This window comes from Schistosoma haematobium, chromosome ZW, assembly GCF_000699445.3.
Source record: "Schistosoma haematobium chromosome ZW, whole genome shotgun sequence".
NCBI lineage: Eukaryota > Metazoa > Platyhelminthes > Trematoda > Strigeidida > Schistosomatidae > Schistosoma > Schistosoma haematobium.
This window is the reverse complement of record NC_067195.1, coordinates 26,449,206-26,521,294: the sequence shown is the minus strand read 5'-3', so window position 1 is coordinate 26,521,294 and position 72,089 is coordinate 26,449,206. Positions and strand designations below refer to the sequence as shown.

Below are 72,089 nucleotides of genomic sequence, written 5' to 3'. Positions count from 1 at the left end.
TTAGAGTGGTCAGAAGACTCTGCATTTTGTCAGCGTCTTCACCAAATATAACTATGTCGTCGGCATATTCCAAGTCAACAAGTGAACCTCCCGTTAGAAGTTCAACCCTTGGAAATCTAGACGAGGAAAGTGTTATCTCTAAAAGTACGTCGACGACAAAGTTAAACAAGAATGGAGAGAGTGAACAGCCCTGACAAACACCACTTGAGGTAATCAATTCTGATGACAGTTCGCCATAAGCTCTCACTCGACCAGTTGTGTTCGAGTAGAGAGCCTTTATAAGGTTAATGTACTTCTTTGGTCCTCCTTTCAGTGATAAACACTGCCATAGAACCTTACTATCCAGAGAGTCGAATGCCGCCTTAAGGTCGAGAAATACTGCCATTGTGGGGCGTCTGAATGTGTGTCTCTGTTCTAGAACCTGACGTAGTGTGAATATCTGATCTATACAACTACGTCCAGATCGAAAACCAGCCTGATTTTCTCTAGTCTGCTCTTCACGAGCTTTAGTTAGGCGTCGAGGTATTATTGAAGCTAATATTTTAGATATTATATTTGTCAAACTGATTCCTCTGTGATTGTCACAAGAGGACTTTTGTCCTTTCTTATAGACTGGCACAATCAGTGATTGAGACCAGTCAGATGGGATTACGTCCAGTTCCCAAATTCTACTTAAGGCCTCTGTTAATCTTACTGCTAATACTGGACCGCCATCACAATTGATTGATCACTGGTGGTGATCAATGTCATGCTTGTCTAGATCGAATGCTATCGATCATGTTACAATGTGGCCACCAGTCTAGGTGACTCGACACTGCGGGCACTATGTATTGAGATTTAGATGGTAGTTGGAGGTAGTCAACAGGAAACCCTGGACCCGGGTTTCGTGCTACTTGGCACTCGTCAGCAAGGTGTACCTGTAATCTTGAGGGAACTGGTGCTTCCTGGCGGATTCGATCTCGTGTCACCCAGTTTCACAGTCAGAGACGTTACCACTGAGCTATCCGAGCCGTGACTAACCTCCTGTAGGACTGAGATGTAATCACAATTGATTGATCACTGGGTGGTGATCAATGTCATGCTTGTCTAGTCCTTATTAGTGCAGATCGAATGCCATCGATCATGTTGCAATGAGCCCACCAGTCTAGGTGACTCGATCAATCAATTGTGGTTAGTCACGGCTCGGATAGCTCAGTGGTAACGTCTCTGACTGTGAAACTGGGTGACACGAGATCGAATCCGCCAGGAAGCACCAGTTCCCTCAAGAATACAGGTACACCTTGCTGACGAGTGCCAAGTAGCACGAAACCCGGGTCCAGGGTTTCCTGTTGACTATCTCCAACTACCATCTAAAACTGGACCGCCATCCTTAAAAATCTCAGGAGTAAACCTGTCAGGGCCTGCTGTTCTCTCTCGCCTCAGATTTCCTATGGCTTTTTCAACTTCGTAAAGAGTCGGAGGACCTACACTAACTTGCCATTCAGGTTGACTGGAGATCGTGGGAAACCGAAGTGTGGCTGAAGGCCAGTTGAACTGATCCATAAAGTGTTCTACCTATCAATCCAGTCTCCTGGATTGAGAATGAATAATATGTCCATTGTTCTCTGAGATTGTTTCGCTAACAGTCGGATTCGTAATTCCGGTTTCCCTAACGAGTCTGAACAATTGTCTGCTATTACCTATTGCCGCTGCCTTTTCCATCTCTCTTGCTTTCGCTACCCACCACTGTCCACGATCATTGCGTAGACTTCTTGTCAGCTTGCGCTTAAGCTAACTCCGCTCCTCATTATGTTCAGAGCCAGGTGGAATGAGTTTCCGAGCATCTATCAGTGCGATAGATGCTGCTGAGATCCAGTGTTGCTCCCTAACCTTACGGTTTGCCGTACTAGCAGATATCACTGCTGTTTCCACAGCTTTTCGGATATCATTCCATGCTGCATCGGGGGGGGGCATCACATACATGACTGCCTAACTGTTTTCCTAGTTGTTCCTGAAATATACTCTTAGCTTGACTATCATTAAGTAAGGCCCTAAGAGGTTTCCTTGCAGTGTCTTTCCTACATCCAGTAAGACGCAAGCAAATACGCGCTCGTACTAGAGCATGCTCTGAATGTAAGCATGTGCTCCAGAATGAGCGACAGTCTTCTATCGTGCCCCTCCATCGGTGGCTGATAGCGATGTGATATATTTGGGTCCAACGTTGGGACGAATTAGGGGGTCGCCACGTTAAAAGATGTTTTTGTTTATGCTTAAAGTTAGTATTTGCAAGGAACAGGTGGTTATCTGAGCATAGCTGTAACAGACGGTCGCCATTATCTGTTCTTTGAGCCACGATGCTATAAGATCCACCTAGGTGTCTTTCCCTATCGCTTAGTTTACCTACTTGAGCATTAAAGTCACCGGCCATTATCACTACATTAGAGCGCCTAGCTTTTCGGAGAAGGTCCGAAAGCTTTCTGTAAAACTCATCTTTTACATCATCTGAGCTGCAGTCAGTGGGAGAATAGGCAGAGACGACGAAGAGGCAATGACGAGTGTCCCTATCTTTCCAGATTCTTACTGTTCCGTTTAGTCGGACAGCGCACAAACGACTGTCTACTGGGATCCACTCTAAGAGGGCTAGTTCTGCCCTAAGACTCAATGCTATACCTACGCCGGCGAGGCTAAGGGAAGCAGAATCGGGGCTTCCAGATACACGAAATGTGAATCGAGTCGGTTATTTATTTTGGCATGATGAGGTCAAGTGAATGACGCTACTCGGATCCTGTATGTGCGTTTCGGAGACGCAGCACACATCGATGGCGCAAGATTCTAAAGTCCTAGCTAAGGAAGCCTGTTGTCCTATTTGGCACAGTGTTCAGACGTTAAAAGCTCCTACGTGTAGTTTAGAGCGTGGTTTCAGGAGACCAGGAATAAAGTTCCGCGTACACGAATCGTTTGCTCGAGCGGTGGGAGGTGATAAAGAGACGTGAGGAGGGTTAGTCATGGAGATAAGAGAGGTATTAGGAGGTGTATGAAGGATTTGAATGTGACCAACTTGGTCTCGTGTGTTGTTACGGGTGTGAGGGCTGGTGTCACTTCCCGGCTGCCCACACCGTGGAAGGGTATTTCTTGAGGAACCTGAAAAGGAAATTGGATTAGTGTTGGTCTTAAAGACCTGGGAGCGTGACCGCAGAGCCCAAGGGACAACTGCTTGAGGCCGGTCTCGCACGGCCTTTTCGTGGAGGGTTTTTAATGTGTTAGCTCCGTTCTTCAAAGGGCCTTACCGCCGGAGACGGAAATCCGTGAGGTAAGGTGAGGTGTGACATTTTTAGGGTCGACCTTTTCTAACCCCACCCCTCCTTGTGGGAAGGCAGCATCGCTGCAGATGCTGGTTGTCACACCTCTCTACAGTCAGCAGTACGACTTCTCCCTCAGACCTTGAGCTGATGCTTTTAGTCTTACCGTTCTCCAATCGACCTGCCTGGCATGGTAGAACCTACAGGAACATATGTTCCAGCCAATATAGCTCGGCTGGGTCATCACGATAGGCAAGCCCGACCACCGCGTCAAGGTAGCATCTTCGGTCGGGATATGAATAGTTTAGTTACTTAATAATTATACAGTAGAAATATACGTTTATTATTGGTACGTAAATGGATCCCAAAAGTTACCATCCATTATTCTTGTCGGGACATAACACCGTTAAAACGTTTACAGTTCTACTGGTTCGTTCTACACAATCTAACTCAGAACTCTAAAGATCGTAAACACGTTAATTAAGTTTTACGTAATTTTCATTCCGTTTACTGGTTATTAGTCTTTTGACCAACTGAATTAACTAACAATTTTGGATGCTCCGGGAATTTATATATTGTATTTTACCTAATCAGGGTTACTTTCCAACATACCATCTTAACTAGCTAGATGTATATGTAACTTTTCCGTTTATATGATTACCTGTAGTATCCCATTGGCTATGATTTATTTAAAACAGCAATGTAATTGTCAGCGCAAAAGCTAATTCTCAAGTTGCTTTTACAAGGAAAAATGTAGCTAGTGTAATTGAATACAATCAGATTGTAATTTAACCGGGGAACCCACATTATTAGTCTTCGGATATTTGAGTGCTCACTTTAAATAGGATTAAACAAATCATTTCATTTGGAAGTATTATTCGCACTAGATGACTGTTATTCCGAAAACACTTTCTTATTACTAACAAACTATAGTAGTATGTTTCTCAAAAAGAGGTTTCATGAGTTCCAAAAGTGAACCTATATTTTGGTAAGTAATACTTCGTTTCTCTTTGTAAGAGCTTTCCATTTTTCTAAGCATTAGTCTAATTCTGTTTACGTGTTAAGCAAAATCTTTAAATTAAATGTGCTAATGACAGTGTGATCAGTACGTGTTATCCAGCCACCGCCGGTTAATTCTGATTGGTTGTTGTATGTTTAAGCTAATATGCAAAAAAGCTTAATCCGTGATTTTATACTTTCATAACACTCATCTGCGAAGTACAACACGAAATTATTGTGTTCCGAATGATTGACTTGAAATACCTCACAATTAGATCTGATCACTAATTCACCAATTATAACGATTATTTTACGGAACAATTTGGTGAATTAAATTGTCAGTTTCGGTTTATAAACTCCCGTGCAACTATTATTATAAAGTTTAGCATTCTTTAGTAAAATTCATTCACCATTTCTATAATGGCTAGCTTTCCCTTTATAATCCAGAATAATATAAGTGATTAAGATATCAAAACTTAGTAAAAGGTAATTTAAAATTGGAAGTAAAATACAAAACAACTGAATAAAATTGTTTCGTAGGCAATGATATAAAGACCTCTTAATTCAGTCCCATTTAGTTATCCCGTCATCCTTACAACAACAATCCAAGACGAACCAAAAAAACCAGACAAGTATAGTAAAACCAATCACTTTGTTTTGATAAAAATTCTGAATAACTAATTTCCGCTTCATGAATGATAATTTACTTCATGTCTTCATAGTGTAAATATTTCTACTCGTTAGAATTTATAAATTACCATGTATCTATTTCCTAAGTCTGATTTTTATGTTAGAATTCGATACGAAATGTGAGTTCATTTTACAGAATGACTTAATTTGACAAGTCATGTTGACTGCTTTCAATATTCTTTATGGTTGGATTTTGTTCATAAATAAAATTAGCATCTTTTGATGTGATTTTTATAATTTAGAAACAATTTACTACTCAATATTGAATAAATAATTTCCATATTATAGTGAAGGATTTCATTTGATAGAAAATCACTTACTCAGCAAATATTTCGCAAACTAATATGCATATATTTCAATCTCAATTTAATTTATATTACAACCTTAGAGAAGATCAGATATCAGTTAGTAATTATAATGTTGTGTTCCATAACTGATCACTAAGATGCAGTACCATCTCATGTCAATACTAGAATGTCATGACATTTAGTGTTCTTGTCTATAGTACTTTAAAGTAAACTTAAATGAATACTATTTTTATTTCGGTCTTAGAAAGTCATCAAACAGAGTTATATCGGATAAACAAACATTGCCAGTTTGTTTCAGTTTCTATATGACTCGTAGATGTCCTCTCTTAGACTAGTTTGGGCACGTGATAAATACGATTCACAAATCATCAATGAAACCTAGTTTTTTCAACTTCTATGCTTTTGTCACGCAGTTTACTGGGTTGACACTTTTTATAAAAGTATCTAAACTTGCTAGTCGACACTACGTGAATGTTGACCTTGTTAAACCGGGAAAAAGAACTATATACCTATACTAATCAGGTATGAAGCAATCAAACACAGACTAACGGTTAATCATACAGCAATTCAACCGTGAATATCTACAATAAGTATTAATTAGACCACTTCTCAACCCTACTTTCTCAAATGAAATTCGTACTCAGGATTCCGAAAGTGATGTGTACTCCTGATCTTGTAGTATAACATAGCAGAAGGAACGTTTCGAAATACAGTCAACTTTTTGAAAAGTAGGTCGTCTCTATATCTTCAATTGAAATCTCTAGCTGTTTGACGACATTTGACTTATTTTCATAATAGTGTCACAAATATGAATCCAGAAAGCTAGTCTATAAATAAATCACATCTAGATTATCATAGAACAAGAAAACAAGGCAAACTGTCATATTGAGAGAATCCGAAAATGTATATGTTATTTACATCAAGTTAAACTTAGAAATTGTTTATTATGGCAGTTGTAAATTCCAAGTTTTGGTGCGTTAATTTATGACTATCCGATGTTTCAAATTGAGGAATAAACTAACGTCGTTGGAAGCAGAGACAAACGAGGAATTATAGTATGCCAATTTTCATAACTGTATCCCATTGAGTAGAAAGAGAAATATTATTCACTCTTTATCCTCAAGGATTAGGCGATTATGTTCCAGTGATACAAAAGATGACGGACTACTCCAACTTTAACAGATACTCATCAGAAATGGTTATCCACCTTGATTCATCGATAAGAACCTAACACCTGGACAACATTTCGAAAAAGCACGAACAGTTCGAAAGAAAACTTTGTATGAATATCGAGTTTAAAGGAGATAAGGCTGCTGAAATCTTGAATAAATAGATTTTCAAATCCTCGAATAAATACTTCTACTCAGCTAAGCTCCGCATTGTCTTTTCAAACCGTTCACGGATGTGTTAAGCATAAACTTCCACTTTGGGCCACATCGATGTTTATCTATAGGTTTATTTGCTCCTGTGGGCAGGTTACGCTGGTCGCACAAAGCCATCACTTTCTAAACGTGTCTCAGAACATTACCCGGAGTGGCTTTTAAAAGGAGAAGGCAAAACAGTTACTAGTTCAATACAAGACTTAATGTTTCGTCATATCTGTCAAGTGGACAATTATCTTCCATAATTTGACCCTTAAACTATTTTCATCCTTCCAGTCTTATCTAACACCCTGATTATCATGTAACCTATTTGATAATTGGAGTATCGACTCATTTAATGATGCAATCTTTTCTATCCTTCTATAGACATTTATTTACCATATAGCTATAAATACGAAAGTACAGCTTAAGTAAATGATTTCGTCGGTAAGAAAGTGTCTCCGATGAATTATTTTTATTCAATGATACAATGGGTTATTTTAATTATCTAAAGTCGTTCTATGACAAAAGATTGATAGGAATATTCCGATATATGATTCATCCTTGACTGCAGTTAGTTAATATTTCTTATGTACTTAAAATCTAAATTTTCAACACGACATGTTACATAGCTTTCACTAAACCGTGTTGAACCACTAACGTTTGCCATTGAGGATTGGACTACCTCCCGACTGAATCGTTTTTCATCACCTATGAAGCTTCTAATCAAAATATTATATTAAAATTTGCCAGCTAAATGAGTTGGGAATCATAACTTAAGGCACGGTTCTTTCGTCTTTAGAGATTACTTTTATTGAGGACTTACACTTTTTGAATCGTGGATTATATTTGGCTCTATCGGTTCTTATAAGTCATGAGAAGATATTATGTCGTCCTGTCTCCCTGGCATTCATCCAAAGCTGTCGATGAAGCAGTTTAATTTTCCTTTCGGTGATAAATTGAAAATCTTTCACTAACATTTGATCCATTTATTTTCTAAATAATTGATTTTGTCTGATTTTTCGTTTCTACTTTTTACAATACACCTATCTGACTTCATAGTCTGTTTAGTAAGATGGTCATTTACGGATGTTTACTGAAGTAGTTGACAGACATTAACTAAAATCGATGACCATATTGGATTATTGTCTAAATTAGTCTACGTTCCTCATGGATTCATGATTTATTGGTTGATTATTATTTCGATCATAAAATCTTGTGATACGAAATACTTATTATACCGGAAATTATATCCATAATTTCTAGGTCAGTTTAACAACTCGATTAACTCTTTATTGACGTGTTTCTGTATCTGAATTTCACCAACAATTTTCGCATACTCTGAATTATAGTTATATTCATTTAGGAATTTCGTGGATCACATTATCAACCATCATCAGTATACTATCGTATCATCACAGATTATTGCTTTCAGCCTAATTAGTAAAACAATGCATCATAGATGCTCGAAAGATATTCACAGTGTGGTAACAATAAAATAACTCGAATTTTGTATATATTTATATATTTGTAATATCCCAATGTGTCACAAAATCAAATTTTCTGACTTTTCGTGACTCAGTGTAAGCCACTTTTTTGGAGAATGAATAACCAAATCAAAATTAACCCAAGCTTAAATAGTACAAAGGAACAACGCAATGATAATATGTACGATCAATTTACAATGTTGTTATTAGTGTGCTCTCCATATCAAGCGATTCCTACTCAGAAAATTACAACCGCCACTTGAAACACAACTCTACAGGAGAGTGCGAGTAAATATAGTAATCTTAAGTTAATTATTTATTGCTTAGTGTTGAGAACTGAACTTTTTTTTCATGTTGTATTCTGTGATTGAAGTTTATTGACCATGAAAAGCAATCACTGTTTAAATCACGTGTTAGGATTAAATGACAGTTTGTGACTAAGGCTATAAAAATTTTAAAGACAATCAATTAGTAAAACTGACATTGGAATGCAATGCAACTGATGGCATTTAATATTGCGTACCGGCAACCGCTCAAAATCCAGACATACGTAGCTCTGTCTACATCAGGCATTCAGACAGTGAGCATGATGATCTACAGCTATTCCTAAAGATCTTTGGATGATACATAGTAAGCCAATCAGAAGTATTCAAATGAGAATGTCAAGAGATGGTATTTAGAAGTGACCATATCATATCATTGGCTAAGAAATGAATTAATTTCCTAAGGATCAGTGTTATATATGTATGTATATATAGGCAGTGAGTAAGACTTCCCTGACAGTGGCTGAATAAACGAGTCCATGTGAAAGCATTTCGAGAAGGAGGGCGGACTCTCCTCACTCTCGACCGTACCAGTTCATTTTGGTGCAAAGCGCCTAATTGTTCCCGCCTAGTAACCACTCACGTTTGACTCCCACTACTACACATCACTCTGTGAAATACCTTTTGTAATGTTAGCATAATCATTCGTTTTTAGTGTTCAATAAAAGTGCAATGTTTAGCACTCTTGAACACTTTTCTGTTAATTTAGCGTAATTTTTACTGGAGATTTCGTATTAAACATTTAAATCTTCTGCATATTCCGTCTGTGAACACGTTACTATAGAGCTTCCCAACTTACTGAGTGATAAAAAACGAATAAAATGAAAGTTAGAACATGAACTGAAATCTCCAGTGAAAAATTATTCTCTTATGTGTAGCAATCACTCAATAAATGAACGGAAGAATGTTAGATCTCATATACACTAAACATCGAAAAGCATACGCATTACAAATTTACTGACACGTGTCCTATCTTCGTTTTATAAAATTTGCAAATGCTTAGAAAAGAAAAATAATCATGTACCTAACATTGGTACATATTTTTCAGTCCATTAAAGCTAGATTCAATTTTGTTGACCTTGACTACTAGCTGGTAAACTGAGGGTCACCTTGATATAGTTCAACCTCCGCAACATTTTTGTTGAATGACAATGTTTATATAAACTTCATATTGTCTCACTACTCGATCTGCCTGTAGCTCTTCGAGGGTTACTGCCGGTCTCAAGTCCGGGTAAAGGAGTAGGGTCAGCGACCCCATCCAATAGAAAACAAACTTGTTGAAAAAAGCTAAACAGAATAAAAAATTAAACCATTTAAACTCTGCCCACCCCCCGAGTTGAAGGAAGAATTATGATGCCTCATGGTAAAAGCTGAGATTCTTCGGAAGTTACGATACCGATACCCCTTCTAACAACCAGAGCAATAATTAATATAAATACATCGGATGTGGGAGACTGGCAGGACTAATCAAATAGTTACGGAAATGAGGACATGCATAATAATGGTTCTCAGAATCGGTGAAACCTATTGGACCCAAGCTGAACAGAAAAGGATAGATTTGAAAGAGATGCCGCTGTACTCTGGTCACGAAGAAGAAAATGCTCCACACACTCAGGGAGTTGGTCTGATGCTGTCCAAAAAACATGTAAACCACTTATAGGATGGGAATCTAATGGATGCAGACTGATCAAAGAATCTTTCAAAACAAAGAAGGAGGAAGTCACGATGAATGTTATCCAATATTATGCACCCACCAATGATAGCAACGACGACAATTAAGATCAATTTTACGAGGTGCTGAGATCGATCATAGCGAAGTATCCAGGAAAGGACCTGACCATCCTGATGGGACACCTAGACTCCATGGTTGGAATGGACAACATCGGATATGAAGATATCATGTGACGACATGGACTGGGGGAAAGCAACGAGAATGGTGACGTTGGCAAATCTATGTGCATTCAACAATATTCCCCCACAAACGCATACAAAAAGCTACATGGGTCTCACTGGATCATACTACACAGAATCAGATCGATCACATTTACATCAATAGAAAATTCAGAAGGTCAATGGAAGATGTGAAGACCAGGAGAGAAGCCGACGTATTTTCAGATTACCACCTAGTGGTTGTCAAGATGAAACTGAAACTAAAGAAACACCGGACAAACGGCATTACAAAGGTTCATTATAGCTTTCCTACGAGATACCGACAAACTCAACGAATTCAGGATAACTCTCAACAACAGCCTTTCAGGATCTACTGAAAGAAGAAGTTACGATGGAGGACAACTGGAAAGGGATCAAAGAAGCACTAACTTCAACGTCCCAGGAGGTACCAGGCCGAAACAAGCATCATCATAAAGAATGGATCTCTATTGAAACCCTGGGCAAGATTTGAGAGAGGAAGGACAAGAAGATAGCTATTAACAACAGTCGAAGAAGAGCAGAGGAAGTCAAGGCACATCCTGAATACACAGAAGCAAACAAGCAAGTGAAGAAGAGCATTAAAGCTGACAAGAAAAAATGATACAACTATATGATATAGTGAAGAACAGAGGAACAGATGGGTAAAACACTGTAGGAAACTCTTGAACTGGCCAACTCCATTTAATATACCAGACATCGAAGCAGCTCACACAGACCTTCTTATAGATGTCACCCCGCCAACGATCGGAGAAATCAGCACGGTTATTAGACTATCAGATAGGACCCGACAATATACAAGCTGAAGCTCTTAGGTTAGACAGAATGAACTGCAAACGTGCTCCAGATCCTATCCAGGAAGATTTGAGAGAAAGAACAAGTGCGACCGACAGACTGAAAAGAAGGACACCTTATCATAATACTAAAGAAAGGAGATCTGAACAAGTATGTAAACTACAATGTCATCAAACTACTGTCAATACCAGGAAAACTTTTCAACAGGGTGTTCTGGACCGGATGAAAGATTCAGCAGACGGCCAGTTTCGGGATAAACAAGTCGGATTCCGTAATGATCGGTCCTGAACAGACCAAATTGCTACACTACCGATCATCGTTGATCAGTTAGTTGAATGGAACTCATCATTATACATTATACATGCATTAAGAAGCAAGCGTTAACATGAAATCCTAAAGGGAAACGAGAACGAGAAAAGACGACGAACACGCTGCGTCGCGAACTGGTGGCAAACATGAAAAGGATGAGTAGTAACTGAAAACAAGTTGAAAGGATTGCCCAAGACAGAGTTGGATGGAGTATGCTGGTGGGTGACCTATTCTCCTCCACGAGGAGTAAAAGGCGTAAGTAACTATTACATTAGAAACCCATTACCATTATTAGTGGAGTAACTCAACCATAAGTGTTCTAACAATAATCGTTTTCACAACACAAGAAAAACAGAAAAAACTCAATCATAATCTTGAAAATATTGTGCTTAAAAACTGTCACTTCAAAGTTCTCAAACAGGATTTCCGGCATTTCGACGAGATACATGAATGTGTAACTGAATGGAAGTTTATTCACTTAGAAATTTTAAACTAAGACATTTCATGGTTAATGACTAAGATTCTGTTATAAAATTATCCTGATTTATGCTAGAAATATCTAAGAGAACTGCAATAAGTTGCAGTAACCTAGCAACAAATGTTAATTTTCAGAAATTCTCATTTATTGGTTACTAAGTTTTTCAGTAATTTTAGGATATGAGTGATATGAACTACTAAAATAATTTTAAACTTAGTTGCAGGTAATTTAATACGTTTCCAACCAATCTGTTTGTTAACTAATCAATAAATTATCATGTAGGCGACTTGATATATACTATAGTGTTTAATTTAAAATATTCAGTCAAATTTCGCCAAGCATACATCACAAAATCAAACTTGTGATTTCACTATTCGATTTTCTAGGCTTTAGAATAGTTAGTCACTAAATTTATTTCTTGCCAGCAAACGTGTCTTTGACTAATTTCAACTTATTCGTGATTTTACGATTAATTCCATTCGAAAATGTGAATTATAAATAGTAAAATTTATTTACCAGTTATTCCTGATTCTAATCAAATCATACCTTTGAAATTGACAGACCCATTTACCAGCCTCCTATCCATATTACAAGACAACTATATAGATGCCACTAATACACAAGTGAATTTATTTGATAACCGATTTACTGAGTGAACGATTTAAAATATACAACTTCCATCCTGATGGTTAGGGTTTTTCAACACTGAGACATACGCAAGGTTGAAGCACCGGCTTCATCAGTCACTCAATACAAATTAATTACTGGCTTTAGTTTAGTGATAATTCTAACTCAAAGTTTGTCCCTGTTGCTAAATAGTGATGTTTTCACTGTAAAATTTCGAAATGCAGGTTTTAATAACCCAACTAATCCACAAGTTCATTTTTAACCGTATATAGTCTTTTCAACTTTGGCATTTGTAGACCGGTTCTTTGTATTTTATTGAATGGAATTCGTCATGTTTGTTTTATGAAACAAATGATTATTGCTTTTGCTAGTGATTCATTCAAAGTTTATGAAAACAATTACTGCTAGTCAAATATTTTTTAAATGAATTTTACTACCATATATTCGAAAATTGTAATTCCGAACTTAATAAATCAGTTTTGTAGAATACAAATGTACTTTGGCTATATATTAGAACTATTCATCTTTGTATAATCTAAATTGTTCTATGAGTAAACATAATGAGTGCTGTCCAGAACAAAAGGATTAATTATATTACTCTTTGAAAGCTATTTTATTTTAACTACTGATTAAAACAATTCCATCCATCATTTCCGTAATTTGTAATATTTCTTCATGCTTTGTATCATACAAATAATAGGCATAACGAAACGCGATGGCATTTGAAGTGAATGGTACTGGATTTGAGTTCTGGAGTGAACATCAACTCTGGGATGCAGGTACATCCAAATGACGGGTCATAAATGGGACGAAACCCGCATCCTGGATTCCTCTGCTGGCCACTATCCATCTTCGCTTATAATGAAATCGATTACTGTTGTAAAATACACTCAATAAAACAGTTAAAAATGTTAATATAATAAAATTTTCAACTACTATCACGTCAATAATTTACATTGGATGGTAGAAAAATAATTGTTATTAACCAGTTAGATAAACATGTAAAATCACGAGACATCAGAAAATTATTATCCTTCTAGCTAGAATGCTTTAGTAGCAAACGTCACATGATAGATACTAACTAATGATCTGTTATTACTCAATATTTGAAGAAGGATGTCACATGAATATTTCATTGACTGCTCATTTATTCAAAGTTGTCACTTTGTTAACCCCCGCTTTCGTTACACATCATGTTTAGAAAAGACTAATTCTAATAACATCATTTGGAATTATTTTTAGAAACTGACTGAAGTGATCAGGTTAGATCAACCCATGACCAATAACAAGCCGCTTATAATTGGTTTCATTTTCAACTTTTTTAAACGAAATAAATCTCTTCCTATCCTCTTTTGCGTCCAATAATATCATTTCAAAGGATTGTGACTGGAAGTAAAATTGTTGTGTCTAATTGGAAGACAGTTTTTGTGAAGTCACTAAAACCTCATTATGTCTTAAGAACAATAATTACAGTGCGTATGTGGCATCACAAATTTAAAAATTGTAAGTAATTCTTTGTAAGTGTTAGCTAATTTTATAATGATATTGAACACAAGTTTTGTTTTCGACCTAATTCTAAAATATCGAGTAGTTCTCACTGAATTCTTTAGTTAAGGTTATTTGCAGTTATTAGCTGTCATTTGTGTTGGACTCAGTCTACTAAAGTAATTTACGAAACTTAACAAGCTATTTTTGAGTGGACTGGTTACACACAGTTTCTTTTAGTGTAAATATTAATGTATACCCTGTACGTATATATACAGGTTACTCTAATTTCTATAATAAAGATGCACCTTTAATTACTGACATGATGTTAATCAGGGTGTAGTTCACGCCATGATTTTCAATATCTAAACATTCAAGGTATGAATTTACCAAGTCCCTGTCCATATTACGGCGCACCTAGATATATTGCATGTTTTCACTCTCTGTTTAGATATCAAAGTGATTATTATAGCCAATGTATAATAATCTTCATCCACAGTATACCTAATTATTCGCGCAATATTTTGGATTGGTTGTAGTTAAGCAATAACACCGCTGGGTGCCGGCTCAGAGGTCCAGAGGTTAAGCGTTCGCCTGCGAGACCGAGAGTCCTGGGTTCGAGGCCCGTATGCGGGGTCGTGGATGCTCACTGTTGAGTCCCGTGCCAGGACGAATCGGCCATCCAGTGCTTCCAGGTTTTCATAGTGGTCTAGCTTTAATCGATTGATGAACTCGACAATAAAAAATTAATTCATTTTAATTGAAATGTTCCATTAGCCTATGAATAAATACAAACTTATTTCATTCCTTTAAAAACTATTTTGTTTAGTCTTGAAAATGACAAACGCAACTCAGAATAAGTCTTGTGTTTACTTGATACCGTTGTTAAGTTGTCCTAATAATCTACAAATAGACACATATCAATAATTGTACACATTTTAAAACTTATTGTTATCGCTCTACCCTTAAACTTTCAACACTTCATTTCATATTATCATGGAATTTTGATTATAGTAAGATGAAGAGTATCAAGTAGTTTTCTTGAGTAGCAAGACTAGTGAAACACCGTTTTAGAAGTGAATCACATTGTAAATTAAGAGTTTCTTCAGTTCATTCACCTCTCTACATTTTAGCTATCAACTATCTTTATGAATATACTCACTGATGAATAACCAATTCAATGAGTTTGCAATATTACTGTAAGTCTTTCTATCAATTTATTGTAAACTGAATACAAATGGACAACTGATGATTTATAAAGAAGCCAAGTAATATTCTAAATGGACTGTAAATAAGATGATTATATGTCTAATCAGTGCTTAATAACTAGAAAAGTAGCCACTTAAGTTCAACTTCACGTGAACAAATAAGACATAATAAATAAAAAACTGAAATTGACCATTTTCATATTGTAACATTTTCCAATCAAGCCGTGTTTTGATTTTATTTAATAATTAAACTTGATAATAAAACCTTGTAGGTATTACTTAAATCACAAAAATCTTTACTTTTCTTTGTTTTAATTGTAAAACACAATTATTCATAACATCTTTGAATCAAAAGCCTGAGGGTAACGAACTAGTTGATTATCCGAGTTTTCCTTAATGCTGAAGATAATGAAAAAGTGGTCATAGCACAAAATATAAGAAAATGATGAAGATTGACAATATTTTAGGGATCCCACCGATGAATATCCATCCACTGATCTTATTTCAGCTTTACAAATCCTCATTCTTATATAATCAATCCATTTTAGAAAGCATTAAACACGGAACTATAAAACCGATTTTATTTAAATACCAAATGTTTTGTATATTTCATTTTTACTTTGATGAATGATTATATTATACTTCTTCGTTAGATTAGTCTTATTGACTCATAGTCTTAGCAAAATTGCAAAATAAGTTACAGACTTGTATATATCTTTGCCAATCCGAATGAAATCTTTTATAATATCAGGCAAACAAAGCAATAAAAGGGAAATTCTAAACGTTGACTAGCCATTTGGTAATATAAACATCTTTCAAAATATTTTATATGTTAATCACTTCAACTACTATATTGACTAACTAGGCGTGGAGATTTCTTTCATATTTGACTAGTTTTTCATGACATGAATAAATGCTATGACTAGTTGAAATCTGTTTGGTAATTTAACAAATTATCATATTTCAGTGAATTGATATATTATATTCTTATTGTAATACTTACCATAAAAAGTTAATTTTCGAACATAGCAAGTGAAGCTATATAAAACAGTGGTTTTAAATTCGATAAATTCAATAGGAAATTGAGTAAAATAGTTTGTTAGTAAACAATAAGGAAAGCTTAGATTTTAGAACACACTTTTGGATTGGTTGCTAAGTTACAAGTCACAATAATATAACATTACGAGGGATGCATTATGCTTCAAGTTAACATAATATAATTAAACTATTGAGTACAGTTAATGATTTTCAAACCACGAATTTGAAACTCTTCATAACTAATAAGGTGTTATCTAAAAACTAGTGACAGTTTTGAAATCGAACTTAGTATGACCACGATTTTGAATCTTAATTATTTTAACCAAAGTTATCTGCACCAACTCAATGTTTCAAGCGTTTTGTTTTGTTATGGAAAGATTCGGGGAATTCCATATCCACTTAGTCAGTTCCTGATGAAAAATATTACTCGACAAAACATAATTGTAAGCTCGACTTGATTTAAAAATATATTGCTTTCATGTAATTCATTGTGAAACAGAATTACAGAGTTGAATGAATCATTTTGAATGATGACATACAGCAGTTTGATAGCTTTAGAATGTAAGTTCATCTGAGTATTAACTAAGAGATGACATAATTTGGGGTGTGAAGCCATTTCAAAATTGAATGCAGTTGACAAAGTAAGATGACTTTTGAAAACTTTCAAATAATGTTATCATTCTTCATCCTGGAAATTATTTATCTTCCTGAATTCATCTATCTCACTGAAAAATCTTAGTAACTTTGAAATTTCCATAAATTTACTCACAGAGTGACTATTAATTAAATGGTTCCCAGTGTAAGAGAATTAGATACACATAAAGTTTGCACCAAAATCAATTATATTTTTGAAGTTTTTTAAAATGGGATTCTATACGTGTAGACGTACTCACTTTAGGGATCCACTGTAATTATCTGGCCTTTCCGTGCTCATGAAATGTTTTATTTGGACAGAAAAACACTAGCCTGTAGTCAGATTTATCCAAAAACCTTTATTGAGAATCATTTGACTCATATGAATATTTTGTGCTTATTATTTTTTTTTCGAAATCCCCAGAAAATGTATTGATGTTTCCCTACAGTATGCTCACCGATTTAAGTAGCTAGAATATCATTTATAAACGTTAGATACTTCATAATCTTTGAGATTATTCGTAGACCCCCTGAAGGGTTTTGAAAACAATAGGGAATATTACCAAGGTTTCCTGTAGCAAACACTAAATATAATTCATTTGTATTGCTTGTTTGAATCTTACATTGATGTTTAAGACTGTTATTAATCAATCTCTTTTTGGCCTGTCCTGCTTGCACTAGCCAATGGCTCTCGGTAGCTAAGTAGATAACACGATAGCATTTGAAGCGAACGGTACTGGGTTCACGTCCTGGAGTGAACATCCACTATGGGATGCAGGTATACACTACTGACGAGTCCCGAATAGGACAGAACGCGCCTCCAGGGTTCCACTCCTAGCCACCATCCATCTCTGCTTACAAACATTAAATATTTTTTGATAGGGAAATATTAATTATACTAGCCATTAATCGAAAATGCAAAAAATTATAAACACATTAAAAGAATCCAAGAAGACAACTTTCGAATGACACTTTCATTTGTTGGTTGGTTGTGAGCTGAGGCTCAAAAAGTAGAAATATCAAAATATTTAAATCTGGTAAAAGAAGCTGACAACAACTTATACTAAACACAATAAGTAATATGCAAATCTATTTTCTCGAAGGACAATTAATATAAATCTTTATGGACTTGTGCTAAAACAAATTATGTATAATTATGACAACTCATATAAGGACTTTCGTCTAAGTTTGAACGAATAGTTACACAGACTTTGGACGTTGATTTAATGCAAGACATTAGGAAAGAAAAATATACTCGTAAAATCTCAGCGATTAAATTTTAAGTAAATCCAACGTTTCGCTTGGCAACCCGGTCCAAGCTTTTTCCTTGAAAAATTCAATCGCTGAAATTTTACAAATATATTCTGCTTCCTTTATAACAATTCAGTTTTTTCATACACATAGTTCCCTTTATTATCTTAAAGAGAGCAAGAACTAAGATTGGTGCAGAATAATGTGAATTCATTTTATTTCATTAGGTTCTCATCAGCTGCTTACAACTTAAAATATTTGAAATTCAACATTATTACAGATATTGACATATTTATACATAAGAGTGTGATTAAGGATGAATACATGTGTATCATGATGTAGCGATGATTCAGATAGAGTTAATGAGCTCATAAAATGTTTGATTCGAATAAATAAATCAAGTTAGAGAGGGAAAGTTCTGGAACATTGAAATAGTGATTAGAACTCATGAAAATAGATTGATGGTAATAAAGAAAATATGAATTGAAATCAATCAGTTATGTATGATGTAATCTATATTTCAGAAAGAGTTGCAATAATGACGTAATAAATAAATAAATAAATAAATAGGAGCAAATTAATAGAAAGAGTGGGGGTTATTGTTACCAGGGTAAAGAAAGATTTATTACCGTCTCTTTTTGTATACATAGATCTGGTTTTAAACGTTTGATTGCTAACGCTTCAGCGAATTTCAAAAGGTTCGAGTTTGATTGTTTGTTAATCACCTTGAAGGACTTCAGTATATCAGCTTTATGTCCTGTATCAAGGAGATGTCTTGCGATAGCACTGTTGAATGCGTTCAATCCATTTAACCTTAAACTTTTCGGAATATGTTCTTTGAATCGGACGTAGGCTCTCCTTTCTGTTCTACCAATGTAACTGCTTTGGCAGATACATGTAAATTTGTATACACAGTTGGTGGTAACATGAAAGGGATACCTGTCGACCTTTGATTGTGTCAAAGAACATGTTGTTTTGGACAGGACAATCAATTTCGCTGCAGGATAAGTTCTTGTCAGTGGAGTTTTTAGTCTCATACTGATTGATCCTGTGACATCGTCACCTCTGAATTGAAGTTGAATAAAAATAGGCTTTTTATTTGCTGTAATTTCTTTGGGTTTTTTATCTTCACGTTTGCCATATTTCTCAATAAATTTCAGTGGGTATCCGTTAGGAATCTGTGCTAAATATTTTTGAAATAATCTCTAATCAACAGTGAATAATTGTACAACTTCTACGTATTATTTTGCTGAAAACATTTCTACTGTAAAATCTCATTGGTTGATTTGTGCTTATTGTGTAGTCATCAAATTTTGAAGTGACCCTAAATCGTAGTAGGATAAACAGATTCGGATGAATTGCCTTTGTGTTTGTATGCTTGCTAAAATGTGAACATATTACTAAGCTTCTTGATCACGTGAACACTTTTCATGCGTATATATATATATATTCATGTATAATTCGACCGTCTGTTTTTTAGAGTAAAACACCACGTAAAGCTACTTATCGAGGTAACACTTTCAACAATAAAGGGTACTTCAGAAGAAGGAAAATCAAAATTTTAATCGTTTGATCGAATAGTAAATATTTTGACAAAAATATCAATAATACATGTTTATTATTCTGTAAATAATTATGGGTAAAATTCATTTTAATACGTCTGTACCTGATTCGGATCAAATAACAAATGGCAAAAATGTGGAAGGTGATGGGGGACCATTAAAAGTGTCCGCAAATTCAGCAAGGAAAGCGAAGTGAGTCATGAAAACTTATTTCTTTGTTTGATGCAGTAGCAAGGTATAGAATACCAAACAGTATGAGCACAGTTTAGTCTTATTAATGTTTATTAGTGTGTATTGGATGGCTTAGAGATTATTTTTATGGCAAGGTGTAAAAAATTAAAAATAGCGTTTATTATATCGCTATGCTTTAGAGACAACGTGTAAGGACATTATTATTTTTACATAGTAAAAGTTATGATCCACCATTTAACCTTGAAAGGTATAACGTCATACTGTACAGTTAATCTCTATTTAGATATGGAAATTCTGTTAGTTTACATCTTTACTTGTTGTGGACTCATGGAAATTTATTCCAGCTTGTTTGATGTCAGTCACATGAAGAAATTGTTTAGTCAGTAATGATTATTTGATCGAATAAACATCTATATAAATTAAAGTGTTGTTTTAAAAATATAAACATGTGTAAATTCATAGAAGTGATCCTAAGGAACACAATGGTGAAGAAATTACGTTTATAAATTATCCATTTCTCATTATTTGACATTCTATTGGACGGAGACAAGTTATCAAAACTTTGGATTTGATGTTTAAGACGATCTTACTGAAATATAACGTGTACATTACCCAAAATTACTTATTATCCATTAAGTCGTGTGATTGCACATGTCTGCAGAACAAGTTGTGAATACTTTTGAATTCTGATTACGTTTTGAGCTTGATGTGTTGCTGAGAAAGCTTCACAAGTCACTCTGTAAATAGGCTTTTCGGCATCTTAATGTAGTCACTTCGAGTATGTTTAAAACTAAAATTAAAATCTAGCCTTGCCTATAAAAATGAACACAGTATCTAACCTTAATCACAATTGAATGTGAAACTGGTCCTTCGATTATTGATTGATTCGAGAAAATGTTGACGATTTATTCATTCTCTCGAAAACGATTAAATCAAGATTTTTAAAAAATCGTTTTCTAGTTTGTGTGTGCTTAGTCAATAGACGTCATAGCAAGTTTTATCTGTCATAAACTGTGAGAGTTTTGTTTATGAATTTGGCTTTTTATTCTTGCAACCAAAGAGAAGAAGGATTTCTAATCTAATCATTAATCGTTTTAGAAATAAAGTCGATGTAACCATATTGGTCTTTCGTAATAAAGGATAATCAAAGGGTTCATTAAAAAAGCATAGCTTATTTAACCATTCTTTTCTCAATATATAAATATCTATCAAGTATATTGGATTGTATCAATAACCCTTATTTATCATGTCGAGTAATTGTTTAAACTGATTTCAAATTATGTATGAATAAATAATCAGTTAATAAATGTAACTGTCATTTGTTAAATCAGTGTCAAATGAATGAAAATCAAAGGTGTCCAAAAATCGGAATAAGAATATTATAGCTAATTAACTTAGCATCCTAAACAAAGGGATGGAGAAGTGAAATTTGTTATTTGAACATTCAGTGTTATTCAACTAAATAAACCTAAATGAACTGTTCATAACATATGGACCCCTTATAAATTAGTGAATCAATGATTCTGATGAACGTTTATTCGTCATAAGGTTCTCTTTTCACACTAACTATTTAACCGTAATACAATCATGTTAACAGCAGTTCCAGTTTGATTTTACTATTCACACTGTAAAATAAATAACGTACTACATGGCATTACGCCATGTGGCTGATATAACTTGGTAAGAGCATCTGTATGAATAGTATTAATTAAAATAATAGAAACAGTAGATGCGTAAGTACCCAAAAGCTCAACGTAGATATATAGATATTTATATTATCTACATTCTATATATCTTCAAATATCTAACAGAGAACTTTCATTTGGATAAAAATTAAATATCTAATCATCTGCTTCCACTGTGTTTCGATTTATCATATGTGTTTGCAATGTAAGCACTATAAATTTTATGCTAGTCAATAAGATTGATTTGGCGAAGGAATTCAAATTGGGCTGGTTTCTTGCAAAAGTAGAAAGAAGCAAATCAGAGTGAAACGGGCACTTAACTAGGTCTTCTATCAAAACCATCTTAATTCACCTCTGAACATAATACTGAACTCACAATTGGCAAACGAATTACCTCAGAATAGACCACATTAATTTTGATTTTTGAGCATGTAGTCGGGTCTTTTATAAAACTTTAATAATATATTTTGTTGATAGATTAAGTAGAAGAGTGAAGATGAAGAATTTCGATTTCTAAACAGACTTCATAAGTCACATATTTTACTGTGAAACCAGCTTTACTCAAAAATGATCCTTCGCGGAACAAGGCAAAAATAAATTAAGATTATAAATTGAAGTTTATACACATATTCTATTTTTGTATGTAAAATATAGTGAGATATTTCTATTTAAACATTTAGAAAGTGAGAAGTGGAGATTCTTTTTTTGACTAACTTTCGTTGTGGCTCAGCATACATAATATATGGGTTGCAACAAACATCAAAATCTATATAAATCAAAAGGGTGTTACACAGGAACATAAACCCAGACGTTTTCAAGTTTAGCGAGAAAATTATAAGATAAAGGTGGATAGGTTCACTTTAATATTTGAATATAATCATTAATACATGAATCGAATGACGCAATTCTAGGGGTCTACAATGTATGTAATATGATAGTTCAAAAAGCTTTATGTTATGCGGTTGAACATTGACGATATTTACATGAAAATTAAAAGATGGGTATTAACCAAAATTCAGAGAAAAAAGATAAGTGAATTTTTGACGATGTCAAACAGGCGGGAACATTAGACCAAATATAACTTACTATAGAATAAGTAATAATAATGTCCATGATAGACGAAGGGTCTGTAAAAAATTCTCGTGAAATCAGAGGTCACAGATTTTGCAATGACTTCAGATAATTTCATCCCTTTGTGTCATGTATATGTAAATCATGCTGTAAACTAGGTGGGATACAGTACCTGTATCATACTCTTAATTCAAACTTTTCTTATTTTCTATATGAAGAAAGTGAGTATGCTTAGAGCTCTTCTTTAGATTTGATAGTTCATTATAAATTGTCAAAAACATAAGCTTCTACTTAAAGCTGTAATTTCACCATCAGTTTTACAAGTATTTGTAGAAAACTAATCACCTTAAATCTTTGATGACCACATACGTAAAATTACTTTACGATTCCAATAAACATAAACTCATAAGAAGTGCGATTTGATACATTTTCTGAAATATAAGAAAAAAAGCGAATGGTCAAGTGAAAACGAAATTTCCCAGAATATTTTATGCAAATGCTACAGAATGAATGATTCTCAGTCATATGAAGAAACAACATATTAATACTGTTCAATGAATTTTTACACAAGAAAACTAATTTTCCCGAATGATTACTGCACATTATTCTTCATAATTCATGTTTCCTTATTGCTTGCTACAAAGCATTATGGTTAGAATCCTATTGATGTCGAATTATTTTGAGTCTTTCGTTAAACCACAACTTATTTAGTTTATAAAAAAAACCTAAATAAATCAAGCGATATAACACTTAGTGTTGAGTTTTCATCTATTCTACCTTTATTTGTTCTGTGTTAATAAGTGGTTTAGATTGGCAATGAGTAGTGACTAGAGTAACTCTATGTGTTACATCGAACCAGTGACCGAGTTCAAACTAGTTTCTAACAGAATACCAGTCAGTGTTTACCTATCAGGACTCATTCCATCTCCACTTAACAAAGGTTTTGATTGAAAAAGTATTTTTCAACATCTGACTGATATCATTTATGCTGTGAACAAAAAATAAAACAGTTTTTGCATATAGAGTTAGTGAACTACTTCTTTGACAGTACAAAATCAAATGAACTAATGAGACCGTTTTCAATACTATTTCACTCAAAATTATGCGAGTGAGATAATGCAGGACGTTTTTAACTGGTTACTTAATCAAACTGTTTATTTAAGTAGTGTTGACAAACATTTAAATTCTATGATTTGACCAAGTTTATGTTTAGGTTTTTCAATAAGCCGGTAAATAGTGTGAATATCCGAATAAATGAACATTAAATAATAACTCGTCGTCTGAATCCCCAAAATCTTTAGAATGACGAAAACCCCATTTAGAAGATTTCTTGTATTATCACAAAAATGGATACGCATTAAAACTATACGCGACGAATGACGATCGCTGAAGATGAGCACAGCCTCACTAATTTCCTTTTAGTCAATAATTGAACTAACAAGCAAAAGTTATATCTCCATATCATATTACGTATTCAAGAATCAGTTTTTCATCAGCAAAAATTAGGTTTTCTGATATCTTATTCAAAGAAGATGAGACTTCTTGAGTGAAATAGGTTTCTAGAGAAAAACATAACTGATTTCGCTCACAACAGGCTGGAAACTGAATAAAATGATTCAACTAACTAGACAAAAAAGCATCAGGAAGCAATTTAAATTTTTGGTGATAAAATGTATCGTGCTTGTTAAATATTCTGATTTCCTTTGATTAGATTGTATACTGAAAAATATTTTATTTTTTATAAAATAACGGTATCAGTTCAAAAACTTAACCTAATGATTTCCTCCCTTTAAGACTTACTTGAGGAAGAAATCCTCACTAAAATGTTGCCTGAAATGAAACATGTACTGAGAATCTTGAACATAAAATCAAGGGAAAATAAGTGTGAAGTTCCATACCATTCATTGACAGTAACTTATTTAATAGTATTAATGAGTACATTTAATCACGTCCAGACAGCTCTTATATTATACATTAAATAAATTTAAAATACTCACAAATCAGAACATTAAAATTACCCATACAATTTAGAGAAGGTAACGTCGTCAAACTTGACACGATTATTTATAAAGCTATTAAATCTGAAATGCACATGTGACTACTGAAGGAATTCAAATAAAGCTGAATTTCTACTGTTAAGGCATTACACTGTCTCAACATTAAGATAGTATTATTTTTATCCTTATAGCTTAATCTATAAAAGTTAAACTGAGTGAAAAGCTTTATATCTAATGAAGATTATGTTCATAAAAATATTACAATCAGAAGATATATAAATAAAATTTTATGGTGAAACAGCATGTTTGAACCTTTAGAGAAGGCTAGTTTCCCAATATTCTTCGAGTCAGTTCTCACTACCAATCAACTGACGGCACGTAATCAACAAACTAGTGTTTCTACTAGCCCTGTTGTGTTTTTAACACTCCAAGGCTCTCTGTAACTATTGAGGGTGCATTTTTAAAAAATTGCTTTTTAATCATTGTGTTAGAATATAAAGTCAAAGAAAACAGGTAATGTTGATGTTTAGTGAACTACAGAATTGTAGTTTTATCAGACTATCTTAAAAGTAATAACAACTTTACCAAACCATTTGTTTAGGTGAATAAGAATTATTATAAACTCGTGAATTCAAATCTCATTTGAAGTTCTTGGGTTAGAAAGGTTGTCAAGATGACATGAGGCTATGATGAAAATCATCTTTAAATCATACGAGTTTCTTCTAACATGAAAATGAAACGTCTTGCTTTCAGGAATCATTAACTGTGTTTACACTAATAATCGCTTATTACAATTTGGTTATAAGCTTTCAACAAAGGAAATAATTTAATATAAAACATAAATATAACTCGAACATATAAGGTTGGATTTGATGACTGACATAACGTGAAAAAAAGTAAAATGACAATGTTTGAAATTAATAAGATGCATTTGTAAACAGGTTTCATAAAGGTTAAATAAACTTTTCCATTTTCATTAAACCAATATACTGTCTTGAATATTCTGTACATGAGGATCACTTACTAAAATAATAAAATTAATATGACAATTTAATGTGTTTTCAATTCTAAAGTTCTATTTAAACTTATTTAATAACTGAATAAATGTCAAATGATAACTTTATATTCGTGAATATTATAATTATCCTCGTAAAATTGTTTGATTAAACTTATTTGAACTTGGATTTTGCAAACAAATATACAGTACTTATATAAAATAATGGTTATAATGCGGAAGTCAGCCGATTTTATAAATTAGGACACTTTTTTTTACTTTTATTATTTAAACCTTCTGATAATAAAGGAAGCATCATTGCTTACTTTAAACTGCATTGTAAACAAATGCATTTTGTAAAACTGAACTGAAATTAGTAAAGGCACCAACGATTTTTGAATTTATCACATAAATTAGAATCTAAATGTTAATGTATAGAACATTCTTTAAATCTCATTCAAATGTTATGTAGATAGTATATTACCTGCTTATTGCTAGGTTTATTTATTATATGTAATACATTCAGCTGGATAAATACCAAATAGTGTCCCAAATAGTATATTGCTTCTGAACCAAACCAGACTGAATTCATTCTGTAGAATTCAGAGTGAGACATTTTAGTATTTTGTATGGAGATTTCCGTTATTTAATTTATTTTTTTATGTTAACATATATTTGGCTTCATTCTTTATGATGGACTTTTCATTTAGAAAGTAAGAGTAGGTTTCTGAAGTGATAACGTATTTACACGTGTTCTCTGTTTACAATTGTGGTAATCCCATAGAAAGCGTATGTATATTTATTCGTCTTCTAAAACCAAGCTGTATCAATACACTTTCCAGAAATAATACTTTCTGTAAGTAAACTTTAAGTAGATAAAAAAGTTACTGATTCTCACCTCTCAGCAAGATTTCCTGATCATTTGTTAGAAGTTCTCACAAAATGCAATGAGTAAATGGTAGCTTATCGGAAACGAAACTACTTAAATTATTGTAACTGCACAAAATCACCACAACCATTGAATAAAAAATAAAATCTTTACGTTCATTCATCCTGAAAATTCGTTCCTACAAGAATAGGTGGTCAACTTAAGAAACGTCTACCACTTCGTGTATTGTACTTCACTTAACTATGGGGGATTTACATAAATGCAAGTCATTTGACATATGTTTAAGTTTCGAACTTTTTAAATCTATTCATTGTTGCAATTATGACATATAGCACCATGGATTGAAAAGTAACTAAGCAATATTCACCATGTAATTAAAAATTGTTGGGCTTTCTATATTTCTATAGAAATCTGATCATAGTAATCATCTAAGATGCATTAGTATAAAATAAATGCAATTTGTTTCTGAATTCATGCATTAGTCGATTTGTCACCATTCATAATTCCCAGGAATTGTTGGAGTGTCTTCAAATGTGGAAAGATAGGCTGTGTTTCATTTCTGAGTAATTTACTATCACCGACGATTATAAGCCTTAATGATTCAGCACTCATCATACGTACAATGTAGAAGTTTTTGTGAAGTTGCTGAATGTATTCTTAAACAAACGACTTCATGACTAGTATGTGTTAATACTACATTCATTACAATGAAATACTGGAGACGAACCCGGATTGTGTATAGTTTATTTTTGAAAATTAAAAATGTTTACAGAATTCGGATAAATAAAAAAGGCATTTCTTCGACAGACTGATACGTCTTCTTATCTTAGGTCAAAGATGAAACTTTTATATGTTAACCTTTCAAGTGTACTTTCCATCTTGCTACTTACATCAAGATGACACATTTTCAACTGAAAATGAAAAGTGATAGATGCAGCAAATTCGCGTTTATACTAAAGGTTTTATGTTTTTTAATAAACGGTCTGTATATAACGTTCCACATCCTTAGTTCCTTTGACTATATTCACTGAGATGTTCTCTATCAAAATAATTAATAATTCTATAAGTCATCAACTGATAAATAGACCGATTTATATATATTTCCCTCTTAGATTTTAGTCAACATAATGAATATCATTCGCAGTTTATCTAATTGTTTTGTAAAATTTTTCACAGCTCAAAGATAGCTTTTCATCGAAACGCTAAATAGGCTGGTAAATAATTTGATATTTAGGATTAATAAATAAACCATTCACTGATTTAAGGGTTCCTCAGAAGTATTCACCCGTAGCCTGTGGAAAACAAGATGAATCAAAGACTATGATTCGTGAGAAACATTTGTTCCTACAGCTTACAAAATCATTTTCGCTGACGTCAGTGTGTTATAAAGTTATTTTCCTACAGTTTACCCATCATAAAACACTGAGATAAACACTAAACGATATTCCTAAAGTTTCCCTTCTTATTTTGCATTTGCTTAGTTGTATTTCAAACCTGTGTTTCTTGTTGTTGAATCAAAAATTATTTGTCACTCTTTCTTCTCATATTTGTTTGATGGTATAAATAATAAACTAATTATTTTTGGTTTAATTGGGTATCTTATTTTCAGTCTATACAATGGATTTTCCATAGAATTTGTATCATAATTCGCGGAAGTTAATTACATGCACATTCTTCGCTGAATTTTATACTGTCATCCCTATTACCTTGTCGCTTTGTTTCTAGTTATATATATATGATATAGTTTCACCTTTCTAATAGTCATCGATTCCTTTCTTCGATTTTATTAATACAGTACAGTAACATCTACACGTCTTTATTATTTTCAATAGCTTTGTTCCTCTGTCCTCCCACCTTAATAGTTTTCGTTTTCTTTGTCTTACTCTCTTTTTTAACATTTGTTTTCATGTGGATTTTATGTGTTCACTTATCATCTTTTCTGTATTTTACTTAGGCTTTACATATATATATAATTAGATGAGTTCCTGATTTATTATGCATTAAAACCTGGAAACATAATTTTTGTACATTATGCAAAATCTGTCAATTTCGAAACGGTATTATATACAACGTAATTTAACCGTGAGTTAAAATAGTGAGACTTCAATAACACTACATCGATGTATTGATCTTAAAAGTTAAGGAATTGATTATCCTCACTATCATCCACACTTCTAATTAGTTAAAATCACAAATTCCACTAAGATACTTTGACTTTCTAAATATTAAGTAAATATGTGCATAAACTCATTTGCAATGAATATTAGTACAGGAAACACATATTTTTGCACTAAATATAAAAGTTTGATTCATATAAATAACTTTAATATCGAAATATTCATGAATATAACGTAGACAGCATGCCAATGTTTATTTTTACAGAGAACTATGCACGTGAAGCATTAAATACATATTTACATACGTGCATTCACAAATAATTGATTAATTTGAGTAAAATGTTGCACATTTACAAATAAACAATCATTATATAAAACTTTTATTTAGATAACTTAAACTTAAGTGGGAAAAATACCAGCCATGTTTTTAAGTTGAAAGCGACAAAATGTTATGCTTGATAATAAATAGGATAACTGTGGATAAGGACAATAAAGATACCATATGTCTTTAAAAATCAATGTCAATAAGTAACTCAAAAGATGTAAGCAAAGCGTAAACTGAATAACCAATTCATCATGAAAATAGGTGCACTTCCAAAACTCAAATAAATTGAGAAGATTAGTTGTTTTGCTGTTTCATCTATCGCCTTATTCAGAGAATTCAATTCACAAATTTATGGCGTAAAAAGTCATGTAGAATCACTTCAATATATCATGTTATTGTCAGTTTTATGTTTTGATTTGCACTTTGGTAGGATCGTACATAAATGTTATTTACTTTAAAGTAAAGTAAAAGTGTCATGGCATGGTAATACTCAGTTAATCGAACCTATGACATTTCTAACCAGTTATACAAAAGTTAACGTCGTTCGGTTTGCATGATTTTTGACACATCAGAAAGAAAACAGAAATCACTATCTAGATTTTCATTCGGAGGAGTAAATAATTTTGCACAAGATCAACATCAATAAGTTTAAATCCTATTTTCCGTAAAATTATAGTTAATTTATTCTGAGATCCGTCTGGGAATAATACCACATATCAATTTGAAACTAATCTTCAATAAATACCTTCAAATAACAATGATCTTATGTTCACTAGTAACTCAACTAAAGATGAGTTCTTGAATTTATATTAAAAAGTAGTAACACGTGGACTTCAGATGTACTACGTTTAAAAATATCGTCATGACATTTGGTGATAGTCCTACTTCCTCGTAAATTGACTGGAGGTGGAAGTATGCACGTATGAATTCCTACTACATGGTCAGTTCCTAGAGGAGTAGTTGGTGAATATTGGTTAGGTTACCCACTCTAGGATGAACCAGTGCTCCGTTGCTCTTAAATACAGACCGACTGAGATCATTCTGAGATATTTAATCTAATGATATTTGGTTAGCTGTTCTCTAATTTTATACAAACGATGATATCTGATTTTTGAGTGACACTTCTGTTAAACAAATTATATGTGAAAGAATAGTGAAGTCAAAACATTTACATCATAAGCTAAGTATACTAGCTGCCATTTTTATTGTGGTCTATTCACAATGAAAACTTGATTCCTCCAAACAAAAAAGGAATCTAAATAGTTCCATAAGCCTATTAATAAAATTTAGTCAACTGAAAAATCTTCGTTATTTCTTTGTTGTTTTTATAGGTATAAATGTGGTAATTGTTACATACATAGTGAATGTAACCTTGTACATTTTAAAATGCTATACTTCATATATATATTTACTAAAAGTTTTCAGATGTTAATAAGTAAGAACAATGGTTGAAAAAGTTTAAAGGCAACCAGATAGCGACATTGATGTCAGTTCACAGTCATTGACTATTGAAATGAGCCAAATTGAGAGATACCTGTCTTCAGGTTCACAAGATAACTATGATCTATGGCTGCAGATGTTCAACATAAGCGCTTCATCTGAGTGAAAAGTTGTTTTGTTGTTAACATCTAAAACCTGAATCTTAATAAATACTTTCCTTCCCTTGATTTTATTCAGTCTTCTCAAATTATGTTTGGTAAGCTATATTTTTTCACTAACATAAAGAGTATCGTCTTTATTTTTTCGACTTTTATCTTTTCGATAACTTGTAAATGTACTAATGGCAGATCAGGCGACTTAACCTGACATACATCTGTACTAGATACTATGTTACTGATAACTTGGTTTACTTGGATATAACGAGATTAGTATCAATAATATTCACTCCTGACTAGCGCTCATGAATTACGAAGTAATTTTCCTTGACATCATATCATTACCGCAACACCTGAAAACTGACTGTGAAGCAAACCGTTCTCACAATGCATAAATTATGATTTGTTGTTTGTCATGATAGTCTGATTTACGCTAAAGTCACCGAATATTTATTAAAATTGTATCCGCAGTACCGTGGATAGAAGAATAATTCTGCCTTTTAATAAGGATCTTATCTAGAAATGCACCGAATATTCTTATTTAGTATAAACATGTAATACATAGGCTTTTTCAATTCCTGATTAGCATGAAGTGATTACTATGAAACAAAAAAATCACTATATTTCTAGGCGGAATCTTTACATCGTTTTCCTAACTTTCATTTAGCAATTTAAACTTAGCATTGTTTTTTACAGAGGTGATTTATTTAAATATTGTATCAAATCAATGAGATTTGAACTGATCTTTTCAAATTTTTGTCACTTTCATAAATCGCTTATTTTTAAAAAAATGATTAAAGCTTCATTGGTGATTCTAGTAGCCCATTATCCTTACTTTGAATGAAATGTGAATGAACCTGAAAAACAAAACTAGTTATTTGCATCTAAATTAAACAAACCAAGCGTTAAATGTAAAAAGGTTTTCACCAAATATAATTTTTGCAAAGTACACAAATTAACATCATGAATAAAAGATGGCTGTGAATTATGACTTATGGCTACCATATCATATATATTTGATCCATAGATGATTTATTTTAAGTGAATACAGAATTGAATAGCACCAGTCAAATCGAATAGAATTAAACTACAATCTTTTGATGTGAGTCGATTCAATAAAATTAATGATGAGTATTGACAGGCAACCTCATTATGACATGGATCAATTGAAGTTACTCTTAACCACATCTTCATTTTCGAAAGTCCCATCAACCAGTTTGTTAGAATAACTAACACATGTGAAGTGTTAAACAGAAACGCACTTTACGTCACTAATCATAGTCTTGGTGCTCTTCCAGTATACTGTTGTTTAGTGGAAAATAATACATTCATGTTGATCCAATTTATTTGCCACTTCCTTAGGTTGCTTGCTTAATGAATGCAAACTTCATATGTAATTACGGTAATGGAAATAATAATATGATCTCTCAAAGTTAATAACAGTTAAAGTTTCTAGATTATCAAGAATCATGAAAATTCTTAAAATAATATCTGGATGTCTCAGTGTTTCAATACCAGCTATTGGTTTTTCTTTGCGTTCCACCGTTTTTCCGACTCACTGGCAAAACATTATTGTGATAAATGACTTACTAAATACATCTCATTTATTCTGAGCAAATTGCTTGATAAAGGTGATAGTTATGAATTAGCTTGATACTAACACATTTTCGTGTCAATGTTAGTAAATACATTTTAGTTATTTTCATTAGCTATAAGCGAAATTGGTGCACATTTTGTTTTGGTTAACGAAACATTTAATTGTTTAACGTTTCTAATCACCACAATGATTCTAATGCTTAGTAAATGTTGGTTACTTTACATCATGTAGCTCTAACTTTCAACCCTTCTTTTTCTTACTTTATCTACCATTCATGAAAACAGTCCAGCGAAATAATGTATAAATGAAGGAAATATGTTAAGTTTATGTATACTTTTAGCATGTCATTAGTGATGATATCTGAATCGGATAAAGAATTGTCCATATTAAAATTCCATGGGGTGTTGATGGATTTATCGACTATCGAACGTCAAATGAGCACCCTTTTGTTGCTCTGAGTTACACGTTACACTCTGTGAACTTTGATAAATCTAGCGTTGCATGAAAAATGTAACTACTGTTCATACTTTGTTTTCAGAATGAATATAAAATCATATTTTGGTACCAAGAATGGAAGCTGAAAAGTTGAGTCGGGATTCAGCCTATTCATTATGTCATTTGTTATATCAAGGATACCTACTGAAACCAGTATGTGTGTTACTTTTAAACCTCCTTTCTAAGGAATGAGTAACTAGTTAACGGAAGTCTAAGAATTATTTCAATTATATCAAAGCTTAACTTGTGATTGATCCGCTTCAACTTTGACCGAGTGATCCCCCTAAAAAAACTGCATTATTAGGTGTGTGTTCAGCATACATATGCTACTGTTATTTCCATGTACTTTATATATTTACTCAGTTTATTCCTATCTTTTGTGATTACGTCAGGTTGGTATTTATTTTTTTTACGGGCAACTAAATCTTTGTATTGGACTTATCGTCTTAGCTTCTAGGTTGATTACTTTCTAATTGATTTTTAAAGCATAATTTCGAAAATCTATCCTTAACATAACATAACCCTATTACATCTTGTTAATTTTGTTTTGAACACGACTGATCATTAAGAGCTAAATAATAACACTGCTGAAAAATTACAAAATTAACAAGACAGAATCACTATATCAGCGATGTCTCGTATAACTGTATCTTCCGTGAATATGTAAACAAGGGTTGAATAACTCTTCCTTAAATAAGAGTGTTTAAGTATAGTGCGTTTTAATCTTATTTACTAAGAGAAAATTATTTTAAAGAAATCGAATCGAGCTATTCTAATATATGCTAATATCAGGAAAAAAATAGGCATCAAGCAAATATCTTTTCAAACATATCAGCATAACAATCAAGTACTTCCGATTTAGATTGATTAGTAAGATTGTTTATTTAATTCAGAAATTATAATTGAAGTTTGGAAACAACTTGTGTATTGGACACCATAGGGTTCCTTTCTAAGACTCAGAGATCTAAGAATTACCAGGTCATCGCGGGTGGCCTGCGTGAATAACTGGGTTACTTGCCACTGTTATCTAAATATTTCAACAACTTATCTAATTTTGTTTGTTTTAATGTATCACTAGGGCTACTAATCGCATAACCTATTCAGGTGCGTTTCTGAAAAGTGTACAACCTTTCGTTGTACAAGTTATAAAAGGCCCAATCAGAGATATCGTGGTTGCGCATTTAAATGTCGATTGACTGGACTGCTAAATTTTAACTGGCGATTACTCAATATTTATCTTCAGGATCAACCAAGAAGTAGGAAAAAAAACTTGTGCTGAGAATTCTCTATTGTACCAACAATATCGTATTGAATAAAGCTAATAATAATAAATAAATAAATAAAATATGTAATTTTGAGTATAATAATTTAAAAATCAAGCGCCAATATTTTTACTGTTGAAAACAAAAATAACTGTTAATGGGAATTAGACATTGCAAAAATGTTCAAATCATTTTTCATGACTTTCTTTTCAGAAACTATTCTTTGTCATCCTCCTAGTATCATCTGCTTCATTTGAACTCGATCTGTTTTACAATTTATGTTTGATAAATAATGAAATTACAGATTGTAACCTAATAAATGCAGATCGAAAAAATACTTTTCATTAAAGAAAATTTAAATTTTTGAGTAATTTGAATGTTTGTTTGCTTTGTTTAGCATTATTTTCTTCATTTAGGACGTCTTCAACGATATAATACAACTATGATAAAGACTAATAATGTCCCTACTTTGTAATTTCACATTTATGTTAATGTGCTATCAAAAACTTAATTTGTATTATTACATGAATTGATTCACTCAAGATTTACCACTGCACTACTGCTTACTGAGTTTTATTAACCGATTGAAAACGTTCTGCAGCAATAAAAGTTAGGATTTTTCTCAGCCTAAATATCAAGTTCAACCTTGATAGTCGAAGCGTATAACAGATCAAAACTTAAAACGATAGGCTATGTCTGTTACTGCCGAATCTTCTCGCCATATATCGATCAACGTTGAATTTATAACAAATCAGAACTATATCTTTTTGAAGAAATAAAAACCTTCATAAGGAATTATATTTACGGTTAAATGTTGAACTTTTCAAGTAAAAAATATCTCCGTTTATACGGAGCTGATTAGTTCGCATAGGTTGATCAAACAAATATTGTCGTAAAAAGCTTTCTTTTAAAAGCTTTTAAAAGCCAACTTAGATTACTTTATTTTAAGCCCAACTGATAAAGTTTAGATAATGTTGACTGACCTAGTGATAATGGTTATTGTTAAGGGGTTAATATTCGTAGGCTTTGTTATAACTTTCGAAATTTCTCTGTCATGTCTTATTCAAAGAGTCTCTTAATCGTTGGTATGTTTGTCATAATTAAATTAATTCCGAAATCATAATATGATTCCGAATGAAAATATTGAACTCCATTATTTTATATTATTGACTGCAAGATATACCATAAATCATCGCTCTATTTTAATAATCATTCTTAATCTTGACTTGACTATCCATCATAATATGAAGTATTTAGTAAGTCAATATAGTCTGATTATTATTTTTAGTGTGAATTTTCTTTTTATTATTCAACAAAATAATGTCTATTGTGGTATAAATCTCATACACACTCATATGTAGTTCTATATTTCTCTCTTTATTACGATAGAAATCATTTGCAACGTGTCGTTTCAATGTTTTATTGCTTTCTAATATTTGCTATTGGTTTATCTATTACACTTTACAATACCGGAGAAAAAGAAGCTGAAACTGAAAATTCATTTGTTGTAAGTTATCTTGTTATTATCATTATTACTTTATTCATTAATGTTAGTTTATTATATACACTTTCTTCTGAATAAAATACACAATAATACAAATATCATACTAGGTCAGCATTAAAATTTTGAATATGGCAAAGAAGATGTTGAAAGTATACACAAGTAAATGAGAATAATCGTACAGTCTATGTAATAGCGTTTGCTGATAAAGGGGTTATTATAAAAACTATTAATATCTTTGTAATAATATGTATTATAGATCAGGTTATAACTTCGTATGAACTATTAAATTCTGTACAAATAACTCCCCATCCAGTATTCACTTTGGTCTACTGTAAACATATAGACCCAAAATGATATTTTTGTTTGAAAAAGTAAAAGTATTTATTATATTATTAGTAGCTTATTCTAATTAAATTTACAGGTTTATTGCTATCGTAATTATCTAACGATCTTCCCCAATAAGTTTGTTATCGGTATTATATAATACGTGATGCAATATTGTATTATAATATTAATGATAATAATAATAAATATATTTGCTTCTGAATGTCCATCATTGGTTTAACTACATTCTTCCGCCACTGAATTTAGAATTATTTTAGAATTCATCATATTCATTAGACAATTTATTGATTGATTGACTGTCTGACCGAACAAAACGTTCTGATGTTTTCACAGATCAGCATAACTTAAAGTACATACATTCAATATCCCGTGACATGCAGTCGACTTGATGCTTCATAAGTTATTGCAGATTTGGTTAGGTTAAAGCCATAAACTTAATTGAACATATGAAAAATTAACTATATATAAGGATTTTTTAGAACACTTTTATTTTTCAGCATTTGTTACGAAACTTAGAACCAATAACTAGTGGTTAACAGTATTAATGTCTAGTAGGAAACTTCAACTTTAAAGAACTTCTGTCCTATGCAGTAACTTGAAGCCAAGAAACTTTCTATTATACTTAATATTGGATAACTGCATTATTGTATCATATATATATCAAGATGTATATATTTTGGAGATACCATGTGCTCATCATCGTTGCACCTGCACATCTACTTTTTACCATACTTCCCTTAAAAATACTTGATCTCTTAAAAAGGTCTTGATAATTGTAGTAACCAACCTTTCCGTTACTAAGTTTACTTGTAATCATACTTTCTAAATAATTATCAAAGCATCTGTTCACCAATAACTTGTTCCACTTTTTTCAGTAAACTACGCGATGAAGTTGTTCTGTACCATAAAAATCGATAACTCAAAATATATTAAAAAGCTGGTGATTAATATGCACATATAGAGTAAATGTTTGTTATTTAGCGTCTAATATTTAGCATTTAATATTTATGGAAATTGGTTTCTTACAAACAAAACAAATTGAAAAACAGCTTTGTGTGGTCTAAATGTGCATCTAATAAACTTTTTATGTTATCTTCTCGATAACTGAAATGTGTGCTGCTCGATCGCTGTTAATTGTTAATTAATATATTAAAAGTATATACACGTCTTCGTGATTTATCTATCCTATCTCCGGGAGTCATTAATGTGAGAACACTTTACAAAGAGATGGTTGTTATTATTGTTGAATATGATAAATGCATTTGATGTATGTGGATCACTAGAGTTAATCTCTTGTTTTATCCAACTACATTGACTTGTTTTGGCAAATAACACTCTTCATTTATAAAAAGTATCACTCTTTAAGGAGAATATACAAATATATAATTAACGCTATTAAGGTAATTGAAAACAAAGTCTTTTATCACTATTTATTTCTCTTATTTGTATGAAACTTAAATGGCTTTGTTATACGGAAAAACTGTGCATTAGAACCATTTAACCTATACTACACCTACGTTGTTATATTTTCAACACAAACCAATTTTGTATCGCACATGAACCGATTATGATTTTTAACAAAACCGTTATATAATGGAAGTGTTTTATAAAAGACGGAATTTATGGCCTGGAATTAGGACATGCCAAATAGTTTAGGGTCGATTTTCTAACTGATAGTGAAATTCAAAAGCTGATAAGGTATAAACTGAAAAACTCTATTGGTATAAACCAGTTTTGCATCGGTAAGTGGAAATATACTGCAGATTAAATAGCTCAGTAGTATGAAGATAGCTAAAATAAAATCTAGAGAACCTAAATCTTGCAAAGATGGATAGTGGCTATCAGTGGAATCCAGGACGCGCGTTTCGTCCTGTTTGGGACTCGTCAGCCGGATGTACCTGCATCTCAGAGTTGATGTTCACCCTGGGACTCGAACTTAGTACCGTTCGCTTCAAGCGCCATCGCGTTATCCACTTAGCTACTGAGTTCTGATAGCCACTTGCTTGTGCGATGGGGTGAAGTTTAATTCACTTAGTATTGTTTTACTTGAATCTTCCCATTGATGTTTTAGGACTGAAATTGATCAGTCTCTTATTGGCATATGTGCATACTGTGTATATGCCTCGATATTGCTTTAATTTACAAGTATTATAAGCAAAGATAGATAGTGTACATATGCCAATAAGAGACTGATCAATTTCAGTCCTAAAGCATCATTGGGAAGATTCAAGTAAAACAATACCAAGTGAATAAAACCCAAATCTTGGTTTTAATTTCTTTTAAGAATAATCTTACCTCAAGTTTCTGTAAATGGTAAAGACCATAAACGACTAGTTAATGTTTGCAACATTGTTTATTATTAACCTAAAAAAGTATCATGATTGACAAATCTGAGTCATAGCAAGCTCAGCTGAATACTTTATGTATTAAGAAGTAATGAGATAAAAGGGAATAACTTCATATGAATTCCCTACAAACAAATTCTAAATTACATTAATCAGTCACATTGTAGAAGCTAGTTTCATGTTTTTTTTTAGTTCTTGAAAGCGATTAAATTTTATCAGACAAGTTACCATGTGCCCATTAGTCCAGGTGATTTGACATCATATGCAGTATGTTTAGGCGGTTGGAGGTAGTTTATAGGAGACTTTTCAGGAAGGAGTTACTATGACCTTAATGGGATTAACAATACCTACAGGATTCGACCCCATATCATGTAGCCGCAAAATCTTGGATGTAAGCTATTCGGGATGTAACTAACTGACAAAAAATTCCAAATATTTCCATAGACGACTATAGTCACGAAGGAAATTTCTAACCTAATTGTTGTAACATGTTTCTTTCGCTAAGAATTAATACGTCGGTCAATACTATTTGATGACAGAAACCATAGCATTCTCTGAACACACACAAGAGGAAATGCTACACACACATTCCAAGAGACGTTATTCTGGATAAGTATTACTTTATAACCTTTAGGCTATCAGACAAAGGTTGCAGTAACACAAAATCTGCACCCAATTATGTGTACTCTGATTTTAAGTGGTGGAAAACAGAAACTATCTACCAGAGTATCAGCAAATTCAGTAGGCCAAAAACAACTATCATTAGTATGAACATTGATTGACCTCATTTCCGAACTTACTTTTCTAGCAGATATTTATTACACTGAAAATTAACGAGCTACAAATTCTAGAGTCTATCAAAGATAAGCTACATCGTTTCAACAACATTTACTACAGTATGATGTCCAGGCGAAAGACAAACTTAATAACTTTGACCGAAACGTAAACACACCATTCGAATTCGGTGGAACACATACAGTCTTTCTATTCATGTATTACGTTAATTCAAAACATAACGAAAATTTGCATGGTAACGCAAAATGAATAATCATACTTAGAGTAACAGAATCAAAAATACTAGTTACCTATAAGGCTCTAAATGAACGAAAGCGAAACATTTTAAAACGACTTAATTTTTAAATATGAATGTGTCTGTGGTTCATCTGGTAGTTTAGATTAATGGCAATAAGTATTTCACATTTAATACGAAACAGATCGATACACATAACCAGTGATTCTGAAGCCTATGAATTCGGCATACTGCAAGTTTGGAAAATAACGAGTATGTTCATAAAAACCATGAAGCCTAGTTATTTTGACTAAGGCAAAGGGATGATAAACGAAAGTGTATTGGAGCTTGCATCGCTCGTTAAAATAATAAAATCCCAACAATACCTATTCATGTTTTACTGGCATCACAGTAAAGTTATCGGTAACTTTTGACCTTTATACAAAATCTTATTTGATGTATCGTGGTAATATTCTATGTCAACTGGACACATTGTGAATGCATCCAGTCTTTTTACTTATACCGGAGACGGTAGAGAATGTGGTATATGACACAAAAGTATCAAATGAGATCAACACTATTCCTCTAATAAGACACGATACAAAGAAGCTATAGAACTACCCTTTAAAAGTATTGTGATTGGAGAACCAAACTTGTGAATAAGATAAAAAATAATTCACCAAGTAAAAAGCTTAGAATATAGTACATGATGTAAAATTTACAAAAGACAATTCAGATACGCTTATCATAATATGTTAAGATTGTTTAAATGACACATATTACAATAATGGATCATTGATTAACTGAAACTTTAACACCATTTTTATGTTACACTTTACTCCATCTTTATTTCAAATAGCAGTTTAAAAGCAAATAATTGGATATATTTATAGTCTTAAAACTTGGATGACTGACCATTCTACTTATTGTCAGCAAATATTGCTCCAAAATTTCCCTAGGTTTAAAATAACACCAAAGTCTAGTTTGTTTCGTTATTTTCCTATAATTTAGTGTACAACTATTTATGTCAAATATGATTAATTGATCCTTTTGATATAAGAATGAAGTTTAAGAAAACTTTGATGATCATAATATTCCGACTAAACGCTAAAGATGACGTCTACAGTTTTAGTCATCAGGTCTAAAATTAAAATGTAGAAATTTTGTGAAAATAGCATAAAGGAGCTCACATTTTATCGAAATAACCAATTTATTTTTCTACTTTTCCTTACATTTTTATAGTCATTTTATACCATAATGTTTGTCAGCTCTATCATTGTTATGATTTTTACACTGGGCTACGTGTATCGACATCGCAATGCTAGTTTGGAAGCAATCGAAAAAGGGGAGTTATCAGCTCCTAGAATAGCCTTCTCATTTCGTGGAGAAGATGTAAACTTGTATCTGCGTTTCGGAATTGGATGTGAGTTTTAGTCAGTGCTGTATTCATTAATTACTTTACCCTCTCATCATCCTTACCACTTATTTCTATTCGTAAGTAAGTGAAGCGATGGTGTTTTCTATGATGAACACCTAAACTGAAGTTATACAAATATTCTTTGATTTAATATGCATTAAAAACCATAAACCATTATATATATATATATAATGTCCATGTAAGGGAAACCGGGTTATAGATGGAATATGATTATAGAATATAAATTGAAAGTGTGAAAAATTTATACTTTGGTGAGTTAGTGACTATTTATTCGTTTAAACATTAACTTTAATCACGTCTCGTTATCTTTTTCAACCGAAAATGCAATTCAAATAAAATTTCACATCTTAAATTTTATACTGATTATATGGTTTCTACAACTAGTTATTAAATGATAATTTTGCCATGATCATTATCGGTTACATCTAAGCTTCTATAGTTTTTGACACAAATAAATTGTTATACATTCTTAACTTAATAAGATCTATTTTATAGTTGATTTGAGGCTCTCAAAGACGTTTACAATGAACCATTATAAAATGAAGGTTTTTTTAGTTCAACTTATTTTTGAGTAGTAACATTATTCAATGCATGGTCTGGAAAATATTTTCGAAGCTGGCCGATTTATTATCTATTTATAGGTATTTTAGCCAAATATTTGTGTTGAACGAATCCCATAATAGTTGTTAATTATGTCAAACATGAAGTTAACATTTCTTAGTTAAGCAGCTATTTACTTTAGTACTATCCATGAGTTACAAAATACATACAAAAAGTAGTTTTAGATTCTGGGGACGATAACTAAATACTAACAATCATACGCTGCAATACATTGTTAGGTTTCAATCGACTGTATAACTGTAAATTACTATGTTTGTGTAGATGCACAGTCAGTCATTTGAGTTCTTATGAACAGTGTGATAAAGCAGCGGTTACGCAAAAACTTATTGATTAGCACAACCTCTAATGAATTATTATCAAAAGACAGAACATCTTGTGTACAAATGTGAAATCTTTTATATAATAAGAATAGCCGTATTTCTTTCATCATTAGTCAAAGCTAAATATAGTCAGTTTTTTGTTTAAGTGATAACCCAGTCAATTGTGATGCGCTAATTAAGAATAAACTCGTCTATATATCTTCAGATGTCACTAAATTAATTTATGGGTATGATATTTCCAGAATGAAAGCAACTAGAAACATAACCTAAACTGTTCAGCTTATTCATGAATGGAGTTTGAAGTGGATGGAAGTAATAATTACCTATCAGTCATTCATTTTATTGGAGAGTGATAAGTCAATATAACTTTAAAGGTTTTGTCAGTGAGAATTGGAATTAACTCTCGAAAAACCAGTATGTTTTCCTTTGGTTATCGGATAAAATCGGAAGATATATATTATTTCATTTAATCAATCTAGCCTGTGCATTAACATGACTTTAGACACAATTTTAGACAATGGAACATGATCTCGCAATATCATAGATTGACTAAGGTTAGATATTAATAGCGTTGGATACCGGCTCACTGGTCTAGTGACTGAACGCTCGCACGCGATACCGAAAGTCCTGGATTCGATTTTTGCGTACGAAATCATGGATAAGAATTGCTGTGGAGCCCATACTATGGCGAAATAGCCGTCTAGTGTTTCCTTGTTTTCGAAGGCGGTCTAACTTGTATCGGTTCGTGATTTTAATGAAATCCAACAATTTCCACAACACCATACTGAAAATCTTTGGATGATTGGATGAGGAGGAAAATAAATCGCTTTTAAGACTCGGACACCTTCTGGCATTTTTTATCAATATTACACCGGATCTGGTTCACGAATTTTTTTTAACTTTTTACCCATGATGTTGTTATTCGTTGTGTTTATCATTTAATTTTTGCTACAACTCGCCAAACGTATTTGAATAAATCAATTATTCTATTGACCAGTCCAACCATATTGAAGTCATAAGTCCTCCATTTCCTCTTTACAAAAATCTTCACTCAAATTGTATGAAAGCGTGACAGGCATACAGCAGATCTCCACAAAAGTAAACACATCGAAAACACTGTATAATATTTCTTATTGGGGCCAATATACGAGTTGTTGAAATAGCGTTACTCATGATAAAGATTTTGAAGACAGTGACTCAGTAAACAAACCTCTCAGGGTTTGCACTCAGTTTGTACTCCCTAAAAGAAAGAAATTCATTTTATCCCACTAGTTCTCTTCAACCTAAAACTAAACTCACAAGTTAAAATTATTATTTAATTGTTTAGTTTGAAAGTACCCGTGTACAAAACGAATAATATGATATTAATATAAACCGCTTTTATAATTTGAGATAACAGTAGCTAGCAGTGGGATCCAGGACGCGCGTTCCGTCCAATTTGGGGCCCATCAGCCGGATGTACCTGCATCTCGGAGTTGATGTTGTTTACGTTGTCATCAAAAAAATTTTTTGAGTTGAAAATAACCTCCTTGTAACTTATCATAGATTCGTTGAGAACAGCAACATGATCTTCATGAACCTTGTGTTCTTTCAAAAATTCCATGGTAAAGAATGAGGAAAACGTGTAAAAGCTGATCGATGACTTTCGCAAGATCAATACTACATTTAGATATTTTTGATACATACATGGGACTGTTGTTCCTATGAGACCGTTAGTATTTATGGTCACTTAAAGCTTATATACGTTCATAGTTTAAAAGATTTCCCTTAATTTGCACTTATGTTAAAAAAATCATTTATTATTCATCTACAACTTATTTATACTTACCACGATCTCACAACGAAAAACTACACGAATCACATAGAAAACACTGATCTTTTCCTCTTAACAAAAACAAATTAAAGTATATCTCACCAATACTTTCCAACAATCACCTTAGCTTATACAAAATAGTCTTTGGAAATTCTGTTAGAAACCAGTCATATGTTATGATCTCAGAGGTTTTTATCAGAAACTTAGTAGAAACACAGGTCAAGCCGATGGTAAGAACGTAGATTTGATACTTGAAGCAACTATCGGCATGTTCCCGGTACATTGAATGATTTCAATAAGACATACCTCAGAACATGGAAACCCATGGCACGTCATCAGGTTTTAATTGATTGTTATCTACTTAATAGTAATGAAAGGACTTTATGTTATTATAAAAACACACTTGCAGTGGAATTTAATCAAAAGGCTTCTCCCTACATTGAACAGACTGGTCCCTAAAATAGTCAAAATTGCACATGACCTAACTGTTTAATCTCTAGTTTGCTCATAGGTTAACATGTACATTTCAAACCACACACATCAGAAAAATAAAGAGAATTAATATTTCTTCATCCTATTACATCCCATAGAACTTGAAACTCAAATTCCTCAGCTAATCATATATGCAGTCACACGTCATATGACGTTTGGGGAATTAAATGTTCGGGTCTGAAAATCACTTAAGATGTTCAATAAGTAAGCTAACTAGAACTTATCAAGCTTCAAAAAAATCCACTTTTTGTTAATTTATTCATTTGTTTTGAATTTAGACTGGCTTATTTTTTATTTTCTGAAGTTTTCGATTTCTCTAGTGATCACAGATTTATAGCTTCTTGGTATTCAACTTACTGAATTGATGACGGTTGGCACTGATTCACTGTTTCATAAGTTAATGAAAATTAACATGAAAAGGAAGTTCACACTGAACGAACAAAAGATTGATTAATTTCATAATAACTTTCGTTTTGCTTTATGTGACTCAAAACCGTTAGACAACTAAAATCGAATATAGCTTCAGACATTTAGTTACAGTATGCTGATAATCGATATTTTATTTTTGGCATTTATTAGGTGTGTCACTATCTGTCCGGCACTCCTTTATATCAATAATGACCAGATGATACACTGACAATATTATCATCTCTTTTTTAATTTACCAAACCAATAAAAAACTGAAATACACTCTTAACTCCTTTGACTTCAATATCATCTGATCAGAACCTAACAACACGTACACTCCTACAACAATTAGAAACATGAACTCTTTAGATTTAATTTAATATTCAAACAAAGCAAGAGCAACAAGGTTCACAGAATAAAATGAACCCATCATTCTATTTCACGGTTACTCATCAGTTAGATAAAATTATTAATATGAATGTGATTATTAATAAATGTTTAGCATACTTTGGGTTGTAATAATTCAGTGGTTATATAAAGGTAATGTAGTTAACAAGTGATTGGGTCATCGCTCAACATGATAAAATAAACAAATATACGAACATCAGTCAGATTATGTTAGAGATGAGTATCAGAAGACGAAAAAATAATCAGAATAAAAAGGTCGTGGACAGGGTTGAAAAAAGTTTAAAATTAACAAAGGTTATTAGACAAATATCCAATCACCATTGCAGGGAAAGGCAAATCAAACTTTTCGTTTGTATACAGAGGTTAGGTCGGAAACGTTTGATAGCTATCACCTTTGCGAAATTGTGTAAGATTGATATTTGATGTCCGTTGATTATTCTGAATGCATCACTTACATTCACTTCATACCTACTAGTCATAAGATGTCTGACAATTGCTCTTGTAAAGACTTTACTCTCTTTTAGACGTAGGTCCCCGAAAATGTGTTCACGAAACCTTTTAAAGGTCCTTCTCTCTGTCCTTCCTATGTATTTGCTACCGCAGTACATTTACGTCAATAAATGCAATTGGAGGTGATGTCAGAAGGGTAACGATCTACCTTTGAATGATATAAAGAACACTTGGTGTTGTAGGTATTAATGCCAAGATTGGACTTGATAGTTTTAAATAAATTTTGCATTCGGTAGAAAGTTAATAATAAATATATTTTTTGTTATACCCCAATTAAGAGAAAAAATTTTTATTCATTGGGATAGAACAAAAAATTATATTTATTATTAACTTGGTGTTGTATTGTGAAACCAAATGAGCTGAAGGAAATCTTCTTTTCAGCTCCGCTTTGACACTCCTATTGGTTCATCCTGAAGTCGTTTCTTTCTTGAACGGAGGGCGGATGACGATAGGTTTCTTTCCAACAGTTGGTTGTTTCTTTTGGATTCATTATTACAACACCGAAGCCTTTATTTGGACTTACTACAATCATCTAATCATTTTTTTGTAAATTCTTCAGTGCTGACACAAATTCCTTTGTTAAGCGTTTTGAATGTGGAATTGTGGAAATATAGTACTGATTTCTAATATCAACCACTTTTGAGCGAAACCAACCTTTTCTGTCCTCTTACGTACGTTTAAAGTCAGTAATTTCGTACAGGCTCCCGAACTCCATTTGTATGTTAAATTTTGACATTTTTTATATCAACATGGAATTTAAATTCAGGAGAGCGACCTTGACTTTCAACTTTGTTAATCTTCATACTTGACAAATTATGAATATATTTTTCGGAAAGTTCAGGTAATTCTTCATGTATTATTTCTGTCACTAGGGGTTTCAGTAGTATATTCTCAAAAGAGCTGGGTGTGTTACATTGTTGCTCCAGGATGAATTTCATTAACTTAATTTGATAGGTAATGTTTAGATTATCAATGAACTTGTAGAATAGAAACACTTCGGATTTCATAGATAAAATATACCTGATAGATCACTCGATATGAGATTAGGTTATTCGATGAAGATTCTTTTGTAGAAGTGAACGTTTGGTTGAGCGAAGTATCTTGGAGAATTAACAGAGAATGTAACTGGTTTCCAAAAAGTATTCAAATAACTTCACTCTTGTCGACTCTCGTGATATTCTTCAACGACATGTCACAAATTGGTTCGGTGACTTGATTGACTTTCAGAGAGGCGTTTTTTTTCAAAAATCGCATACAACCAGATCCTTTGATAAATTTAAGAGCAGCAAGAATTATAAGGTTGGCAGAATGAAATAAATTCATTCTAGTTTACGGTTTCTCATTAGCTGCATACAACTTTAGCTTGTGAAGTTTAGATAAATGTTCGGAACGTAACGGAAATCATAATAATCAGAACTTACTATTGCCTTTAATATTATTGTGTTGTATTCAGTCTACGGTACAAAAATCTGAACTAACTTTTTTAAAGATGCCCTATTAACTGTCAAATTTGTAAAGAGAATAATGCTGTGAGACTATTATTACTTGACTATCTAATAAGAATTTGAGAATTCATTAAACTGAAGATTACGTAGGTTAGGATGATATTCTTAGTTCATGTCAGTGTTGATTTTCTTGAGATAAATAGATGTTGTTTAGACAAACATGATGCACGTATCACATTCAAATTTCGTGATTATCTTCTTTCATTTAATCACTTGGAACAACTACGCATAATTTGTTATTTCCCAGTCTATTACTGAAGAGCGTATGGGTACCAATGCCATACGTCAAGCTCTCGAATTCACTGGTTGCATTTTTTTATTATTTTACATTGTTTTTTTCGGTTTAGATCTTTCGGTCGACAATGATATTCCGATAACAATGAAAATTCAAATCATTTTATATGATAATTTTAATCTTCAACTTAAAAATAGAGGCTTCATTTTCGTTTTCAATCTAACTGCTCATAAAATATGTATGCCTTAAAAACTAATGTTCGGTTCTTGTGGAGTCTCTACATTTTAATACTTTAACTAAGGAGGAATACTACAAAATTCAATCGCAATCTTATATTCTCGTTTATAGTCAACACTATTTCATTTTCCTTTTTTAAACAACGAATCAATTAAATTGTTGGCTTTTTACAAATAGGGTGAGAAATTATTTACACTGGCAGAAGTTTTATTTCTAAATTCATACTATCTAATAAACCGATTCATTAATAATTCACCTTCTTTCGAAGTTAATCTTGAATAACTTTCAGGAACTTTTATCAAGTGCACTAACTCTTCCGATTATTTGTAACTCTTAGCACATGGAACGACTCAGGCTTTGGAAATCATTTACAAGAAACATTTTTTCCAGGAGACAATTTGATTTCAGTATTAGTCAACTGTTTTCCCGAAATTTTAGATTAATCTCTCATTTCTATTTTGAAGTTTTACTCAAACTTCCTAATTCATTACCAAAGAGCGTTACTAAACACTACTACTGTTCTTTTAAATTTTTATGATACTAAGTTAACATCTAATTAGCATCTGAGAAGACAATTGTGAATAACCTCACTATAAAGTACTTTATTTAGAATGAAAATAATATAAAAACGTACATGTAGTAAATGTATTTAAAAGGAACAATAACTAAAAACCTCTTAAAAGTTTACTAGACATTGTTTTGGTGTTTGTTATCAAGTACAGAGTCTTTCCGGGTTTTTATAAAACCTTTTAAACAAGTAATGTAACTAAAAGAACTATGTAAGATGCAGTTGGACCCACTGAATTTGGAGGACACCATCATATATGAAATGCTACTCATTTGTACTGACTTATTCGTCCTATCTTCGTTTTCGTTACCTAAAACGACCAGGGAATTCACCTGAAGGTAAAGTCTTCAAATTTCTCATCGTTCTACGTTTATCGTTTACGTAAAAATATGTTTAATTCAGTAGACATAAAGTTTACATGACAAAATAACGTCAGCTAGACTACCATTGAAAACCAGTTAACATTGGCTAGCAGTTTGGTCCTAGTCAAAGACAAGCCAGAAGTAACCATTCACGACTCCGTCGACTGTCGAACCCAGGACTCTTAGGTCTCTCAGAGAGTCATTAACATTCTAACCCTTGAGTTGGTACGTAACTGTTTAGATTTCTGGCTTCAATCCATTCTCGCTACTGCACAACCATTTTAGAACGTCATTGGTGAATGATTATCTCACATTCGATATCGTTGAACTCTACACTTTATGGTTTCTTACCAGAGTTGACTGAAGTAAGAAATAAATATATATTGCTCGTCGTGAGACATAAACGTCCTGGGCTCGGTCCTTGGCAGGATCGTGGATGCTCACTGCTGACAAGTTCACACTAGGACGAAACAGCAGTTCAAAACATTCCTGGTTTTCACTGGTTGTCAATTCGTATTGTAAATTGTTAAAAAACAACAGTTTTCACAAGTTCCGTACACTATCAGTGAATATATTTAAGCACAAGTTAATGTCTTGTAGAAAACCAGTTTACGCCAAAAGACACTATGCATTTAATTTTTTGAACTGGTAATTTTAGATACAAGCATAACCCTACTTTTAACAATGTTGAATTCACGCCTTCACATTTTTCTCCAACCATATAAACGTTCAGGTTTAATGATGTTATCGGTTCGAAGTGGGGACTAGATAAAACGACTGGCTAGAATAATCTTTTTTAATAGCTTTCAGCTAATGTTAGTTCTTTTGGAAAACTACCCGACATAATCCATTCAGCAAAAGCTTACAAGTAAAAGAAGACATTTTACATAATAAATCAGTGCAAACATAATATTCCCGGTTTCGCATTTAGTTCATAAGTTGAGTGACTGGCAAAAAGCTTGCTTATTCTAAACCAATCAACTTAGGTGAAATCAAACCTTTAAACATAAGTCCATGCAAACGTTTCTAGGTTTATGCCTAGTTTTATGCTATTTATAATGAGTTTGAAACAATCATTTTCTACTACACTTAATGTATGTATTCTGTTACTAACTTTACTTTCATTTATACCTAGTGTTTGCAGCCATGTCCATCGTTCATTCAGCTACAAGATGTTACGAAATTGCAAAGAAATATCCGTTACATTCGGCTTCTATTATTTACATATTTTTCAAAATTCTGTTCTTTATCACTCAGACCGTATTTTTGCTACTTTTACATCGTGTAAGTTCCCAATCTTTGTATAAAAACAACTATGTATTTATTTGTAATGAAAACATATTTCTCGCAAAAAAAATCTGTCCATTTCAGATAAAGATAGTGTGAATTATTTTTAAATTATAATTCATCTGATGCGTCGAAGATCACAGATGGATACAGATGTGAAGTTAATGTCAACATATGTTGTAGTACATATACGTATAATTTCCTTTCTCAGTGATTAATAAACAAATCAAAGGAAAAACACAGCGTAAATAAAAGGCTCATTTTATCACTTAGGGATGATGTTCTGAAGACTTTATTAGGTTTAAAGTTTCTTTCCTTGCTAACTGATATCAAATGAAAGACCATTAAAATTCATTTACACTGATCAGATGTTTCCCTCTAGAATGCGACTCAACAACATCACATATGTTCTCTCCCGCATAATTTAGAACAAAAAAGCTCCTTGGTTGTCGAAAAGTATAAAAAAATTCAATCACCCATTCAAAATCCAGAGTGTTCGCAGTAAATTCTTCACGATCGGTTAGTTACAGTCATTTATAGCAATTAATGAGAAATTATAACGGGTGAATACTACTGGTTACCATATTTCTTCATTGTTTCCTTTATTAATAATAATGAACAATGATAACGTGAAATCGTTAAAAGAAATATTTGACCCCCTTTTAAAAGGAGTTTCAGTTATTCGCAGATATTATAAGTGTTCCTCGTACCCAGTATCTACTATCCAGAGTAAACCATTGTTTTGTTTATTCACATCATTTTAGTGATCTTCTAATCCAGTCTATTGGTATTATCTAAATGAGAAAATGAATAATGTAATAAGTAGTATATTGCTATAATTTATGGAATTTCTATTGGTAAATTTATATTGAAATACGAAATGTTTAAGCCATCAAGATTGATTCATTCTTGGATGTACTAATCAGTCTAATTTGGTCGGCTCTGTGTTTAACATATATCTTAGTAATTGAGACCGAAATAAAAGATTGTGTGACCATTAATTTGGTACCTTTTAGACGTACACACTAGCAACTGATATTACTTGAAGTAATTGAAAAAAATTCCGTTTATACATAAACACAAGACTAGATACTGAATTTTTGGTTCAGAAATCGCGAGAATATTTAATTTGGACGCTCTTTAGAATTTTTTCAAAGAAATGACTCAATTAAAAATATAGGATCCTTGATGTACGGACGCACTATGACAAGATAGCTGGTAAATTAAAAAGTAATCCAAATATATCAGGTGGCTAGGGTTTGGATTGGTGGTTAAAAAAGAGTGAGTATTCTAAGAATTTGGTTACTCTTAGTATATGCTCAATTGAACCAACGTAACTAATAACCACATCTATAATGTTAGGCATAATGCTCCTTCATGATTTTTAGTAGTAATATACACATGTATATCGTTCATTCACATAAATCCATCAAATGCGAACCTGTTTATCTTGTTTCCCTTAAGATTTCATCATTTAAATATAACACTATTTAAAGTCCGAACTGTCCAACTGTTATTCGTTCCATGCACGAGCATAATTACCTCTAAAAAGATCAATAATCTTTAATGAATATTTATGAAGGAATTCAATTAAAAACCTTGATATATAAAACATTTTGATGTCACGGTTCTTTTTCTACCTGTTGTAATCCTTACTTTGGAAAAATAAGTTGTTTGAAAAAAAATAAAATGGAAATCATAGCCAACATGGGACAGTTAACAAAACAAACCCAGTCAGTAACATGGATAATAAATAGAAACCCCACTTGTCTCAGTAAAATGTCCGTTACTTTATCCGTATATACATTTTTATCAGAATTACTGGAAGTCTAGTAAATCTCTTGTTTTTTACAAAAACATCCCTTCAGGTGACTTGACTGATAAATATTTTGCTTATGCTCTAGGAGACTTGGTAGATATTCATCTGTTAAGGTGAGAGAATTGATTTATTATATTTTTGTGGATAAATTACTTATTATAAAAGCCATATATTTACTACGGTTAAACACTTTATAATGAGGTAATAGAATTTTTCGTTTACTGAAATTAGATTCGCAAAAAACAGTTCTGTAACTTGGTCACCAACTAATAAAGTGAAGACGAAATTCTGTGAATCAGAAGGATCATTTACACTTTTTGATTATGAGATTATCCTACATACAACTGTATATTAAACTTGTTTATTGGATCTTTATTTCATAATCCTTTTCTTAACTGGGTTGTTATGAATCAAAATCCAGATACCTCTAAGGAATCACACTTATTTCTCTCCACTATAACACGTGTACAGCTTGAACAGCAGTATATAACTGAAGATTCACAGTGACGGTTAGTTTTGCGTTACTTCAGTCACAGTAGATAACGTTTTATATAATGAATGGGGAGATTTTTGTTCATAAATGAAAGGGAAACGTGTTTCTAACTTTCTTTTCAACCAACATGTAGCTATAATGAACGATAAGCTTTGATATTTAGATCAGATATCTATTTCAAATTTAATCCTTCCTGTTATCATATAACAAACAAACACAATTATGTTTGTTTGTCAAATGATAACAGTAAAGACTAAAAACCAAACGACTGAATTGTACAATAAATTCAATACCCTTAAGAGTTTGTTTCTTCACGTTTAAACAAAACAGAAAATGCCATTTTACTAATAATGTATAAATGAATTTTGTCTTTTTAGCATTTTTTTCCAATGTTTCATTTTTACAGATAGTAATTCTTGTGAGAATACGCATCTTCAGTTTTATACTACTACACATTCTAACAGTGAATCTGTGCATCTGGTCAGATGCTGTTATTAAAAAAATATCTAAGAGTATTGGAACTTTGGCAGTTCTAAATGTAACTGTCGTACATAAAAAGTATGAATTAGCGGCAACAAATTATTTTCTTCCTGCAGTACCAGAATATTGTGCGATTGCTGTGGCTGTAGTTTACGAATTGTTACACCGTGTTGGGCAGTTGAAGCAAATCGAATGTCAACATGAAGTAAGTTGAACATATGTTTACATAAATTTAAACATTAAGGACCACAGAATAACGATACAGTGACCCTAATGATGGGAGAAACTGACTTCTACATATCAGTGTATCGACCGAGAAACACTCAGAGTTTTAAAGTGATTTAAAGATAAATGTCTATTTCCTACGCAAACAGAGTATAAACTTTAAATATATGAAAATTCATCGAATTAGATGTTGTTGCAGTTGATTATTTGTTGAAAGTATTTTACTTAAACTCTACTCAAATAACTGCGATCACCCAAATATGTCTTGATGAGAGTGGCATCTTTATTCATCATCTTATACAAAACTCACAACACAGTCCTTCTCTTTCTCAGGAAATCAACCTCACTTTTGTTTGTAACTTTGCTTATCAATTAATGGTTAGATGAAGACATTATTTCTATACTTACCATCACTGACCACTGTTATGATAGACACAACTGATTACGTTATCTATATTGATAGATTTAACCACTTGTTTATCCTTTATACCATCAGCTTGGTGGATAACTAACTTTTCTTAATATCAACATCTGGTAAAATTCCTTAATGTCAAATCTTTATATTCGTTTAAATGACTCTTCTCACTGATCACCTTAAGTAACTTTACAAATTATAAGTAAACAATCCTATACTGGTAAATCATAACAATCGGTTACTGTTTATTAGTAATGAATTTCGGAAATTTCCTTTACTTTTTACAGCCTTATAATGACCTGTATATCTATAAATATTATCAACGATGAGATAAATGTAATCTCAAAGTATCAAGTGAAAAGCTGCTGATTACACTAAAGGGAAAACAGTTATGTAATATTTCCTATACTAGTTTGTGATAAACGCTCATAAATAACTTCCTTAACTATACGGTTAGGTCTTGCGAACACAGTATAAAAATATCTTTAAAAACATTTTCTTTCATTTCTAAGTGACACTATATATAATGAACTCATGAGAACAGTTCATAATAGAAAAACGTGTATGAATTCTTAGCCTCAATGCCTTTAAAACAATAAACAGGAAAGAGGCTTTTACTAGTAATACGAACTCCCAAACAGGTTTTAATGAATATGCCACTACATTACTTTTTATATGTGTCAGATTTGCACATCTATTTTTTCATAAATTTTCTTCTTTAAGCAGGTTTTGTTATTCTTATCTGGTCAGCAGGCTTTGACTTTGAAACTAACTTTTACGAATGCATTACACTAAGGCGTTAGACATATTGTACACTGAAGTTCTCCTTTTCATCGATTCTGAAATCATGAAAGTCATAGACAATTGCTTTCCAACAATATTGGTTTCTTCAGTGGTGCTCATTCTTATTCAAAAGATAAGACTTATTAATCCTCCTTATTTTAATCGCATTACTGTAGAAATGTTATCATAAACTAAATTGACTGTATTTAAAATATAGCTGTAAAGTAATTTCCTGCATTTGGTTAAAACTAGATAAATATTTCATCTGTGAAAATGTAGACGAAAGTAACTTATTATCTTCACTTCTCAGTGAAAAATTACTTCATCACACAAAGCATAATAAAAAATATTTTCATAGCTTACTGAATTTATTTGGCTTTTAAGTAGAATTGTATCAGGATGAAACTTTGCGCATGTGTTTTGAAAGTTAGAAACTCTAATTCCTTAATCAGTGCCCTTTCTTCTAAGAGGGTAGAAAAAATTAAATTTTTTAACAATAAATACATTTCACAGCCATTGTATCTACATATGTCTATACTGTAGAAAGCAACTTCTTGAAACAGCTTACATGAGTACCTGAAACTTAAACTTTCATTGTCATAAGAATATGGGTAATATGAATCTTTAACACTGTATGCACCTTTCAGCACCAAAGTATCTGCAGAACTCAAGCGATGTAACAAGAGGAGAAGCTATTGTATTAGCATAATGGTTGTTTTTAAATCATTTTTATTCAGTATCCCACTTTTTAACAAGTAGTTACGACTGGAGTCCCACTGTTATTCCTTTGAAAAATAAAAATCTGTGGAACAATATATGTGACATACTTTCTCATTGGCAACTGAAGAAAAGTTATTTACCTTATACTAAGAAACAGTGTGACAAACGAAATCACTATGGTGCCTAAAAAACCAAGTTATGTGAAATACCAAAAAGCTGTTGTTTAAATTGACCTGTAGACCGATAAAAGAGAATTTGTTCAGCTAAATCTGTCGATTTGCCCATAGAATTTCACTTCTAGCTAAAAGTTCGGTTACACTAGTGATGAAATAAAGCAGTGCTAATGTCTAAATAATTAGGTTTTGGAAGTTTATACAACACAAATGGTGAAATTTTGAACCATACTAAATTTACGACGGATTCTTGAAATATGCTTTTTTTATTTTAAATGATTTTAAGACAGCCATAATTGTCACTGTAATATTGAAATCGTCTACAACCTTATTACTGGATCACATTCTGACAGAATCCTGAGGAATTTGTCAGTGTTCAAATTTTTATGGTTTTCATTTAATCAAAATATTCTAGCTTAAGACAAAAAACAGTAGTTTCTAAAAGACTGATCGGATCACACTTGAGTAGCGATTAAAACCAGCTTAATATCATTTAGAGCCAGTGTCAAAATAAAAAAACAAAGAGATTACTGTAGCAGAAAAAATATCTGTTTTTTAAACTGTTAAACAAAGGAAACTATGATAACGAAGTAGTTGTTAAGATAATCAGAAGTGCATTAATTTAGAGTAACACGGTTATCAAAAATTGTATTACATTAAACAAACTGAAGTTGTCAGATTTTCAAGTCCCAACAGCTTTTACTGTCATTTTATTTCACATCCACATATAAAAATAAAAAGTATGAAATAGTTATCATCAAAAATATGAAATCATTCATTTCCTTAATTTCCTATCCAACTACCTACAAAACAGATTCATTTAAAACCCTGTTCACTAAGTTCCATCATGAAGTCATTTGAAACACTCTAAGCAAACTAAGACCTTAAATTTGAGTGATTGAATAATCTTTTGCATTTTTTACCATCTTCAGTTATTATACAATAAACGAATATATTCAGTAATAAAATATGCTAATCAACTTTGTGAATACAAAAATGTTCAACATTGTGCACGGATCATCTTAAATTTCGTCACCATATATACATCCTGGTCCTTTTAAAACTAAGTAAATCTCTTTAGGGAGTTAAGAAACATTTTTAAACCAGTGTACTGCATAGTTCTTTTTTGCTAACCAATTCTAATAATGAAGTGAATAATGTAAAGAAAAGTGGAAAATTATTTAAAAGTTGTGTACGATCTGACGAAAATCGCTTTACACTTTTTATTTAATTGAAGTTTTGTTTCATTACTTGATTGATCTGAAACCCTTTATAACTGTTGAGATTAAGTGAATAATCACACGTAAATTTTTGTACCGGTGTAAAGCATATTCATCATGCGTTTTAGAAGAATAACCTTCTCCCTCTTCTCACATTAAATTTTATTGATCCTAATCATCACAAACATTGGACTTCGTGATAAATTTCCAATTTTTGAAAGCAATCGAACTGACAGTAAATTCTGTGGAACAGAAATAAGTAAACTATATAGCTGATGTAAATCAAAGTGTTATAAACTCAAATGCTGAAGCATTATGAGAATAGCATTTCTAGGTTTTAATAAAATAGTTCACTAGTAATTTTATTGCTTTTGCAACATTTTTTCTTATTTAACTAGTCAGTCAACACTGTATTTCGATAATAAGAATTTACTAATCAACATATTAAAAACTAAACGTCTCAAAGTGAGTTGCCTTAGTCTTATACTAAGTCAACAAAGTTCTTATAATATGGACAAATTAAATGAAATACAGGCTATTAGATGAATCTCCTGATAGTCAGTGATTGTAAGACAAACCATGAAGCAATTATCTACTTTCTGTTAGTGACTTGAATCATATTATTTAAAACCACCAAAGTAAAATTAATATATCAGTCAGTACTAGTATTAAATAACTAGTGAATATTTATAGTTCTATTTATATTGACTATTAGAATATAACTACATGTGGATGTATAATTACCTATGTTGAAAGAAACGCGTTTCCTAAACTATATTTCCTATCAACTAAATAATACTTTTAATACTCTATAATAGATCGTATTTTATCAAAAGGATTTGTTCAGTGTGACATTTTAAAACGTAAGTTAACAACATCTATTCATACATGAATGTACTTGTTTTCTTTTCCTATTTCTATTTAAAATATTAGAAAAAGGAAGAACATCGTGTGAAATGTGTTGATCGTGGTTCCATTGGCATCATTATCGGAACAGTTATAATTTGTATTGTTATGGGAGTTGTAATGTTATTGGAGATTTGGGGGAAAAAAATCCATAATTATGTGTATATCGTTCATTCAACTGAAACAAGCATACTCTTTATTATTGCATTAATATTTTGTGTTATTGGTATATGGAATACAAGAAAATTGAAATTCTCAGTGAATTTTTCAAATCAAAATTTGGATAGCAAATTATTAATAGTTACATTTTTTATAACTGTCACATTTTTAGTGGCATGTATTCTCCTCAATATCGCATTTTTATTGGGTAATGGTTTCAATAATAATGAACAACAATGTCTTAAATTACATTTATTCTCAGCACTTTTAGAGTTAATACAAGTTACAGTGCAGAATTTTTTCATAAATGATTTATTCTATAGATGTTGTCACGACGCATCATATCAACAGCGTAAACCAGGCCGTGCAATGATTGCATTATTATCAGCCATAAATTTTTCTTTATGGACAATTTATAGCTTTCAGGTAAGATGACAAGTACTTTAATTTTTGTGATCTTATTACATATAATATACATATTTTATATGTCAGATATATCAGAAAGAAAATTAATGAAGCGATCATCTCCAAACAATTACGTAATATTTGGTCTCCATACAGTCATAAACTCCTATTTTGTTAGAGTAATATTTTAATATAATATAAGTCTCCACTCAGGCATTTATAAAAAGACAAATATACTTAAAAGATGTTACTTTTTAGTTAGTTCTTTATCATGGCTCTAAACTAGTATATATATATATATATATATATATATATATATATATATATATATATATATATATATAACACTATTAATAAACTATCAGCCAGGTGGTGAGGTTACTTATTGTAGTGACCAAAATCGCAGATGGGGACAACCAACTGCATTTTAATACGAAATTACAGAATCTCTTGGTAAGATATAAGAACCATAAATTGAATACTCCATTTTCAAATCTCCATCATTTGTGCTTCACATTCTGTATGATTCTTCAGATTTACAATTCCTTTCTTATTCTGTTTCTGTTTTCTTCAAGTCAACTTTCATAGCCTTCTACTGCCAGGGTTTCCACTTCCCATTGGTGTTACATACTACTTATGTCGACAGACTTAAGTAACATACACCACAATATTAGCACTACAACATCACGTTTATCGAATGACTAGCAAAATAACTGAAAACAAACTAAAATGAAATAGTTAAAAAATTCAAAGAAACATTTGTAAATGAGTCAAAATATATCGTTAAAAGATTGGTAGACTACGAAATATCTAATAAGAGAATAGATAACTAGTAGAATACTAATGATGATCACGGAACAATAACGACTCGAACGTTTCAGTTATGTAAGGATAAAACAGGCGAAATGAATTTCGAAAAGAATAGGTAATTAATAATTCTATTTTAATCTACTTCACTATAGCTTATATTAATGGTCCCCACCTTTTTATCTCAAAGGAAAATGGTCATTAATCTGCTAATGACATAGTTAAATGCAGCCTTCTAAGGGCTGAACTTTCAATACTTTATTTATTATTACACTTTTACTTAAGTCAACTTTGATTAATTTTTTACTGGGTTTGTACTTCGAGCTCAGTAGTTTATTACAGATATTTTATTGCTGCTCTTGAAAACAACATTAGAGCTCATTTCCACATGAAGCATGTCACGGCTGAATCTCACATCTCATAGAATACAAGCAAAATAATCTATCTCAGATGCGTATTTTCTCCATTATGTCGAAATTTTAATGGTAACAAGGATTTATCTCACTGTTAACCAACAAATACTAAACTTCTATAATGAAGCGTTCTTGGGGATCAATAAGTATAGTCACTAAAAAATATATAGAAGGATATGAAAGGGGTATAGATGTTCGGTCTTGGAGATATTTTTAACGCTGAAAACAGATTCATGGAACCACGAAGTGTACAGTTTTATCCGGGGAGGTTAAGTCATCTACTAAGGGGGGGAATACATATCAGTCAATGTAAGACAAACCAAGCTGGACGAGAGTAGGATGTGATAAGCCCAGCATACAAATTAACTCTGTAAAACAAATGACTGCTAATCTAGTTGGATTTCTTCAGATGTCAGTATCTAGTAACTGTCCAATTTATGTGACATGTATTAGCATTGACCACTTTATTTAAATTTTATTTAATATTCATGTTTTTAAAACACAGGTTTTTGATTACTCGTTTAAATTTCATTTTTAAATATTGCTTTTATCGTAGAGTGACACCTGAGAAAAACCCATTTAACTCCAAGAAGCACTAAATAGATTATCTGTACCATTTGCTTATCAATGAAAATGATCACCCACAGTCAAAGTAAAACCAAACCAGCACCTCCGACTTATAAGAATGTACAATACCGCTCGACAACTGAATTCATATCTACTGGCCCTAATTTTTAAGCTTAATACACTGGTAAAACCATAACATTGTAAAACTAAAAGATCGTGAGCCCGATTTCCAAGTAGTCATTTTTATTCATTGCTGATAAGTCCCAAAGAAAACATCACAGCTGACTAATGCACCTAACGTTTAAGAGGTTTTATAGATTGTCAATCGGTGAAGAAAACTGAAAATGTCTCTACTTACCACTATATCAATACTTATTACTTGTCCTTTTGCGTCACTTGGATGCATGTTAAAATGAAATAATACAAACATGCGTACGATTTTGTATCTTTACATCTGTATGTTTGTTTTGATTTTTACACATAACTGTGCATCAGCGGGATGTTTCATTTGGTGCAATATTATCAGACACATCAAAATTATCATGCTAAAATAACTTCGATTTTTTCACCTGCAATTTTTCCAGTACAAAAGATTATCAGACCTCTACCATTTTATCCTTTTCCTGAACGTCAACATCACAAAACACAACTACTAAAGATCCTGGTTAGTTTTACCATCACCAAGCTTAAATTTTTTCCTTGAATCAGTTGCTCAAATGTCATATTTTAAAAGCTGTCACTAAGCATGTTTTATAAGTTTTACGGTTAACATTGAAAAAGATACCATGTAATTGTTGGTCATACAGAAAAGTTGGTTTGGCCATATTTTATGGGCCTGGATAATATAGTTTAGTTCAAACTAATCTACTATAAATTATCGTGTTCAGCCGACAAGAAAATAATTAAAATTGTTTTTAAATAATGGTCACTTGAAGATTCAGCCTAATTATTGTAAAATTAAAACGACCTTTGAACAGGAAAGTCTATTTTTTCCTTTAATTATTAGTGAGAATACTTCATAAAAGTTGAGCATTGTCTGAGAACTATTATCTGATGGAAGCCTATACTCAACAGACTTTATTCTCTTAGGCTGGTGTGGAACACGATTTCCAATATCTTTATCAACTTCAGTTGTTTTACATTCTGCATCACCTAATATAAAACCTTTTTGTCTACTTCCGATTTCTATTTGAACTAGGCAAAACATAACAATATACTACTCAGTGTGAATAAAAACTATGTGCAAACAAGTGAACTTCAAAGTCTGTTCATCTACATAAATGTAGCCCTACCAATGGTTATGTTATATCGTTATCACAGTAGTGTATGCTTAGCAATTGAATATATTCGTGTATATGAAGACGAAATAACACGATATGAAAGTATGTTACGTGGAGTACCACATACTAAATTACTACCATTTGGTTCTAAGTGGGAGGTAATTGAATCGCAACACCCAAATTACTCTTTACCAGCTAATTTATTGACAGCACCTAGAACCAGAGCTTTATCAGAACCTGTAGTGACATTGAATCCAAGTGCTTTTTTAAAAGAAGTTCATACACTGGATAAAAGCAACACTACAATTCATGGAAATCATCAAAATATTTCAAGTTTAAATGAACAAGAAGAAAAACAACAAACTATAAAATCAAATAAATTGGAACAATCAAAGTCGCAAAAGTATACCAATCAAAATAAAAGACGTACAACACATATCAGTATGGAATTAGCACAATATCGTGTAAATGCAAGTGAAATGGAGCATCGTCTGGCTGAAATGAAATTAAAAAAATATAAACGTGGTAAAGACGATCACTCAATAAATGAGAAATTAACACTTAATAGATTTAATCCACATAAAGAAGCAGAGCCAACAATGTCAACTTCGTTATCCGACAGCGCATTATCTACAGTACGTACCACGGATACGATTAATGAAGATGATGATGAAGATGATGTTACTGGTGGTATGGAATGTGACGATTATGAACGACAGAATCCATCACCTGAATCATGTTATTATACTAAAACAGGGGATAGTAGTTCAGCTACATATCTTACACAAAGTCAATTATAATTTTGAAACAAAAACAATTTCTAAAATTAAATGTAAAGACATCATTCAAAATAATTCCATACGTCTATGAGTGCATATTTTAAAAAAATAATTTCGAATTTGTTTACTTAAAAAAAAGAAAAATTAATTTTCTGTGATAATTTATTGATTGATATTAAAAAGGTTTATTGATTTTGTTGTTGTTGTTGATGATGATGATGATTTACTGTTCATGATAAATTTATTATATTGAAATACTTTTTATTGAATATTGTTTTGATTCTATTTTTTACACTTTCATTGTTTTTCTCCTTCAACCTTAAACTACAACCACCATTCAACAATATCGACAACAATTTAATTTAGACAAATAAAATTACCTTTTGTTATCTACTTTAATATTTTAATGAAACACTTTGTGTGTAAATCACAATGATTAATTAAGCAACTATACCGTATAACTAGATAGCAATAAGAATATTAAGTTTTCAACACAAATTCACAAAAATGACCCTTGTGTTTCCCTTACTCTTATTTACTCTCACCAAACTTGGCTTTTTTTCTGAAATTCATAACATTAAACACGTAGACCAAATCAAATTCCGATCACATCTTTTTATTTTGAATTTGAATTGTAATATTATTGTACTAATGATGATTTTTGTGTTTATGATTTGTTAGTGTTTTCTTATTAAAACAATATTAATACTTTCATGTTTTAAGTTTGTTCTTACTATAACTTAACGAAATGCCATCAGTTTATGGTCTATTCATCAAAGTTATATTTGGAATAAATTCAGGTTAGCTTTCGGTATTCCATCTGCTTCTGAAATACTTTCATAGCTCAGAGATAGCTGTTAGGAAGAGACAAGAAAAAAAATCTCACGTAGTAACACCCTAATGATTTATTCTTTACATTCCCAATGGATATATACTAAACAGTTGTACCGTGACAGTTTCATGAGTTAGCATTTGTAAGATCTATTTAGAATCACATATTGTTGTTATACCTTAGTCTGTTCAAAAGTTACTGTCAACTATAAATATGTTACGATGTTTTATTCAAAACATTTTGTAGTTATGTACCTAGTGAGATTTATAAATTACGGGAAAAATAAGAAAGTTACAAGTTTAACAGAAAACTGAATGATTTATTATTTAGAGTGAGTTTAGTTCTCGCCGTTCATATCTAAATTCATCTAAAGTCATGCAAACTCCTGGCAGGTGTTATTTTATCAGATACTAACCATTCCCTTCACTCTTATTTTTCTCCTTGTATATCTTCTGGTAGAACGAGACGTAATTACATTAAAATCCATGCACGCAGGCAAAGTATAAAAGTTCTATAATACCTTACCTAGCAAATATACTCTGTGACGAACAGGTTGTTAGAGTTAACCTAGTCAATAACCTGCATTCTTAACATGTCTCTAATTTGAAAAGTTGTACAGTTTTTCGGTTGTTTTTTTTAAACCTTTTCTTTTCTTTTTTTGTCTTTGTTACTATTTTTTGCGTAAGTAACTTGTTGAAATCCCCTGTGCTGAGAATTCCATATTGTACCAAAACATAATATTAAATAAAGCCATTAATAATAATAATAATAATCAATAATAAATAATAATAATTAATAATAATTAATTAATGTAAGCTAGCGAGTGTTAGATTTAAATGTACTGGGTACCTAAATATCGTAATAGAAGCCTGCCTGTTATGTTCACCAATTCGAACTCAAGACTGAAGATAGAAGCAGGGATAAATATATATGATGCAACATGAGTTAAGATTATCTCGACTTCAATTCAATATTAATCGTCCCAGTAAATGCGTAACATTGGTCACATTTTAGGACACTGAGCTATAGCCGGAATTTTACAAACGTGTTAAAGAAAAATTACTGCAGGTTTCTGATTGATGAATAATCTCGGATACTAATTAACCTTTAGTCATAACTATCCCTCATAAGCCAGTGGCTGACGAATTTTCGGAATGTATACAATAAGCTCATCTGGTCACTTCATCGAACATGAGTAAGTGATCAATTAATAAGGTCGATGCACACTTATTTTAGAAACGCTATCAACATCTACTGAAATGTTATTAAATATAGATTCCTGGCAATCAGTCGATACGTAAATGACTTTTCATTGTTACACAAGATTTCGCTATGAATCGGGTTCAATTAACTTTAAACTAATCATTTAGTATATCAACTAGACTATCCAATTCATTTTTTGAGATAGATCTATGAGATAACAATAATGGGGTAATAAGAATAACAATCAGTTTCTAAGTTCCAAAAGTTGAAAGTAGACTCTTTATTGAACGTTTAAAGTATTGAACATTCTATTGGCCGTAAAGACAAAGAAACAGGCAGTAAATTGATGGAATTTCAAAACCTTAAAAATTTAATTCCCCATTTCGTTACTCGCCTTTATTAATATAGGCCTTTTCTGATGGATAACATTTTGATGGTTGTCCTTACTTATAAGCTCTTTTATTAATGTGAACTGAGGAAGGGAAGGAAAACCCAGGGATTTTAAGTCCATTGTACTTAATTAAATAAGTGAAGGGTGGCAAAAAATGGCAAAATCGATGATAAACAGTAGTTTATGTTTTTTATAACTGCAGAAATAAACAAACATGGGAAGCCAATGAAGACAGTGGCGAAGTGGAAAAGGTTCACACTAACAAGGGCTTGAGAGAAAGGATGAGCAAAAATAGATGTCACTGAAAAGGGAGCTGTGGTGTTGTCTTAAGTTGACTTCCTGTATTCTGTTTACTCATGCAGTAAAAAACATGGTTTGAGGTTTATTACCATTTAGCCATTTTTTTCCCACCCTTTACTTTATCAATCAGTTATAACAAACCATTGAAATCCCTGGGGTTTTCTCTTTTTTGCCTATTATGTCATAGGTGTTGTGCATAACCTCAACGTTCCAATCGATTCTTTCCTCTGCCTACCTTTCTAATGGCTCTTAACCAATGGATGCTTAAGCAAAGGTTTGTTACAGATTTTCAAAAGGTAGCCCCAGCAATCGAGCTAACTGTGCGCTTTTCGCCGGTGTTTTACTTTCTCTAAATTCTCCTGGGCTCAGACGACAACCTCAGGAACTATTAAGGAGTCAAATCATAGGCTGGAGATGGCTGCATACAAGCAATAGCATTTCAATTTTCTAGTAACTTACGAACCTCCATATCGAATACCTGCCAGAAAATGCTCCCTGGGTACTATTTCGACTGTAAAGTTCTGGCAACTTTTTTCTCTAGAATTTACTGGTATCCACTGTAGAATCATCATGCAGCTCTTGGTGTCTGTCTGTGGCTTACACCATGTTAACAGATCATACCCGATAAGTAAACTTCATTATGTCATTCACCCCGTAAAATATCTGATCCAGATTGTTCATCTCACCTTCTCATAAATATTATATTGCCCTCACAGTTTTCATGACGGCACTGTTTGCCATTCAAAATCCTGCGTTTGATGCAGCTGCAACATATGTTGACATTGTCGCGCCAGTGTAAAAAATGATGTCGACCACCCCCGTGTCTTCTAAACCCACATTATTTTCCCTTGAACGATCACACTAGTGGCAGACAGGTTATTACTAATAAATTAGCACTGCCTACTTTCATCACACACGACATTACATAGTAGGACTCAATCTGTTTAATTTTTCTGCGGCTCAGGCACGATAGTCTCGCCTCCATTCACCATGTATTGACCTGTAGTGGATATTGGCACACATTTTCATATGATTAATTGGGTTTAGAGCGGACAGCATCACAAAGGTTTATTAACGCTTTTCTTCGGGATACTGACAGACTCAACAAATTCAAGACAGCCCTCAGCAGTAAGTTCCAGTCCTTTCATGATCTACTCAATGGAGAGGGGACTTCCATGGAGAACAACTGGAAAGGGATCAAGAAGGCAATCACTTCAACATGTCATGAGTTTTTGGGCCACAAGAAGCACCATCACAAAGAATGAATAACTGTTGATACACTGGATAAGATTTGTGGAGACAGACCTAATACACCTATTTTGTAAATAGTTTTTCATATCTTTTGCATTTATTTTGCCAATTCTCACCATCTGTACATTTATCATTAATCGATTGCACTTGTTGTTTAAGTATATGACCTTGAATACCTACATTCTTCCTTCCGTTTTTGAATCCCACATAGCATAACACTGTTAACTGCTCATAATTAAATACACTTTTATACATATGTCTCTCGTTCTATCATGTTTGTGGATATGATAACGGAACGATTAATTAACTATCATCTATATTTATAGACTGTTGTAACGTTCACATTACCTTGTAGCGTGGTATCGAGCCGTGATTGACTATGAACACCACTACAAGAAAGCATGTACCAGAAAAACCAGAAGGCGAAGATGGGGCGTAACTAGATTTATTTCGTTGGCGATCTCGTGGTATCGAATGAATGCTTAGATCGTGCCAAAAGGAATACAAGCGGAATTAGTGGGCGAGAGTACAAGCGCACAAAGTCACAGTCCACAGGAAAGTAATGGAGAGTAATGGAGTAGTGATATGGCTGTCTTTAGCACAGTTAAACAAACGAGCACAGTAAAACAATCACTGGTACAATTGGTTATAATAATGATTGTTTCCGTTAAGCCCATCGCGTTCTCTTGATAAAAGTAGGTCACTACAACCTTCTACGTTCGGATTTACTACTGGAGCCATATCGTCTCTTTGGAATTATTATTTACCTATAATTGTGGATTCTGGTACCAAAACCAACAAGACATGCGCCAGACTGCTGATCTAAATAACGTCCCTAAACTTTTATTTGTGTTATTATCTTATGTGTTGTTTATTGCTACATTAACTTTTAGACGTAATAACTTTATTGCTGTTTTTCGGTTAATATATTTTTTGGTCCACCACAGATTCAAGAAAGGGCGAACAAGAAGGCAGCAATCAATACCAAACGAACAAGAGAAGAGAAAGCTAAGGCACAAGCTGAATACACCAAAGTAAACAAGCAGTTAAAAAGAAGCATCAGAACCGACAAACGTAAATATGTGCAAGATCTAGCAATGACGGTGGAAAAGGCTGCAAGAGGAGGAAACATGAGACAATTTCATGATACAACAGAGATGCTCGCTGGAAATTATCATAAACCAGGACGACCTGTGAAAAGCAAGAAGGATGAAGTAATCACCAACACTGAAAAACCACGAAACAGGTGGGTAGAGAACTTTAAGAAACTCTTGGATCGACCAACTCCACTGAACCCACCAAACATCTAAGCAGTACCTACGGACCTCCCGATTAATGTTGGCCCACCAACAACTGAAGAGACCAGCTTGACCACCAGGCAAGTCATGAGCAGCAAAGCAGCGGAAGCACTGAAAGAAGATGTAGTGGTAACTGCAGAGATACTCAACATTATCTTCAGAAAGATTTGGGATGAAGAACAAGCACCAACAGACGGAAAAAAGGACATGTGATCAAGATATGAAAGAAAGGTGATCTCAGTAAGTGTGACAGCTACAGGGGCATCACTCTTCTCTCAGTAACAGGGAACGTTTTCAACGGGGTATTGTTATGCAAAATGAAGGACTTAGTAGACTTTGAGACTAACAGGCTGGATTCTGTAAGGATCGATCGTGTATCGACCAAATCGCAACACTACAGGTCATTGTGGAACAATAAATTGAATGCAATTCATCACTCTACATCAAGTTCATTGACTACGAGAAAGTATTTGATACCATGGACAGGACAGCACTATGGAGGCATCTTCGACACTACCGTGTGCCTGAGAAGATAGTCACTATTATACAGTTAACATCTAGGATGCAACTGGACGATCTAGACTTCGCAGATGATCTGGCCCTCCTGTCGCAATCGCAACAAAAAATGCAGGAGAAGACGAACAGTGTGGCAGCAGCCTCAGCAACAGTAGGTCTCAATATACACAAAGGGTAAAGCAAGATTCTGCGACACAACACAGCATGTATCAATCCAATCACAATTGACGGGAAAGACTTGGAAGATGTAAAAACCTTTACATACCTAGGCAGCATCATTGATGAACATGGTGGATCTGATGCACATGTGAAGGCGCGGATCGGTAAAGCAAGAGCAGCATATTTACAACTGAAGAACATCTGAAACTTAGAGTAACTGTCAACCAACACCAAAGTCAGAATTTTCAATGCAAATGTCAAGACAGTTATACTGTATGGGGCGGAAACCTGGAGAACTACGAAAGCCATCATCCAGAAGATACAAGTGTTTATTAACAGTTATCTACGCAAAATACTTCAGATCTTTTGGGCAGACATTATCAGCAACAACCTACTACGGGAGAGAACAAAACAGATCCCAGTGGAAGAAGCGCTGGAAATGGATAGGACACACATTGAGGAAAGCACCCAACTGCGTCACAAGACAAGCCCTCACTTGGAATCCTCAAAGCCAAAGGAAAAGAGGAAGACCAAAAACACATTACTCCGAGAAACGGAGACAAATATAAGAAAAATGAACAAAAATTGGACAGAACTGGGAAGGAAGGCCTAGGATGGAGTGGGTTGGAGAATGCTGGTCGGTGGCCTATCCTCCATTGGGGGTAACATGCATAAATGAGTGAGTGATTGGGTTTAGAGGGTTCTGGAGGAAGATTTTGATAACATCATCGTCTCTGGTATTGATGACTGCCATTTTATGTAGTTGAATTGCTTCTAAACAGAGCGCACACTACAACAGTCACTTGCTGGTGTTGTGGAAACTGCCGTAGCTCATGTCTGCACTGATCCTTCCATAGAGGAAGGTATTGACCTGCGATATACCCCTCATGTTAGTGCATTTCATCTATTTTTGCATCACGTTAGCGCTTGTCGACATCTGGTTTTCTGAGATTCTCAGAATCTTGAGAGCTGATGTGATAATCTTCAAATCTGCCGATTGATGCGTGAGTTCTCTGGTTTTGCCCTCTGTTCACATAAATGACTGAGTCTTCAGTTTCTTTGCCGTTTCTTCTTCTTTTGATGAAAACAACCTATACTTCTGGACTCAATTAGCTCATCTTTATACCGTGATAACTACAGTTTTGGCAGATCCATCATATATGTATCAGATGTTCTGCGTGGCATAATATCAACACGACTTATAAGCGGAAATATCAGACAAAAATTATTACATACACAATTAGTAACCAACGCAAGCAGTTTCACGAGATGCAAATGTTTTGGAGCATATTTCTTTTATCAACTAGTGTCACCACTTTTCAAGTTTTCATAAAGCACATCACTTTCGTGGAAAATGTTACTCGAAGACTAATTCGTATCTAAATGTAAACTGATGATAAGTGGTGAAATAATTGGGTGTGTCTATCATTTCAGTCATTCAGTAAGCGGTGTCAGATCTGGTTTCTTAGTGTCAAACGAGGTTTCAGCACAGATTCATAACGCCCGTTTCCCGTTATGCCTAACGTCTTTGCACAGAGGGTATGTCCGTTTGTCAACCAACATACAGGCATATTGTTCATTAGTCCTCTTTACGTGACTTTATAGCCCTTGAGCATGAATTATAAACGCATAGGCTGCTGAAGTTTAACCACGGGTGTCCTTAAGGCATCGCTTGTGAATTATAGAACGACTGAGAGAGGTGTTAGGATTAGGATTGTAGCACAAAGTAGAGATGACAAACCGATTATTGAATTTCGAGATCTTCATCGACCAAGATGGTTGAGATATATGTAACGCATGTCGAACCAATATCTTCCCCGACCGGTGATGTTTTGCTGGTGTGTATATAGGCTAAAATAAAGTTCGGAGAGAAATAAAAGGTGTTTTTAACAAACTTGGTGAGTAATCGTTGCTCTGAGCTGACCGGGTTGTTGATACGTGTTAGAGTTTTCCGTTGTCTATCATCGTTGTACGACAAAGTATTCATTATGTATCCAGTGTCATGGATGTGAGAAAAGTGCGTAGTACGTAGTCTTCCAGCCACCATTGCTTTTTATTTAACAAGACAATTATCTGGATAATTTGAAAACTTCGTATACCACAAAGTGTGAGGGTTGCAATTGCAAATCTTTAGACATAGGCTGTTGAAACATGACAGAAATCAGATTTGGCAAGTATTCTATCACAAGTTCATGTCACTCCACAAGTGGGCCGGACTAATAAAAGCAAAAGACACTCACCAGCGTCACATCACTCAGTAAAAATTTGTAGTTATTTATAAACGAGTATCAAGGCACGATACTCCAGATTCATTGTCCAGAGACCATCAGGAAAACCTAGCTGCTAGATGAGGAGAAAATTATAGGCTGTGGGCCTATGGAGCACACTTTCAGAAGCAATCGAACTTCATAACAAAGTGAACCCCGACTTGTAGTCCTCAAGACGAAAGAGAAATAAATGGAGCTAGGACCACACATAACTGTAACTTGGAGACGGATGTCAAAAAGCATGAAAAGCAACTGACAAGAATTCTAAATAGGTGGCAAGTACAGCGCTTGTTGCAAACCTTAAGTAGTCAGCCTAATCTTCAAGAGGAATAACAGGAATTCGTGAATAATTAAACACAGTATTCAACCTAACATCAACTAAGACAATCACGATAACTGGCACTAATATAATAAATAGTTGCAGCCAGATTAATATGCTAACTCGTGAGTCCAGGGACCATCCAATTCATATCTTAGTAGCCAAGTTTAGGCCGGTATTCACGTCAAAAAACCGCGCGAGCACAGTCGAAGTTATTGTGTTTCAAAACCGGATCAAGCGTGAAATAATATCCAAATAAATTACTATTACAGTTAAAAACATCTCAACATATCACGTCGCTTTGAGTCATCATTGCGGAGGTTTAATCAAAGACCATTCCCACTGATGTATCTAGACGGCGACAAATACCTGGAACATGCTCTTGTTTTCATATCCATAAACTCTTCACTCTCAGATGACTTCGTACAATATACAGCGTGCTGTAAAAGCATCAGTGATAACAGCTTGCAAGCTTAACCAACATTTATAGAGGTTGATTGGTTTAGAAGCTGACATTAAATTAAAAGGCGCTCGAAAATTTTAATTTGACATATTTGGAAAACGATAATTATCTTGTAGTGACTCACATTTATAACGAGAACACGACTGGTTTAATAAAAACAATTATTATTATAACCAACTGTACCAGTGTTTGTTTTAACGTGCTTTTGTTTGACTGTGCTAATGACAGCTATTTTGTGCTTCCATTCATATACTCACATCTTTGGTTGTGACTTCGCGCGAATTTGGTTACGTTCTGTAACCAAGCTTGTATCCTGGCACGATCTCGGTATCCTTTCGATGCCACGAGATCGCCTGCGAATATATCTTGATTTGGTCCATTAACTATCTTCTGATATTTGGCTTCTCGGGGATTTTATAGATCTATTTGGTTACGTCCAACCTTCGCCTTCTGATTCATTTGGCACGTGTTTCTTTGTAGCGGTGTTCATAGTTAATCCCGACTCGACGCCACGCTACAATCTAAACCAGCTTGAATACAGACTGATCAAAACTCTACTCAGTATTCTTGGGGGATAGCGGAAGCTACGGAATGTGAAGTGAAACTGATAAATTTTAGTACTTATCGCCGAAAGACTTTTTGGACCCAAAATGCGAAAGGTTCTTGATATAGCGGTTGCATACCACTTTTATGGACATGATTTATAATGCACAGCAAGTAATTATGTATTAGGTACTACCGCAGTAGTGTCGTTAGGAGAAGTACATTAGCCTTCAGTCTTCAGTGTCAAAGACAGAAGGCCGAACGACTTGTATTAATTTTCACAGCTTATTTCCCACCAGATATCCACCTTCACCTTGGAATTGTTCACCTATTGGGCCTGTACCCTTCCTTTGGGTCAGTAACTCCAGACGCTGATGACTCGATGAGGGAAACAGAATCTCACCCCGAGTTTATTCGACCATAACTATTGAACCAAGTTATTGGTCACAGCCACTTTTGGCCTGATGTTGTATAAATGTTGTTTTCTATTTCGCGGTATAATGCGGTCTGATTTGCTTGTATATAAACTGCGTATTTCTAAAATACATGACCCATACAGTGGAAGCTGAGATCGTGTTCTGGACTCAGACGAGTAGGGCTAGCGGGAAGAACCAAAAGGGAGTCGACTCTAGGCTGTTTGTACTGGTTAACGCGTCATTGGCTTGGAACAGAAGTCGGTGTTCCATTGACGATTTAGTCACGTGATAATTAGCAGGGCATAAGAAAACCACAGTAACTCATCAACCTGTTAGGATAGCACAAACTACCATCAGCACCCAATTAATTTGAGTTCATTCTTATCTATTTTTCATCAGCTTTCTACTTACACGCACACTATGTCGACGTACAACTAATTTTATTTATGACTATCATATTCTTACAGTTCTCCGCCTACTCATAATTTGTAGCCGACTGGTAGTCATATAAAATGGTACTTCTAGAAATTGTGTTTTTAATAGGGTTTGAAATATAGGGCATCAAAAAGGCACAATATTTTGTCTAAAACTAAACTTAAATGACCCTAGCATCACCAAAGGAGCGAGGGTGGAGTTATTGAACAGTAAGCATTGATGGTGAGGACAATGATTTCAACTCACCCATGTTTGCAGGGTAGATGCACTTTCCATTCTCATAACCAGCTTTCCTCATTCTAGCTCCGACTTTGCCTCTATCATTTGAACCCATTCAACCATATTACGCATCACGAATCGTTATTCTTTATTACTGGATTTTTCGTCTGAAGACTCTAAGGGCATATCGTCCTAGCAACAGCAGCTAGTATCAGTTTTATGTACTAATTTACCATACCTTCTTCTTTTCCACTAAAGACCGATTAGCATTATTTATGGTTTATATTCGAATGATTTGCTGCTCTTTTCTTTCCCTTTTATCAGCATCACGTCCTCAATTCACAGCTATGGAACGCCTGAAATGAACTCAGCGTACTCGTTTCTTAGAGTCACAGTTCATACCAAGCCACCTTTATACGCACATTACTACTGTAAATTTCATAAATAGT

The 72,089-nt window shown here is 33.0% G+C and overlaps 1 protein-coding gene across 1 annotated transcript; it reads left to right on the top strand.

Annotated features, from left to right (window-relative positions):
• The first annotated feature begins 13,744 nt into the window (after positions 1-13,744).
• On the top strand, positions 13,745-62,420 carry MS3_00003131 (uncharacterized protein). The gene is made up of 8 exons (XM_035729398.2): positions 13,745-14,084; positions 19,677-19,950; positions 35,367-35,484; positions 40,423-40,603; positions 49,233-49,381; positions 52,103-52,381; positions 56,646-57,203; positions 60,168-62,420. The coding sequence occupies exons 2-8, from the start codon at positions 19,832-19,834 to the stop codon at positions 61,047-61,049; spliced, it is 2,286 nt and encodes a 761-aa protein (XP_035586499.1). The 5' UTR covers positions 13,745-14,084; positions 19,677-19,831; the 3' UTR covers positions 61,050-62,420.
• Positions 62,421-72,089: the final 9,669 nt, after the last annotated feature.

Coding starts and splice junctions, on each gene's coding strand:
- MS3_00003131 (XM_035729398.2), top strand. CDS start 19,832: ATGGGTAAAATTCATTTTAATACGTCTGTACCTGATTCGGATCAAATA. Junction 19,951..35,366: donor AATTCAGCAAGGAAAGCGAA/GTGAGTCATGAA, acceptor TTATTACGATAG/AAATCATTTGCAACGTGTCG. Junction 40,604..49,232: donor TCTGCGTTTCGGAATTGGAT/GTGAGTTTTAGT, acceptor ATTTATACCTAG/TGTTTGCAGCCATGTCCATC.